This window comes from Dermacentor albipictus, chromosome 3 (assembly GCF_038994185.2).
Source record: "Dermacentor albipictus isolate Rhodes 1998 colony chromosome 3, USDA_Dalb.pri_finalv2, whole genome shotgun sequence".
NCBI lineage: Eukaryota > Metazoa > Arthropoda > Arachnida > Ixodida > Ixodidae > Dermacentor > Dermacentor albipictus.
Window position 1 is genome coordinate 168723086 of NC_091823.1, and position 72089 is coordinate 168795174.

Here is a 72089-nt window from a genome sequence, read left to right on the forward strand (position 1 = left end):
TGCACATTGCCGAACCCTCAGTGCCACAACTTGGTCTCATGGTTGACCTCGAACCCTGTTCCCTGATCACAGAGGACCGATGCACTATACCCACTCGCCCACGGATAACCCAAGGACACGTGTAGTCGGCAAAGCGCTTAGATACACAGATACACAGCTCCCAGAAGGTGCTTGAAGTGCTCTAAAATTATCCTTTACATTTCTCTCCTGCGTCGCAAAAAAGAACCCGCGCCATACGCAAACATGGCGCAGCCCCTGCAAGCGCTTGGGACCTGACACTACACGCTTCAGCGCTGGCAATGCAGCGTGGCTACATTTCACATTTCTTTAATGCTAATCGCTTTAACAACATTCATCGTGAGATGAGTTTTAAAGGATATTTTCGGGAACTAAATAAAATAAGATGCGCGGCAGCGATCCCGTCCATGGGGTGGTTCCCTTTAATGCGTTAGAATTCTGAGGGCACTTCTCCACTTTTCGGGGAGAAAGGGGAGAAGTGCCCTCAGAAGAATGAATTGAATTATGAGAATTAAAGAATGAATTGAATTATGAGCTTTTACGAGTTAAAGCCACGATTTGATTATGCGGCATGCCAAAAGTTATAAACTGCGGATACACTTGACCTAACGAGCGCCCAATGCACGGGAAAGCGACGTTTTTGCATTTCGCCTCCTTCGACATGCGGCTACCGTGGCTGGGATTCGATCCTTCGACCTCGTGCCTAGCAGCTCAACACCAGAACCGCTGAGCCACCGCGGCGGGTAGAAGCGCCTGTCAAGGTGACGCGAAACACACACCGCCGAACTCACGGATCGGTGGATTTCAGCGCTCAGTGCCAAAAGACAATGAAGTGTATGGTGCCTTATGCCTTTTATTGGAGCGTCGCTATTCTAAATGACAAATGAAATTTCAGCGTATTAGAAGTTACAGTTCGAGTGATACTGTGAGCAAACATTAGGAAGAACTCAGAAGCAATATTTTTTGTAACTTCTTTCGGCAGGGACTACCGTATGTAATGCGGTCCTGAGCAAAGGCTTATCGGCCAGAAACCGCATTTTTTTAAAGTTTTGACTCGTCTTGCTCTCGCAACTTGTCCGGATAACGGCGCTGGGTTTTTTTGCTCAAGGTCACCTGAATATCGCCGACAAAAGGAGCTAAAAGCATTTCATGCTTAAAGGAGGGGTGTCGATGGCGATGCAGTGCAAAGCTGAGGCAACGTTTCTGCGACCTTGAACATGCAGCCGACTCAGAGGATGTAGTCAAAGGCGCCTTCGATGAGGGGCTGGAATAGCGATTAGGGTATTGCAACCAATAATTTCGTACTCGGCTGAGGGGTAATATGTTGGGCGTTTGTTTTTTATGGCTCATCACTCGTTCTCTTCTGACGCATTGGGTCGCACTGAAGCACGACGCCAACTACTTCGCTCTGTGTCATCAAAAAGGGTATACAACTACATCTGCGCCCATCTGACTACCTTCACGATAATATTTGCTGTGGAATGCAGCGAACAAACGATGCATGCATATCGCCAGTATTACACTATCGTCGTATACAGTCGTTCTGTTCTTTTCTTTTTTTTTTCGTGTGGGGGGGGGGGGCGTGTGCGGGAGAGAAGTAGAAAGCAAAGGCAGGAAAGATAGTGTTGCGTCTATTTTGCTAACCTATAGTGGGAGAAGGGATACGGTGAGCAACAAAAGCAAAAAGGAAACAGACAGAAAGTTACGTACGTACACACATGATAGCGGTCACAGCGCATTAAAATGCAGTTGGCAAGTATAAGTAATTTTTTTACCGCAGAAGCGGCTGTTTCTCCAGGGATATCGCACGCCTCAATCTCATGGCAACAGAGACATCTCCCGAGGTTGCTCAGCGCAATACAGCACACGTATATCTTAGCGGCGTATACGTAAAGCCGTATGTACTATCTACTATGGGTACAACATATAATTTTTTTCGCTATTTATAGGCGGCAAGTCGAAATTACACTGCCCATCGATGTAAATAACGAAAAGATGCCACGTACACAATGACCTCATATGAAACAACATAGGCTGTTGTAACTTATGTCAAAATTGAATAATTAGACGCCGGAATTTAGTTGCATCAAGAAGCAAACGTACGTTACTGTTTTTAACCCAGCGCACGCACCCAACGCCTCGCAGCCATTTCTGCATTCTCACCACAGCGGCTAACCGTGACAACGAGACGCCAGTATGCAATTAGCTTCGACAGAGTCACGTAGAGAGGCTCTAAATTTATTTGGCACCTTGTTTTAAGCTAGCGACACTGGGTTCAGGAAGCTCGAAAGAAATAGTCTCTGGCGCGCGCAACGTCTCGGTAATACGTGATAGAAGCTTCGGTTAAGTACGATATGCTAGTCCTCATAGAGAAAATTGTCACCCACCCGAATGTAGCATGAAGCTATGAGGGAAGCCTGTGTAGCTTCGTGCTCCATTCGGGTAGGTGACAATCCTTCTCTTGACTCTTTCTTCAACTTGCCAGGTTCCGCAGAACCGATTTCCCATATGCTAGTCCTGTACCGTTTTCAGCCGATCTGGTCGTTTACTGGGCGCCAACTGGCGCCATTTAACTCTGCTGATGTTGTTTGTCGTGTGTCTTGCATCATTGCTTCGTAAAATTGGCTGTATTATCTCTTTTCACCGACGTCTCCATGCCACAATGGCGGAAACTGCGCTCGCGGCCTTCATCGTGTATATGGCGGCCTTAGTTGTGCATAGTTTTCCGGACGTATGTCGCATGCCTGAATAACTTTTTTTCTGGTGAGTGAATTTATTTACACGTGACCTTTCATCCGGTAAACTGAATGTTTTTAGCTGTTTAGCTGTTTCCTACTTAAAACGTTTGCCGTAGCAGTTATTACTGGCATGAATCACGTCTCTCTCTCTCTCTCTCTCTCAGTCGGAACCTTATGCCTTGCAGGTCTTCGTCATCTTTATGCTTTCTACGAGGGTTCTGCTTGTTTATCATAAACGAAACAACCGGACGGAGTAGAGAAAAGGATGCGTTCGCCGAAGTTCCGGACTACACTAAAATCGCCCTATTATGTATCCCTTTATCTCGAGGGGGATACAGCTTTTTCTTTCTCTTTTTGTGTGTGTGTGATTGTGTGTGTGAGTGTGTGCGTGTGTGATTGTGTGTGTGCGTGTGCGTGCGCGTGCATGTGTGTGTGTGTGTGCGCGTGTGTGTGTGCGTGCGTGCGTGCGTGCGTGTGTGTGTGTGCGTGTGTGTGTGTGTTTGTGTGTGGGTGTGTGTGTGTCTGTGTGTGTGTGTGGGTGTGTTTGTGTGGGTGTGTGTGTGATATAGAGATGTACCACATGGCTTCCAGCATTCCTACTTGATAGTGAAACAAAGAATTTAGACAGTAATGCTTCCTTGTGTCATATCATGTAAAATGCAGTTAGTCGTGGACATAAATCCGCGCTCACGCTTTGGTCCAAATGAGCGGGAAAATTTGAAGTAGGTTACTCATCTGTGATTGCAGTCAAGATTCATGGGTGCTTGCCATTTATTTATTTACTAATCAATTAATGTTCCTTTTTACCTGACCTGTAATGAAAAATAACGCTTTCAACTAACTCGATACTCTCGAAACTTTTATTTCCGCCCTTTCTACTGTACATTCTACTGTACATCGACATCCTTCTTGTTTGTTGCTGCTTCCTGGACGACAGGACATCATTATTACTTATTTATTCATTTACTTACAATTTATTTATTTATTTATTTATTTATTTATTTATTTATTTTCATATATTTATTTATTTGTTACCTACATTTCGCCCGAAGTCATCACAGCAGGGTAGCTACCAGAAACAACAATATTCGGTTTGAACCAAGTGAGTTATTGCATAGTGTCCAAGGGGTACAGATCTAAGCACATTCTTCATGAAACACATTACGCCTAGTCCTAATGTTACCGATCACTGTGAAAAAATATGACACAAAAAATACCAAGTATAACAGAAAGACGGGTACAGATCATTTGTTGTATGTATCAAGGCAGGATACACAAAAATGAGTACCCGTAAATCCAAAGAAGTAGTGTGATGTGACAGTAAATGTAAATGCCAGTTCATTGCACCAAAGAATCGGCAACCTGTAGTTTGCCCGACATCGACGGGCAGTCTGTTCCAGTGATTTATCGTGCGTGGAAAAGATGAATTTTGATCAATGGACCTGCAGTAGTCTTTACCTTTAGTGGGTGGTCACGGCATATTGAATAATATGTAGGAGGACAAAGATAATCATCAGTCCGAACCACACTGGGGCGCAAAAAACATGTCCCGAAATCAGGTAATTCGAAGAATAGTGCGTCATGTAGAAAGGTCAGGCAAATTTATCTGCTGTTTTTTTTTAGCCCCACTCCTTGGTAGTCTGTGTTGTTCATTTCTAAATTGAGCGGCACGCCTCTCTACTGTTTTAAGGCTTGTTTCCAGTGATTGCATGTGCAGATCTCTTACTAAGCTTGCTTATTCCAGTGTCGTTCGAATTTTAGTCTTGCAAAGAAGAGCGTTTGCTGCTTCAAAACATTGTTTAAAACATATTTTGACCACATTGGTGCAACGATCGGCTTTTAATGTTAACTCTGGAGAGAACGATTACCCTCAAGATGTTCATTGGTTTAGTTCTGAAGCAGTCTCATTATTTAGATAGTTGGTGGACCTTCTTGATTTACGTCTGCGCCAAAAACAAAAATGTTTACATTTTCACATATTTGGCGATATGAGCCAGTTTTGGCACCAGGAATGCATAAATCTTAATTCTGTCTGCAGCACTGCACTCTCCAATTCGTCCTAATTTTCTCTATTTCGGTCAGGATAATCATCTGCGTAAAACATAATTTTACATGATGTGTTTACACCAATGTCAGTAATGTAAATTATAACTAAAAGTATGCTGGAAGTTAATCCCTGTGGCACGCGTGAAGAAACTAGACCAGGAGCAGATCGACCCCTATTAACCAATACTTTATTAGAACGCCCTGTTAAATAATTATAGAGGCATGAAATATTGTTAGAACAAAAGCCAAGGAACGAAAGCTTCTGCGAAAGAAGAGTATGGGACACTTTATAGAACACCTGAAAATCAAGGAGAATGGCATCGGTGTCAAAGCTCTCATCAAATGAGCAAAGTACGCTGGTGGAGAGCTGTAATGCATAACCCATTAACGTCCTGACTTATAGAAATCTGCGTTGATATTCAATAAAAAATAAACTATTGTGTTCCAGGTGCCGAAATATGCCTAATTACATGTTCAAGTGCTATGTAACCGACACAGGCTAAACGTATGAGCCTGTAGTTAGTCACACTATCCCCAGACCCAATTTTGGTAACTAAAAATGCATTAGCAGTTTTCCAATCTTTATAAGATACCTGAGTATAAGTGACTTTATATAGCGATTATAAGTAACGAGAGATGACGTTGGCGAAAGATAGTGGAGAACAAAATTCGAAATGCCGTAAGGCCCAAGTACGGAGTTAATTTACTTAAAGCAACCTAAATACGTTAATGCACACAAAAAATACATCGGACATGGAATTATAATAGCAGCTCGGAAAGACCGGAATCTCGCCAGTTGTTTAAGAGAGGAATACTCACTCGAAGTACTCAATTAAATATTGAGATCTGTCTGCATCCCTGCTGACAGCTTTGTTGTTAAAATTAGATGCGCGATACCGACATCATCTTTACCATTTGATTTTGTATTGAAGAATTGTTTGCGAATACTTTTAACCATTGATTCCAAGGAGTCGAAAACGCCGGGTTTTGCTGCGCTGACATGAAATTTGATTTCCCTGCTTAAAATCTGAAGAACGATTAGCCGTTGTGGCTTCGGCCACTTATCGCAGCGTTTGAAGGCACGCTTTTTTTTTTAATTGATATGATATAAGGAGATGTTGGCGCACAATTTAAGGCGCCGGCTACTCCTCATCTCTTGAGTGGTTCCGTCACATATCGTACAAGGTTCAAGGTTACATATCAAATAGTCTTTTCACACAAGCACCATGACTTATCACGCAGCGTTTCCACAGGAACACTATGACGTAAGGAACATACAAAATACAATGTATATGTCTCCACACTTATGTAGATGAAAGTCTCAAAAGTACAAAAGATATTTCCGTCTAACAACACATTGTCTAGTCAGCGGGTGGTACATACATTATGTAAATGCATTATCACATACAGTCACAACAGAACAGTCAACATAACATAATTCATAAGCAGATGGATATACACAGTGACAATGAAATGAAGAGAACAAGGAAAGCGCTAATAACTTCCAGCAATGCCGCTGTCTTCAAGAAAACTCTTTAGTGCTTTTAAAGCACTCTTCTGCAAGGCCGTTGTTGGCCAAGGGCCCAAAATTTTCCTTAAACTGAAAGGTCTGCGGTCTAATTTAATTAGCGGTGATTTAAGTCGGCTTCTTGGTGTGTCGTGATGTGGGCAATCTAGAACGAGGTGATATATATCTTCGTCTACAAATCCACAATCACATTCGGGGGTTTCCGCACGGCCAATTCTGTGTAAGAAATGCTTTGTGTAGGCAGTGCCTAGCCTTAATCGATGAATAAGGGTTTCCATAGTTCTATCTAATGACAATGAAAATTTGAATTCAATAAATGGATCAATATGGTATAAGTCCGAGCTCTTAGAATTCTGGTCAAACCAAGTGTTTCTAGACATTTTGAGAGACGTTGTCCTTATAATGCAGCGCAATTCATCCTTTGATATTGGGAGCGGAGATGTATCATCTATGAGGTGTGCTTGTCGTGCTGCTTCATCGGCTGCTGTGTTGCCAGGAATGTCGCAATGCCCTGGTATCCACTGGAATGCTATTGCATGTTTCGCTTCGCTTGCCTTTGTGAGGTTTTTAAGTGTTTCATATATTAAACTGTCACTGAATGTTTTCCCCTTTGTGTTGCAGAGTGATGTTAGAGCCGCCTGTGAATCACTGAAAATTAACCATTTTTGCGCATCTCTTACTGATAATATAAATTTTATCGCACCTAGGATTGCGAACAGTTCAGCCGTTGTAGACGAAGTCGCACGAGTTAACTTAAATGATTCTTGTTTGTTGAGGTGTGGTATAATGAATGATGAAGTTGAAGAGGTTGCTGTACTAGAGCCATCTGTATAGACGTGCGTGTATCCTGAATACCGCATATATATCTGGTACAGCGCTAGTTGTTGAGCAGCTCGAATGAACATGTCTCTTTTGCTGAATATCCCATCTACTGACAATTCGATTTTTGGAACTGTAAGCAGCCATGGAGGATATTCGATGTCTGAGTTCCAAAATTCATTTCTTGGCAATATGTGAAGATTTTCTTGAATTTCTATATGAACATAACTTCTATCTCGTTTCATTATGTCTAGAGCCAATGGGTGGTTTTTATGCTGGGTTTGAAGACGGAAATAATGCCGGCATGTTTCTGTAGTTCGCATAACTGGAAATGGTGATTGGCGAGCCTCAGCTATTACAAGAGAACTAGAAGTCGCTCGTGGAACTCCTAGACATAGGCGTAGTCCTCTAGCTAAAAGTCTTTGAAGTCGCTCTTCTGAAGTGTGGGAAAGTCCGTGTAAGATGGGCGCGGAATACGCAACTTTTTGTCATAATAATGCATTGTAAACAGTCAGCATGGACGATACTGATCCGCCCCATGATGTGCCTGCAAGTCTGCGAAGTACAGCCACTACGGCATTGACCTCGTTTTCGAGTTTCTTTATATGGGGTGCCCAGGATAGCTGCCTATCAAGTATTATGCCTAGAAATCGATGCTGTTTGACAATCATTAGAGGGTGCCCTTCCAGATTAAGAGTGAAATTTTTTAACTGCCTTCGAGTGAAGGTTAATACAGCTGTCTTTGCGTGTGATAGTACCATTCCTCTCTCTCTCAAAAATTTGTTGATTATATTTATGCCGTCTTGCAATGCCATTTGAAGTAGTTGAGCATTAGACCCAGATGTCCAAATACACACATCATCTGCATACAGTGAAAATTTTAATTGTGATGGCAGCCTTCTTGGTAAATCAGCCATGACGCAGTTAAAAAGGAAGGGGCTGAGTACGCTTCCCTGTGGTACTCCCTGTTTGACAACATGTTCAGCACTCTTTCTTTCACCCGTCTGAACAAAGATTTTGCGACCTGATAGAAATTCAGAAATCCATCGCAAGGACCTGCCAGACAGTCCAAGTTCCAACATGCTTAGCAGAACATGAACGTGACTAACAGTGTCAAATGCTCTCTTTATGTCTAGGAATACTGCTATAGTCATGTTCCCACGTGCACGCTCGTGCTCCACACAGGTTACTATATCTAATATTGCATCCATTGTGCATCTATGTTTTCTAAAACCTACTAAGTAGTTGGACAGCACATTCGTTTCATTACACCACCATTGAAGTCGCGCGTCAATCATTTTCTCCATTACTTTGCATAAACAACTTGTCAAACTAACAGGGCGGAAGGATTCAAGGCACAAGGGCGTCTTACCAGGTTTTAAAATTGGTATGATTCGAGCGACTTTCCAAGAGTCAGGTACAGTTTCCTCTATCCATAAGTTATTATAGATGTCTAAGAGAGCATTTGTACCTGTCGGTCCGAGGTTTCTTAGCATATTGTACGTAATGCCGTCCGGCCCAGCAGCGGACTTATGGCGACATGATGCAATTGCACATTGAAGCTCGCTTAATGTGAAAGTATGATCTAATTGAGGATGTTGGGCCCAGTAGCAAGCAGTAATTTTGCGCTTAGCCAACACTACTGAAATATCAAACTCTGCACATTGCGATGACAAAGCAGGTCTGGAAATAAGCTCACAAAATTCATCTGCAACTATTATTTCACACGTGTCCCGTGCTACAGCGAGAGCACGAAATGGGAAGCTCTGTGTTACAGGTCCGCTTAAAGAACGAATTACTAGAAAAATTCGTGGAACAGCCGTGTGAGGAGACAGCGTGCCGCAGAAGTCGCGCCAGCGCCGTTTGCCTAGATTTTCCATTCGTCTGCGCATTACATTGTGTATTTTCTGAGCATTTCTGTATGCTTCTAAGCTTCCGCTCCGTCGGTAAGCTCTTTCGGATCGGCGTCGGATGGCTCTTAGGTGTTCATATTCTCCGTCAACTGCAGCATAATCTTTTGGAATTGGGACCTTCCTTGTGCATATGTTCATATTGTCCTGCAAAAATTCTGTAAATTTTTCCACTGTTGCATGTTGATTAATTTGATCCGTTAGGCGGTACCGAAAAGCTTGCCAGTTGGTTAGTCTGTTGTAACGCCTGATATCACAGTACATGCTAGGGTGGTTAACAAGGATGGGAAAATGATCACTTCCGCGCATTTCCATATCTGTTGTCCATCCCACACCATTCACTAGATCATGTGAACACAGGGTAACATCTATGCAGCTTGAGTAATTATATCCACGAAGGAATGTTGGCGACCCATCCTTTAAAACAGTCAAGTTGCATTTATCTATGGCGCACTCTATAACGTTACCCCGTGCATCACAATGATCACTGCCCCAGATGATGTTGTCTGCATTGAAGTCGCCACATATAAATACATTAGAATGAGCTATCTTGAAGATATCCACTAGCGCTTCTACTGAAATGCGGTTTGAAGGTTGTAGATATAGATTAATCACTGTTATACAGAGCTTGCCAAAGGATACTTTACATGCGATGAATTCCGGGAAGTCTGAATCACTGGACTGAATTTGATAAGATGGTAGGTCCTTTCTGACGCACAGGAGCACTCTGCTCACAGCACCTTGACGAGAAGTCTTGTATATCACATAATTTGAGAGGCGAAAGTCGTCATTGATTCCCGCCTCTTGAATACAAAGTATTGGGAAGTTGTATTGCACAAGTAGTTTACGAAAGTCAGCACACTTCGTTCGAAGACTGTTGGCATTCCACTGAAATATGGAGACATTTTTGTAGTGGTTATTCATGTAGTGCCTGCCGCAGTTTGGGCCCGTATTGTTGACACAATAGTGCTTCTAGAGGTAACAAGGCTTTCACTTCTGGTAGGTTGTTTGCTTCTGGCAGAGCAGATAGGATTGCCTTAAGAGCTACGAAAAGCATTGGCAAAATCAGTTGTGTCACCGATGCTGTGGTATGCTCGCTATTAGCTGGTGTTACTTCTGCAGTAGATGAGTAAGGTCGCTGAGAGGAATGTGTGCGAGTACTGGAGCTTTCTTGTGTATTACTTTCTGCCTGTTGTCGTCTGGGTTTCCGTAGCACTGATGCATAAAACTGGGAACTTGACTGTGATCCTCTTGATTGGTCTCTTGATTGCCCTGTTGGTTGTTCTCTAGAGGAGGAATAGCTAGTTGGTGCTCTTGGCTGTGGTGGTTCCGGTGCCCGCTGAGGTGGGTGATCTGGCACTGGATGAACAATCTCAAGGTTTGGGGCGGGTTCATTGCGTCGCGGTTGTCTTCCATGGATGAGCTCATGTCGACGCATTCGTGCCGCTGCTTTTTTCTGAGGACAGCCTGAGAAGGAGGCGGCATGGTTCCCCGCACAGTTTGCACATTTTGGTTGAAGAACTGACTTGCACTCCTTGTGGTCATGATCCTCTGAGCAGATTTTGCACCGACGTGTGCTACGGCAGGTTTTCGCCATGTGCCCAAATCTCTGGCAATTATAGCAGCGAAGTGCTGGTCCCAGGTATTCCTCGACAGGGTGACTGGTGAAACCCAAGTAAATTCTTCCTGGAATAGGGCGATCGTCTCGGAAAGTCAGAATTACCGTGTGAAGCGGATGTGACTGTACTGCTCCATCTTCTTGGCGGGAATACCTTATCTGTCTGCGTGCCGATATAACTCCTGCGTCTTTCAAGAAGTCTAGGAGTTGTTCATCTGTATACTGCAGAGGCACATGCTTTACTTTGCCAACGTTTCGCGTGTATGACTCTGGGATGAAGGGCTTGACTTCCAGGCCGCCTACACTTGAAAGCATCAAAAGGCGTTTCGCCGACGCTAAGGAAGCAACGCTGACGCTGAAACTTCCATCTCTGTTCGTCCTGAAAGACTGCACTTTTTCTTTGGCAGCGGAAACTATTTCAGCAGACACTCGGTTTGTATTTACTTGCCAAAAGGTAGTACCTTCACTTGGGCGAAAGACAACCGGAATGCCTTCGGCTCGCTTTTTCTTGTACGTGACCAAAGTAAATGGTGCGTCTTCACCCATTTCTTCTTCATCACTTAACTCATAATTCGATGTTGTGTCATCGTACTTGTCTTCTAGGCGAGGCTTCTTGCTCTCGAATTCACCGTCAGCCATTATTCCTGAATTCCCTGAAGTTGATTCCGAGTTGTGGAGAACCAAACGTGCCGGCTTTATGAAGCTTTGTGACGCTTGCAAGGCCCCAGGCTTTTCATTACGGCCCGTAGCATCATTCATATGGCTTGTTACGTTTGGGCGAGCATAAGGCTCGTGACGGTGTTCTCGGCTTCCGACCACCGTAGCGGCAGGGTAATAGCCAGGTTCTCAAAAAATAAATGTCGTACCTGTAAGGCGCCTGGCTCGTTGAACCTTCGCCCGACGTCTTGTTGGTCAATCGTCGTCAATGGTAGCCGTAAATGTCCAAAAACCAGAAAACTCAGAGCACCGCACAAAAACAGCGACCGAACAGATACACTTTTTCCTATTTATGAAACTTTTAATTTACATTGCAAACGATGCCTTGTTCTTGTCTTACGTGAGAGCATCTTGAATGGTATACGCAAATTATTAAGGAATAAAAGTTTATCCTTAATGAGTAGCCACAGCTCACTGACAGAACACGAAGTGTTTGAGTGCAAAAATGTTTGAAGTTATTCGCTCAGTTCCTGTGTAATGTTAGCTTAATCACCCTTTTCAGAAAATAAACATTTCACTGTTTATTTGAGCAATACCGCGGGCGGGAACACGTAATGTAAGTAAGGTGTTCAGATTTACATTGTTTAAGAGAATCTGAATATTGCGTTAAATAAATCAATAAGAGAAAAATATCGCAGCAAAGAAAGAAAGAAAGAAAGAAAGTACAGCATCATGATAACTGATTCCCGGCAACGCAGTGATTGATGGACTGGGCCAAAGGAGAGGAACTATAAAATGGCCAGAGTAGAATATGCGCCGCCGAAACATCACGTGTGGACATCCAAGAAATTAAACTGAACCATGAGTGATAATGAGATCATTAAAAGCAGTGTGAAGGGAAGCACAGGAAGAAAATATGGGCAACTAATCCACCCAGTGAATGTAAGCCATGTTGAAATCCCTTCCTATCAGAAAGTAGCCTGTTGACAGTTGGTGAATTAAATTGGCAATCAAATTAGATCACATACCGCTTTTGTTACTAGGCGAACGATAAAAGCCCGAAGCCATGAGATATAGATCACCTTCCAGCAGAATCCTACATCAAAAAGACTTACAGACTCACAGCACATGGCACCCAATTACACGCCGAAGCTTGGTATGTCTTCCCTGCCGACTACGAATAGTCCCCGGCGATGTGCGTGTCTGTTGGTTCGATACGACATGTATTCGGCAGGAAAGAGGTCTGTGCTTCGCACCAACTCGTGAAGCCATGAATGACAGCCAATAACAATGGGTTTCCTTTGTAGCAATTGCTACGAACAGGTGGATGTCTCATTTTCCCTTTATTCATTACTTCTCCACCTTGCGGGTTTCCGCAGAACTACTACGTCAAACTCTTGCCTTTGCTTCGTGTTGTCGACAAATTCGACTTCGCCCTGCCATCTGCTAGCCGCCTGGTTAGCTGAGATGGTAGAGCGGCTGCCCCGGAAAGGCGGTGGTCCCGGGTTCGAGTCCCGGACCAGGACGAATTTTTCTTCAACTATGAGGCTTTTCTTTCGAGGAACCCGTATGGGTTTCCTTTGTAGCAACTGCTACGGAACAAGTGGATGTCTCATTTTCCCTTTATTCATAACTTCTCTCTACCTTGCGGGTTTCCGCAGAACTACTACGTCAAACTCTTGCCTTTGCTTCGTGTTGTCGACACATTCGACTTCGCCCTGCCATCTGCTAGCCGCCTGGTTAGCTCAGATGGTAGAGCGGCTGCCCCGGAAAGGCGGTGGTCCCGGGTTCGAGTCCCGGACCAGGGGTGCTATGCAGGATGCGTCGAGTTTGGCGAAACTCGGGATCTTCACGAGCTCTGGCGACACCCCAAGATGAAAGCACGAATGGTACCGAGACACAGTTTATCTTTCGACAAGCCTCCAGTTTCATTGGTTTATCTAGATTCACTCTGGCTGGCTATCATTCCTTGGGCGTTGCCTTCTGGGCGGTCGACAAACTGGGGCTCACGTGAACATACCGTCGGTGCATGGTCGTGCCTTCTTTCACTTGTTTGTCGTTCCACCGAGTGCATTACATGCAGAAGCAAGTTGTAAAACAAATGCATTTAGTACAGTATTATTAGTTACTTTAACGTGGTTTAGAAGCATTTTGAAGCTTACGAGATGTGCACTGAATGCGTCTTAGACTAATTTGTAATTTAGTACGCTTCGCATTATACCACGAGGGAACGCTGTAGTAGCGTCATCACATCCATTCAACGGGCAAGCATGGCGGCTAAGCATCAGAGAGGCCCAGTGTAAACAAACCCGTACAACAAGCTTGCAGTGCGCGACGTAGTGATCAGGCTCGACGATGGCCACTATTTCTTGGATAGTTCTGTTCCTCCGTGGGCAATCTTCCCGTGCACCCGGTAAGACTGCCAATAGCTTCGGCGATTTTACAGATCGCAACGCGCACCTATTGTTCACGGCGAAGTGCTGAAGAAACAACTTGTCCGGTGCTGCTTCTGCGAGTGCGCTGAGTTCCTCCACTCTGCGTGACTGCGAGCGTCACGAACATTACATAGTGTGGGCAAAAGGCAGACATCCTATATAGCGACGATGCGACAAGGAGGTGGTACCGACGATGGATCTCGCTACCAACACAGTGAAGGAGACATCGACAAACTGCAGGTAAGTAAATTTCTACTGTTTCATATTTAGCATAATAAGAGTGCACGGATTAAGCCACTTTCGTAGTAACGAACTGAATGTCTAGCTGTTTAAAGAAGGCAGTGAGAACCAATGAGTGTTCGTGCTTTTACATGCAAGTGGGCCCACGAAAATATGGAAAAGATGAAGGTAACCTTCACTAACTTGGTGAGATAACAGAAATTCATGAGTGACATTAAGCCAGCAAAATTTATGGAAGAGTATCTTTATCCAAGTGAAATATCAATAGCAAGTACTGATATAAAGCAGGAAACTTATACAAAAATTTCATGGGTTGAACAGCACATGGAAGGCATTACCGAATCGTGATCGCCACGTGACCGATATCCTTGAAAAAAGTCTAGAATCATTGCATTCCACCGGTTATGCAATATGGGGCATAAACCTGGAGGTTAACAAAGAAACTTGAGATGTCAAGGACTGTGCAGAAAGCGAAGTAACAAAAATTGTTGGAGATAGCAATAACGCAGGAAGACAGTGGCGTAGTAAACCATGGCAACTGATATGCTAGTTGAGATTAAGAAAAAAGAAAGGAATCGGCACGCAGGCCATGCACGTATTCGATCACTTGTTGCCAATTCATATCAGGTGATTACATAAGCATGACAGAATGGATGTCAAGGAGAGAGAACTACAGCCGAGGATGGTAGAAAATTGCGTAATGGGACAAAAATATGATGTTTGTAGGCATAGGATGCAATCAGCTCGTATAAGACGGGATTGTAGGGTGAGGCATTTGTTTTGCAGCGAACAAAAAAAAAATGGCTGTGGCTTAGGTAAGGTTAAGCCCAGGATGCGAAGCATACTAGCCTTTATTTTAGTTGTTGAACCACTGTTTAGCCTGGTGAACTGCTGTTGCTTGGCTATATTTGGTTCGGCTAGACGAAGAAACAACTCATGCATTACTTCTTCGCCTTCAAGAGTGGAACGCGACAGCGTTCCCGTCGACCCGCCAAGGGGTGTAAGACAATGGGCTACAGGGCAGCGACTACGCGCCCCGCATTGGACGCGGTGAGCGTCGAGCAAAGCAGCGTTCGGCGCGGCAACGAAATGTGCGCCTGAGCAAGAGACGCACGCCTTAGAAACAGCGCGTTTCTAAGGCAACACCGCATTCACTAGAGGCGCTTTTGTACCGCTTTGAAGCGTTGTACTCGTGGCTCAGTGGTAGCGTCTCCGTCCCACACTCCGGAGACCCTGGTTCGATTCCCACCCCTTGCAAGAGTTGAGCCAAAGCCACTTCTCCTCTGTCGTGACGTCACGGTGTCACGTGATTTCATGGTCACCGCCGCGCCTGAGGAGCTGGGTTGAGCCCTCGTTCTCCTCTGTCGTGACGTCACGGTGTCACGTGATTTCATGGTCACCGCCGCGCCTGAGGAGCTGGGTTGAGCCCTCGTAATATGCTTCGCATAAAATAGGTTTGTGGTGCTGACAGTAGAGACTTGTGAAGGTGCGGTGCTACCTCAGCTGCTGGCACACTAATCAACATGACAATTGGCTCTGAAAAAGAAAACCCCAGTTATGAAAAAGAAAGCAACGTTGCCCCAACGCATTGTTTTATTATGCATACTACACTAGAGGCTTCCACAGTTAAGGGCACTTAGTACTAATAGTGCAACGAGCATTTTTCTTTGTAAATAATGGTTTGTATGCGGCTGATTCATTCCAATACACTTTTTTGCAGCAAAACATTCTGCTGCTGGAGGCACTCAACTGCCTGGTGGCAGTAGGCGAGCGCCAGGCACGTGCTCTTGAGAGTGTGGCAGAGGTCCAGAGGGCTGCTCTGCAACAGTAGTATCGGTGCCCTCACTGCTCTCCTGTTGAGCCCACAGAAGGCACCTTATAAAGGAGCTTTCAGTTTATTATTTTGTTTATTATTCAAGAACATGAATAAAATTATTGCAGTAAACATTCTGCTGTGCATATTAGGAGACTTGTAACATGCACTTGGTGTCCCTTTAAAATAGGCAGAAACGTAAGACAACCTGTGCCACTCTTGGACCATGTAAATAAAAAATACACCAATGCAGCATGCACTTCATCGTGCTGTTTGTTCTTTCTATGTGCAAGAATACAGTGCGTGTTGATTAGCCACAAGATGAACGGTGTGTGTAATTCACAATGAAGACAGGAAACAGCAGGAGCTTAATAATGCTGCCACCTATAGACTGTGCATATGACTGCAACACTCCCCGATTCAAATGTGCCATTACATGCATGTTCGATACCACATATTCTTTAACATTGTCTTATAATTGCATGTACCATATTTCACACATCTTAAGCCCTTGCATAGCACACTTCTGATGTATCCATTTAATAGGCCAAGTAATTGTACACTTTGTCCTTTTGTGTTGTATGAAAAGCAGCAGCCTTTACAGTCGTATAAAACTTCAGAAGACAGGTGAGGCCCCACCCAGATGACCAAAGCGCAGCAGCCGATTGCTTACACGTCTAAAGAAATAGTCCCTCTCCAACGAGCAGGTATTAGTCTGTCCGGCGGCACGATGTCAGTCTAGAGTGCGTGCCCATTGGTGCAGGCTTATGTTCACCTGCCTTAAAGTGCAGATTCCGCAGTCTCCTAAAGTTGTATCCGACTATAGAAACACGTAATGCCTTGCACCAGTTGCATAGACTTCTGCAACTTGATAGCACACAATGATCAGGAGCAGAAATCTATAAAGGCATCCAAGCAAAGCTGGCTGGCCACACTTCCATTATGAGGGGCTGGAAAAGGTCTCGCCAAATATTCCCATGACATCCTTGAAAAAGAGGTGGTGTTTGGCACTTCTTTAGAATCAAAAACAGATTACACTGAATGTTGTGTAGCACGTCAAAACAAACCGAGCTTGGTTATTTGCATAGCATGTAATGGGAGGTTGTGCTTCACATAGGAAACAAACTGCTCTGTCGAGTACAATTTTAAGGCCGGTATGGCACCTATTATGTCAACAGTGCCTATATACGAATTACACTTTTCACAGGCCATTGATTTCACCACTATTTTTGTATGATGGTTCTTTCAATCAGTGCTTGTATTACATGAGCAGGTGGATTTGAAAGCAAAGCTTTGTTGGCAAACCTTCCGACTTCCATAATTGTGTAGCAAGGCACTGGCATGTTGTCGCATAGCTCACACTTCCTCGGTCCTGCACCAAAGAAGCCCAATGCTCTAATTGAAGTTGGATCGCACAACAATTCTTCGGCACACAAAGAAGTGTAACACACACAGCAAAGCATTCTGCTGCGTGTATTTCTCTTTGTGTCCCGTCAAATTGTTGTGCAATTAAACTTCAAGCTTCTATACCAATACACCGTCTTCAACCTCACCAGTGCTCTCGTTATTAGGCCACAATGGTGCACATCTTTGAAATTTCGCAACACAAATTAGCTCTCCAAAAAATCACAAATGTTAAATTTTGCAGCACAGCTGTATGTATGCACGTGCCGTATTCTTTACCACTAAACTCACAGGAATCAAAGAGGCAAGCATTAACCAGCCTTGCTGCTGCCGTTACCATTATCATCATGACACCAATGGAAAGACAGTGCCACGTTTCAGTAAAGGGAGTGCTGGAGGGAAAGGTGTGACAGCGAGGGCTTACAATAAAAATAACGGTTACGAGACATGTTCAATGCCAATATATGCTGCATGCCGCTCAGCCTACTTTGGCATTGCGGCAAGCGTTTACTCGTTTGGGCATAGACACGTTTTGTGTAATCATTGCTCTAAAGCTGTACAAATGGTCTATTTGCTCTGCAATTTTTATTTTTATCATGGTGGGTTAAAGACCCACTTTTCATTGGCATCTGCACCACATTTCTCCCGATATGTAATTTTGCCTTGGTGGTTCATGACATCTTCACGTGGAGAGAGTTCTGCAGAGTATCAGATGTGCATTGTTCTACTGCTTAAGAATTAGAGCCCCATTATGAGACGAAAATATACAATTTATCCATCCAGAATAACGCCGCCCACCCCGAAAAAAAAGAAGATGCACTGAACCTCTGGCACATGCATCGACAGTGAACAGAGCAAACAATCTGAAGTATTTGCTTCATGCAAGCCAACACACTAAGATCCTCAATGCATTTTCATTTCACCACAAATGCATAGGCACAACCGGCTTGGCGCAACATCCACATCTCGCGCTGCAACAAATTGTGCAATGCCTCGCTGTTTCATAGTGCGGCCGATAGATTACGCATGACCAAAATTCAGCATTGTGCATACTTAATAACTTCAGCAATGAAGAACCCCAAGTTCTTTATGAGATTAGGATTCATAGGTTACTTCACACAAATTGTGATATCCATTTATCTATTTATACTTAAATAACCTCTTTCCCAAGAAAGTGAGCCATTTGGAAGGCACCCTGACAGACAATTAGAACAATCGGCAAAAAGTGATCAACCAGCGAAAAAGTCTGTTAATCACAGTAACGCTGATATTGAAGGCGCCTTAATTCCTACGTACGTTCCGTCGACACACCCAACTACGTTTGTAATGTTCCCACGAAGTCCCTTATGAAAATGACTGTTGAAATGTTGTTGGCATATTGTTGACGAATTGTTGACTCAATAGCCTTTCAACAATACCTCAACAAATATTGAAACCACAGAGCAATAATTCAACAGTAAAGTTGTTGGGCAGTTCACAACAAAAAAGTCGTTGACTAAATTCTGTTGGTATATTGTTGAATAGTGTTGAGTATTATTGAGCCATTGTTGAGTAATTTTCAACAATAAAGTCGTTGACTAAATTCTTTTGATATATCATTGAATAGTATTGAGTATTATTGAGCCATTGTTGGGTAATTTCCAACAATAAAGTCGTTGACTAAATTCTGTTGATATATTGTTGAATAGTATTGACTATTATTGAGCCAATGTTGAGTAATTTTCAACAATAAAGTCGTTGACTAAATTCTCTTGACATATTGTTGAATAGTATTGAGTATTGAACCATTGTTGAGTAGTTTTCAACAATAAAGCCGTTTACTAAATGTTGTTAACTTATTGTTGAATAAGATTGAGTCACGAGCAATATTGAGTTTCGAAGTATATGTGAAAAACACACGAACATACGTATGTGTGCGTTTTTTGCATATATATGTTGCTTTACTGATCACTTGTCACCATTGCATATATACAGGGTGTTGTTTCACGTTACTTGAACCATAGATGTATATACACGTGTTTCAGCTAACTTTACTCAGAGTTTAAAAATATGCCGATGCACCATAAGACGATGTGACCAAATGCATGTTGCTCACTCTTGTATGTGTTACGCTATTCTTGTATTTTTCCTAAGTAGTTAATTAGTCAAGAAAATTAGCCATTCTGAAGGAACAAAGTTAGGCGAAAAATTCCAATTAGAAAGTTCTAGAGCACTTTGTAAAACGTCCGATTAGGCCATTTCTAACTTTCTATCTATTAAGTGTTATTGTTTTTCAGCTTACTGCGGATGCCCGCGAAATACAAAAAATATCACCTGACATACCCGCTTGCGCGCCGTGCTTGCATGCAGCGCTCTCAAACGAGCATACCATCGAGCAGGGTGTGCTGCCGCTTAAAAGGCGACAGGGCAGTGACGAAGGCGTTGGCTGAGGTATTATAATTGACGCCAGCGACGTGCTTCCCTCGCTGCGGTTCATGATGGCGATAAGCAGACGAGTGTTCACACCGGTTAAATGGTATGTTTTCGTTTGTGCGCGGAAGGCTTAGGAGCAGTGCAATCACGACTCGCAGGCGGGCATGTCATGTGGTGCTTTTTGTATTTCGCGAGCATACGCAGTAAGCTGAAAAACACTAATGCTTAACACATAGAAAGACAGAAACGGTTTATTCGTACGTGTTGCCAACTGCTCTGCAACTTGCTAATTGGAATTTTTTTCCTAACTTCCTTGCTTCAGAAGTTGGTTAATTATCCTTGACTAATTAGCTAATTAAGCAAAACACAGAAATAGCGCGACACGCTACATACCAAAGGGAGCAACATGCATTTAGTCGCGTCGTCATAGAATGCATAGAGTTTACACTCGGCCTAAAGTTAGCAGTAAGAAACACCCTGCACATATATATATATATATATATATATATATATATATATATATATATATATATATATATATATATATATATATATATATATATATATATGCAGTTTGAGAAGACAAACGTCTCTACTAGCAGTGACAAACAACCGATGATTGGACGCATCCTGCATTTCCATCGGCGTCCATTATAAGGGGGCAGTGCCCTGGCTGAGGAAACGGCATTGCATGCCTCCATGTTAAATATGGTCAAGGTGGCGGAGAACGTTAACAAAATTCAAGTCTGGGGTTTGACGTGCCAGATCCACGCTTTGATTATGAGCCGCACCGTAGTAAGGAACTCCATATTTATTTTCACCATCTGGGGTCCTTTAACCTGCACCGAACGCACAGTACACGGACGTTCTTGCATTTCAGCTCCATCGAAATGCAGCCGCCCCGACCGGCATTAGATCCCAAGCACTCGGGTTATTAGCGCAACACCTCAGGCCACTATGCCACCACGGCGGGTGCGGCGGATAAAGGAGTGAACATCGTTTTTACAGAGTGCGTATCGCTTAGATGTTACCCGTTAGCACGCACAGAACTAAACGAAAAGCTTGGCTGATATGTATGTCATCGTGCTCATATTTCACATGGAGGCCACATTCTTTTCTGTGACGTAGACGGGGTGCTGGCGAATGTGTTGGGAATCTGCTCGGCCACCAAGCAGAATCTGCGCTGCTATACGTTCTCGGTGACAAATCGCACAGCGCAGAAGCACACACACAAATGTTTAAAAGAATGGGACGACAGACCGCCTGCAGTTTGCTGTGACGTCGAAATAAGAAGCACAAACAGCGACGTTTCTGTACTTTTCTGGTCAATAGTTCAGTTCGCATGGTTGCGGCACGCATTACTTTTTTTTTAAAATCCAAACGACGAAAACTGTGCGCGCACAAATTAGCACGGCGTTTGCGACGTTTGAATTTGGCGCCTTTTCCCGCGCAGTCCATTAGCTCCGGCCGGTGCACCGCGTTACTGCGTCAAAGAAAGTAGTTCATCAAAGAAGTGAAGCAAAAAACTTTCATACACATGCAATGCGCAACAATTGTTCTGTAATAACATGACATCACAGAATTTGTTATCAAATAGTACAATTTATGATAATATAAGCGTGTATTTGTATGAGTGTACATGTATGATTGCGCGTTTGCGGTGTTGATGCTTGGAGCATTCCGGCGAGTTCGTGTACGCTGTTCGCTTGAAAGCTTCCTGCTTTTCTGCGTTCTTTGTGTGCTTCGCTGTGACATCTTTGGAATATTCCTGCGTGTTGCTCGCTTTTTATGGGCTTGTTGCCTCGAAGATCGCCATGATCGCCTCCGACTCAGCGTCATCAAAGGTGAGTTGATGTTTCGAATTCCCCTTGTTCGTCCATTGCGAAGCGGTGTACGGGAGCCCGGAAATGAGTTCAGCGCCTGTGCGTGTTTTCCGCGGGCCTCTTTTCTAGTTTTCATTCCTAGCACTATCCTTCCGTTGCGAGAATTGGTTGTACAGCACTAGATTTGTGATATATAACGTGGAGCTTTGTTCTGGTTTAACTTTACTCTCCGCTTGTGGTGACGTAAGGCAGCTATGTGGTGCCAGCTAAAACAGGGCTGTTGTACGCCATGATTTCTGATACGGTGTTCGAGCACCGATTGAGTTAGCCTTATTAATGAGCGCATAACAATGCGACCTGAAACCATCCGATCTGTACTGTAATCGAAGATATTTCGTTTGCGCCACGCTAGTACAAGGCGTGTGAGTGAGCTGTAGCAACAAAAGGGGGGGGGGGTGGCGGTGGGATCAGCGAAAATGTATTCTGTTGCGCTGTTCCCTTCAGGATCGAGTGACACCGCGGTGCTTCAACGCCACTATATGCCACGCCGTGCGGCCGACGTTCGCGCGACCGGAAAACACAGAGGAGGCTGTCTCGCAATAATAAAAAATTTCAAGTGTGTACACGCGATTCTATGCCATACGTGACATACAATAGGGGTGATGCCACAGAGTGCTGCGAAATCACCGAGTTATACGCCTTGCCAACCGCGTGTGTTTTGTTTTCCACCTGTTAGCGCGCATTCAACTTTCTTTTTTTATCTTCTCCGTTCGGTGCCATCGAGTGCTTCGCCCAAACGGCTTCGCGTAGGTGCTCTGCATTCACGGAAAGGCAGATTTCATGGCACTCCAGGTCCTACTTTACTGCGATAGAACATTAAAGAAATGTAACAGCGTGAAATTTCAGCTTTTCGCACTTTAGTAACTGATTGATGTAACAAAGTTTTAAAATCAGTAAAGGAACGAGATAAATGCCTGGCATATATGCCTTGTCGTCCCACTGTGTTTCGAGGCGGCATGTATATGTTATCGGCAACATAAACATCAGTAATTAGCATTGTTTCTTGTGACCATAGAAGTAGCTAGTTATGTCGAAAAGCCATTTTTGCTTTGAATCCGAGCACTACTAGTGAGCAGATTGAAAGGGGAGCGCATCGTTGTGAACTAAATGACGACGCTTTGCCACAAACTTGGAATAATGTTTTTTGTCGAAAGAGCAGGTCTGTGAAATTCTTTCTTTGAGTGTAAGCAAAACTTCAGTAGCATCAGGTAGACGGGGAGTAAAAGAATGTAACACTGGGGCCTTATATGAAGGAGCTGCCTTTAATATGTGGCCATAACAGTTAAGTAGATGCGTGGAAATAATTTTTAATATAAGTAGAGGAATGTGAAATAAATTATTTGACAAGCTCACACTGCCATTGGCAAGAGCAGCCACACTTTCGTGTATTCGATGACTAGTCATTTGTATCCGTCCATTTATGTCAGCCTAATGGTCCATGTAGCTCTTTTGATTGTCGCTTTTGCTGCATCGTGGCTTCACGTTTTAATACTGACATCTTTTTTCAGATTCAAAGTGAGCTGGGAGACGCCCCAGCTGGCACGCTAAAGGTGAATTCTTTGGTCATCCATTCTGTAGCGTCACCATGATCAAATACAGTGATGCCGTGAAAATGTATTGCAGGAAGCAGGAAAAAAAACATTGCTGATGCAACTGCAAGGCATTTGCTCCAGTGATCAATTGGTGCAGAGTGCCTTCTTTAGGAGACATGGTGCCTTTAAGCACTCAGCTGAAAGACTTAACAACTGCACCGGGACTGGGGGTGAATTCAGTGTCACTTGTGAACATATTAAACGCAGAATGTGTCTTTTTCAGTGTATATGCCTGATATGAAACTTAGTGTGGACATTAGTGGTCTACATGAGTGAACATCTTTATAGTTTTACCAGAACGAAGGTATAATGGCCTATGTCATACAGCAGTGCACTGCTAGATGTATCAAACCAGAACAGCAGCACCCTTCGAGAAAGTTGGCTGAAGAACGAGCAATGATCGGGGCTTTCTGCATTTCAAGGGCCAAATTCCAAAAAGATTGATGCCGAGCTGGATGGTGCGAAGTGCCGGTCACCACATGCTCTATCTTGGCATTATGTCTTGTTAAGATACAGAAATTGCATCACTGCTCATAAATTGGAAATTGGAAGGTTGAGGGGAAGTGGAAGGGCTCCCCTCTGGAGCAGCCAGTGCATGCCCTTTGCTATACTGATAATCCTACCTTAATGAGAACCAGTGATGCATGTTAACCTATTACGCAGCCAAGTGCATTCCTTGTTTTGTATTAAGGGGACACTAATGACACCCTACATGAATTTTAAATAAAGCATCGTCTTAAATAACTACTTCTGTAAATTTCTTGGTAGTTGCTTGATTATTAGAGAAAATAAAGCTCAAAGTTTAATTTTCTGAGTATCGCCCCAAAATCTTCGTGCTGACACCTCATTGTCACATCATGGATTCCAAGTATTTTTTCATACTTTGGTTGTATTGGTTCTGTAAATGTTCCTGACGCTTTTTATTTGGGTTTTTGGAATATGATGAAGAACATCTTTATTTGTAAAAAAAATTGCTACACCTGAACAGACGTCATCTAAATCCATGACGTCACAGCAAGCGGGTGTGGTAACTTCAAGGCAGCTCTGCCACCAATCTTTCCTCTTGCTGCTTTTACAGTTTACTCGGCCTCTTGTCACGGTATGAGTGAATCTCTTGAATTGTAGGAAGGTCATGTACAGATACATCTAAAATAATTTTTCTCTATAGTGCTTTCATGCCGTAGTTGCTTAGGGGTGTTGGCACAGCTCCGCTAAGCACGAGGTCACAGGATCAAACAACCGCATTTTGATGGACGGTAAATACAAAACTGCCCAGGTACCTTGCAGCCTAATTTAGTAAAAATTAGTCCAGAGTTCCCCACTATGGCGTGCCTAAACATCAGATTGTCATTTTGGCACTTAAAATGCCAGAATTTAATTAATTTATATTTCTTTAGTGCTCCTTTAAGCTGTAGAATTCATGATCTCTGCAAAAACTCATGCTCAAAGTATTCTCCATAAAGATTAAATAAACAGTAGATATAAGTGTCTATTTATATATTGAATTGTGGTGATACGTGATGACTATTAGAACGGTGGTACAACAAGACAGACAGAATTGTAATACAATGTGTGACGGCACGATGATGCACATCGAGGAAATGACCGAGTCTCCCTAGAAGTCCCTGACATGGGCATCAACTGACTGTCCACAAACTTCTGAGTTCACTCCGTGATCTTGTGCAGCCTGTGCTTTGCGAGTCGATTAATTTAATTGAGGTGGTGGTTGGCACATACTGTCCTTGCAACTTATGTACATTTCATACAGTGGAGTGGAATCCTCACACATTACATCTGGAGCACAGCAAGTGAACATGATGTGTAGTAATCTTAGTAATGATCGACAATCATGTCCCTCTTCGAGCTCCTAATGCTGCTTGCCAACACAAGCAGCAGCAGTTGCCCAAGATAGCGGGAAAGAGATTCATTGAAAAGTGGCATATGCCCAGGGTCGCATACCCAGTCACCCAAGCTGTTCTGACGGTTGATTTTGAACTCTTCCCTCAACATAGCAGCCCAATCTCCCCATTAGACCATGGGCTACCTATTGACACAAATGGATGGGAAAATAGAGACCTGAAAATATGAAGTATCCTAAGAATGGTAATCACAATAAATAGTACTAGATGTGCATTGCTCAAGCTCTTGGGCCAGTTGGTGCATGATGAACTTGAAAAAGGGGGGTACCAGCAAAACAAAGGACGCGCACACACGGAAGAGGCGTTAGACAGGGAGTCCGTGTCTAATGCCGTTTCCTTGTATGCGTGTCATTTGTGTTTCGCTGGTACTCCCCTTTTTCAAGTACTAGATGTTTGGATACTTTGGTTTATTATTCTTGTTTGTGCTGGATTGTTCTTCTGAAACGTGGCATCCGGACAGCATAAGAAGCTTGTAAGAAGTCCAGTTTAGCATTCTAGATTTGCAACAGGTACTTTTTTAATTTATTTGCAGTAGGGCTGTTGTGTGAATGTGCTTGAAAGGCTTAAAACTGTTTTGCTAACATTTACTTAAACGTGCAGGTTCACATAGGTTGAAGGAGTGCACATTGAGAAGGTTATCCTGGCACAGCTTACCATGGCCTGCCATGGTGGACCAGGAAAGTTTGCAAGGGCCTTGCTTCACCATGTGTTCACAGAGGAGGAGCTCATGGGCCATTTGGCCTTTGGAAATAACACCAAGGGGCGAAAAGGGCTCTTGACCCCACCAGGGACAGTGCTGTTATAGGCAAGTACCATATATCCTTTCTGGTTGCATTTTTACATTCACATTTTTTTCTAAAATTATGAACTTGCCATTGGCATAACAAACGACTTTCAAGTAGCCCGTGTCTGCAGTTGTGTGCTACGATAGCCTACTATTTGGAATGACTGTTCATATGATCATAAGTGCGTAATGCCGCCATACACAAATGCTTCTAAAATTTGAAAGCTGCCTTCACTGCTGAAAGTTTTTAGTGGCTCCACCACATAACATGAGCTGCATTGGCGCATTAGCAGTGCTACATGGCTGTCATTGCAAGGAATAGTTGTCTGTGAAGCACGCTCCAAATCTGTTGGCATGGACGACATGTTTAATTAGCCTGAAAGTGTTATTCTAATACACGAATTGCGGAGAAGCTATGCTCAAGTGTGGTTACTGCTCAGCTCGAGCAGGAGCACGTTCACCAAATTGCAGAAATCAAAACAGCTCTCCAGGTTCTGAGATGTGAAACAGTAGATTCACCAATTTTAACAGACCACATCGAATTAAGGTTGCTCCTATATTGAAGGAGGTCCATGTGATGCCAGACAGCAGCCTTTTAGCAGAGGGAACCTGAGTGGTGTGGCAATTTTCTTTTGGTAGTTTCAATCAAAGAAACAACATGGACAGAGTTGCAAGCATTGCTGTCAACAGTACTACGTTTAGTGGGCGCTTACTCATTCTAAGCACTTAACCTATGACTCGTATTTATTAACGCACACTTTATCACTTTGTATTCTAAGATATGAAAAAAAATATTTATGTGGCTTTTCCCCATATACTTCAATAAATTGAAAATAGGCTCTTGGGGCCTAATGTATAAAGCTTCTTACAGTCCATCAGACATGTCCACTACTCCCATTCTGAAATTGTTAGAATTGATTCCTGCTTCCTTACTTCACCTACCTGTTAACAGGGTTATTATGAACCATTGCCAAGTAGATTATGGGCTTAAAATAATCAAAAAGATGAATGGGCTTTTCTGTCGCTCTTGTTTAGCCCGTTGAGGGTCACATTTTGGGGAGAAATATGCCTCTCTAATTTAGGAGTTAATATTTTTTGTGGTTTGCAAATGCTCAAAACTTTCGAATTGAATAGTGTCCTATTCAATTTAGTCTTTGAATGGTCACTATTTGTAAATGTGAGTATTCTAATATTTCGAAACACCAATAAAACATGAAATTTGAGCCAAAGTACGGTAAATTTTCACGTCCAATAACATAGTATAGACAGAAAACGTAAGAACTTGTAAGAATAGCAGACCAGGCTACATTACTTAAGTAGCTGTACTTTAGAGGCTGTACAGCAATCATTTATTTTTACTGAAGAGTCCTGTGCATGTGAAGAAACCTTTTGCTGCTCCATTTGTGCTTTTAATAAACAGCTCTTCATAACATAACAATGACAGAAACTTGCAAACATTAATAATACTAGGTTGTGAGCCTCATCTTACATTAATTGTGATATCAGCTGTTCATTATTCAGAAGCTATCCATTATTTGATTTGCTTCTAGCATTATTCGGTTCAGCCTCAAAAATCACTTTTCGTGCACTCTTAATATTTTTATTGCAGATTTAAGTTCTTCAGAGTGACGTTCCGAGAAAATGAAGTGGTAAATAATATTTTTAAATAACGATGAAGTGGCAATACCATTTCAGTATTTGCAGTTTTAGATGTTTTATTTTTTTATGCAGGATAAAGCAGCATAATTTTTTTGTGTAATGAAACTTACAAAAACTTGTGGCAACACTCCCAAATTACTGCAATGACAGACACCAAGGAGCTAAGTGAAAATCAGTTTTGGAGAAACCCATGGAGCGACAGCACTTTAAGAATATTTTCTAGAAGCCTCAGAAGGTTGCAGCACCTCCAGTGGGATGCTAGGCAACACTTTGTTCTGAAACGGCAAATTTTTTCAGAACGTTCCGTCACAGCCACAGATGTACGGCAGTAAACCCTAAAAGGGTTAAAGAAGTCAGTCCTATGGCATATGGCTCTTAAAAGACAGCATTTCTTCGTATCTGTCACATTCTGCATGTTTCATGCTAAGCAGCTTGGTGCACAACTACATGGAATCCTCATTATAACAGTAATTCAATCGTTGAGGCAGAAAACATACTTTGCTGTAAGCAGTGTCTTCTTTAATGTAGAAAGTCCTAAGTCATTGTAAGGCGAGAAGTACATTCCGATTGCATGTGAACTCAGGAAACCTAACTTCAAATGAAGCTACACTCAATTGTAGTGACATGACAGTATTGTATTTGGAGCATGGAAAAGCACAGTTAAATGCTGCACATTTTAATTATGAAAGTTACAAGAAATAATTTAATTGTCAGTTCAGGTTTATTTATGAACAACATGAATTTTTTTCACCATTTTGTTTCTCAGCAAGCAAAGTTCACATCTTCGACATTGAGGATATTCGTAAAGATATTTTGCTACAGTGTTTTGTTCCTCTTTGCCCTTTCCTGCATTTGACACTTAGTGGAGTCCCGTGCCACACAGAATCAATTTAAATGGTCATGCTGCAAAGCTGTACCCGTGGAAAGTTGGAATTAAGCTACACAAATACATAAATCAATTTCATTATAACAAGGGCATATTGCATGCCATTCTTTTGCATGTAGAAGTTGCTTTTTAAAACTTGTTCTGGCTTCTTGTTGTTGCAGGCTTCACGTGTCACAAGTTTCCTGGTACCAACATGCCCTATGTAAAGAACTCTGGCCTCGCTTCTCGCATGGGACCAATAGCCTCTCAAGAGCCCAAGTTGGACAGCTCAAACCAAAACACAAGTGTTGTGCTTTTGTAACTCTCGACATTTTTATGTTTTATGTTAGTCTCCTGAAGGGCTCAATTTGGATTTCTCAAATGAGCATACAAATGTTGTGCCTTTCTATGCCTTGACATTTTTATGTTAATTTTATTTATGCTAATTATGCAAGTCTCCTGAGAAGCCCACATTGGATTGCTTAATCCAGAATACAAGTGCTGTGCTTTGTTATAGTTCACTACATCTTTATGTTAGTTTTTGATATGGTTCCAGTAAGGATAGTGTTTCCTTATTAATATATTTTTTAAGTATCTTAAGTCATTTCATGCCAAACCACCCAATTTTGTCAAGAACTGTTCCACTATGGCAAAGCATTTCAAGTTTGCTTGATTTTGAGTAGGTACAATAAGAAAATTTTTGAGAAAATTTGCTTTCATACATACACTTGAGTCATTCCAGGGCAACCAACCAGCGTTTTTTTGACCATCACAGATATAGTTGAAACTCCGAACTCTTGCTCCCCATTTATTTTCCTTCGCAAAAATTTTTTTGAATTTTGGCAAAAATTTATTGTTCTTGCCCAGCTAAGCTAGAAGGCACTGATACACGTTTCTTTTGAAAGGGAAATTGTATGATCCAGATATTCAGATGATGTTCATGTCAAGAGACAAGTGGTGTGACTGCCAAAATTTGCAAAGTTTGAATTTTCTTCTAATGTAGGGAAATACAGAAGGCACAAAATAAATATAAAATCAGACTGGTTGACTTGGGATAGCTGCAAAATATTTCAAGCCTTGTAGGTTCAGTTGATCAGCTAAAAAAACTGAAAGTTCCAATTTTTTGCAAGAAGCTTCGTGTTGAAGGTAAAAAATCAGCTTTGGAGGTTGGCACAAAAGTATGTCGCCCATCGTTACACAGCCCTACACGTCTGCTATGCATGTGACAAGTAACAAAAAGGTATTCTTTAAGTGCAATAAATTATTTTCTCTAATGTTCATTTGTGGATCACACATACAGCATAAATATAGCATAAATATATGAAGCCATGTCAGCTAGCAAGGAAAGATTGTTAATATAATTAGCCACAAAAACTACTCAACAAACTGACTGCCTTTTTTATCATTGCGAAGGCAGGTGACGTCAAGCGCTGCAGCTGCAGTCTCAACTTGTATTTTTTTAACATGAATGCAAAAAGTGGTCGCCAGTGGTGTCTGACCACATCAGACTGAACAAGGCAAATATGACTTTTATAGGTGAACACGTTCTGGCTCTGAAACAGTGGTAGCAAACAACACCACAAGAATTTGTTCACACTTATGTAGGTTTTCAGTCTTAATTATGAAGGTGTTTTCTACTTGCATCATCATTGGGCTCCAGGGAGCAGGGCACGAAGTGTCCTGCTCCCTCTGTGTTGCATTGCAGTGCGACATGCCCTTTAAAATGCTTTGTATGAACAATATCAGCGCTCTTCCTGGATTTACTGTCTACATAATAGCCGATATTTCTTTTTGTAAACTGCATGAAAGATATCTTTTAACACTGCAGGATTCCCTCACATATTAATACGTACGAGGTCTGTTAGAAAAGTATTTGACTTTTTTTTGCAGACACCTGATGAATATGAAACAAGCGCGTTTTCATCAGCCACCCTTGAACCTTTTCGCGCATGCACGAATTTTTTCCCGCCTGCCAATAGCGTGAATTGCTGGGACGCAGCATTTGAATGAGGTAGTACACAGTGCTCTCGTCGTTTTTTTATTGCAAGGAAAATGGCGGAGCGACTGGAGCAGTGCTACTGCGTCAAATTTTGCCAGAAACTGGGCGACAGCCACGTGGAAACCATTCGGAAGATTCAGACTGCTTTCGGTGACTGCGCTATGAGCAGCACACCGATTAAGGAGTGGTACAACCAGTTTAAAGACGACCACGCATCGGTGGAGTGCGAGCCACGCTCTAGTCGGCCATCAATATGCCGAAATGACCAGGTCATTGCCTAAGTGAACCCTGTGGTGATGCGGGACCGTCGTGTGACTATCCAAGAAATTGTGGAAGAGGTGGGCATCAGCACATTTTATCCACATTCCATTATCACCGAAGATTTGGCCATGAAGAGATTTGCCCCGAAATTCGTTCCCAAGCTGCTCATGGTGGAGCAAAAGCAACTTCGTGTTGAAGTCTCACAGACATGCTGGATTCCACAAACAGTGACCTCAACTTCACGAACACCATAATCACTGGTGACAAGTCTTGGATGTATGTTTATGACCGGGAAACCAAATCCCAGTCATTACAGTGGAAGCATTCCACGTCACCAACCAAAGACCGCTAAGTGCGCATCAACGTTAAAGTGTTGCTGACTGCTTTCTTTGACTCCCGCAGTGTGGTACACCACGGGTACGCACCACAGGGTCAAACAATCACTAAAGACTACTACAGGGATGTCCTCCATGGCCTATGTGATGCTGTGTGGCGCAAGATACCAAAGTTGTCAACAGGAAATTGGCGCATCCATCACGACAATGCTTTTCTCGCACTTGATTCAGACTCTTTTGGCGAAAAACCAGACTCCTGTAGTTCGACAGGCTCCTTACTCTCCTTATATGGCCGCCTGCGGCTTCTGGCTATTTCCCAAAATCAAGAGGCCATTGAAAGAAGCACACTTGCAGACAAGAGAAGACATTATGCCTGCAACGACAGCTGAGCTAAACTCCATTTGGAAAGAGGCCTTCTCGGAATGCTTCTAACAATGGCAGCACCGCTGGGAGAAGTGGCTGGAGTCCCAAGGAGACTACTTTGAGAGTGATTAGGTTTCCAACGCTCCAGTTATCCCAGTTTTTTTTTTCTTCAGCCAAAGGTCGGATACTTTTCTAACAGACCTCGTATTGATATTTTATGTGTAATGGCTGTATGGTTTACCTGGCCCACACCAAACACAAGCCTCGTTGCGTTAGAGCATGTGTCCCTTGGCAATAAAATGCAGACACTAACACCGCTTCTCTGTCATCTGTGTGGAGACGAAGCCAGCTTTGTGGTCTGCATTCCCAGCCGGCAAGCAGTGCGCACATCCGAGAAAAGTCGGTGCTGACAAAATTTCAAAAAATAATTTCTCGCATTTAAAAATAATGCCTTTTTTAACTTCACACATGCATAGCAGACATGTAGAGCTATCCAATAATGTATCACATACTTTTTGGCCAACCATGAAAGCTGTTTTTTCCTTCAACATGAAGCTTCTTGCAAAAGATTAAAATTTGTCTTTTTTTTACAGGCGATTAGCTGAACCTTCAAAGCTTCACATTTTTTTGCTATACTATGTCACCTGGGCTACCACTCTGTATTTAATTTCTGTCCTGTGAATTTTCGTTACGAAAAAAAAAGTTGCAATTTGACTCATTTTTGCCGGTGCCGAAAGCAATTGAAGTATTCAAATATTTAAAAAATTGGCTATTTTGGCAGTTGCATCACTTCACCGTATTTCCACGCACACCATTTGAAGGCCTCGATCAATACAATGTGCATTTGAAGAAGAATGTTGATTGATGTCCTCTAGCTCAGCTGAGCAGGAAAACTAAACTGTCACCAAAGTGCTACAAAATATCTGGCAAAAATAAATAAAAGTGGGTAACGAGTTTTGAACTCTAGTAAACATATAGTAATGTTTCAGCTATATGTGTGCTGTCAAAAAAACGCTGGTCGATTCGGCATGGAATCGCACACCTGCAAGTGCATCTGTGACATTGTCAGAGTTCAATAAAAACTGCATTTGACATAACTTTGTAAAAATAACTTATTGCTTTCTAAAATACATGAGTAAAATTAATAGGTATAAGTCGGCTTAAATTTAAAATGCAACGAAAGATCTCTGGTAATGGCATGATGTGCCTTTCAAGTTTGCATGAAACCATATCTTTTTCTGAATTCTTTCGTTATTTTTTTGTGGCAGTGAATAAAATTGTAATGGAACTCTCACAAGGAGTAACTTTGATTCCAGCACATCACTAATAGCTGTTTTTTTTTCCATATAAAAATCTGAAGTAGTTAATATGAATAAGTCGCTTGATATGGAATGACCTGCGCAGGAACGTTATCATGGCGGAAAACACAACTGGATCATGCAACAGCAATGCAGCATAATAAATTGCTCCCATCAGCATCACTTATTGTGATTGCCATGTTTCAGAAGTATGTAACGTTTACCGAAATTGGCACATACCATTCAAGCAACAAATAAGGATTGTACAGTGATCCTTTTTCAGTTTTACAGATCTTTAAGTTGTCTGTGCCAGGTAGCATAATTTTTTTTCTTGAGCTGGATTATTCAGAGGTGGACATTACTAGCACAAGAAATGGAAACATTAAACTGATTCTCATAAATTTATTAATTCACTTATCACATCACGGCACATATTTCAGTTTGCAAATTGTAGCCAGTGATTTTGAAAGACATATTCACTTGAAATTAATTTCCAGGATGACACCAGTTGCGAAATTTTTCCATAAATGTGAGAAATACATGGGCATTCCGGTTACTTTTGTGCTTCAATGCATAACAGTGCGTTCTGTTAAAAAAAAGTAAGTGCTACAGCAGTGCATTTCTACAGCCAATTTGATGGCATGTGTCTCATTACTGGTGTCATTCTGGAAGTTCGTTCTAAGTGCATACACCTTGTAAAATTACCGTCTACAATTTGAAAAGCTTTATTAGGAACTGAGTTTTTCTTAATCAGCTGACTATGGTGTCTTGATTTCTCATGCAAATAATGTTTGGCACTCTGTATCTAGAATTATGTTAGCTGCAACAGTCCGTGTTTAATAAATTCCATGAAACTTAAAGATAACCACCCTGCATATCAGGTCTCAGTTGAGTGCTGTGGGCTCAAGCAAATCGTGCCATGGTAATAGTACCACTGGCTCCCAAATAGAGAAAGCAAGTGCCTTTTTTTAGTGCTCTTATTAACAGTCATGTCAGTCTGCTTCTACATTTAATTTAGGTATTTATTTTTAAAAATTTATTTCTTTTGAGAAATGTGTTTTACTTGAGGGCCACACAGACTACATCTTCAGTATTCTGTTTTGTTATGGTGTCAAGCTGCAGGAAGTTTGTACTGTGCAATAGTTTTTAAGAAGTTTCTGATGTGCTCAAACTACAAATGGTTGTACATTTACACAGATGTTTGTTTACAAATAAACAGTTCACCTAGAAAAATGGTTTTTGTCTGCATCAGTTCAGCACTCTTAATATTGTGGAGGTCCATCCACTCTGACAATTGAAAAAAGTGGCATAACAGTACTGCTAGCAGTTTTACAATATGGTTTATTACAGGCGATCTGGGAGCATGCTTTTGAGCCCAGGGTGGCAGAGGCCTGCGATACAAAACCCCTGTATTTAAATTTTATCCCTGCCCTCTCACAGCAAACATACCAACGTGACATCAAAGGTAATTATATGCAACGTAGCTCAGCAGTATTTTAAGGAAAGTGCAGGTTTAAACTGCTAAATACCCAGTGGGGCATAAAGGGCTTTCAACATAATTTGTGTTGATGTTCAACAGATCTGCAACAATTCTTCCATGGGCTTTCAATATTAATGAACAACACATTTCAACAACACATCAATGGGCTTTCAATTTTGAGACAACACATCTTCAACAATTCTTCAATGGGCTTTCAACATTGACAAACAACACATTTCAACAATACGTCAATGGGCTTTCAAGTTTGAGCTTCAACAATGCTTCAATGGGCTTTCAACATCGACAAACGACACATTTCAACAATACGTCAATTAGCTTTCAATATCGACAGGCAACACATCTTCAACAATGCTTCAATGGGCTTTCAACATTGAAATACACCATAGTTTCAACGATATGCCTACGATCTTTCAAATTGAGAGGCCACAATGATGTTTCGACAGAATGTCGCGGGCCAATTATCAACACTTGTCAACAATTTCCTCAATGCTGTTTCAACAATTCCCCAATGATCTTTCAAGGTCATTTGTTGACGTTGAACAATGATATCTCAATAACCTTTCAAAAATTTTTTTTGTAAGGGGTAGGAAGCATTCTTTTATATATGCCCGCTCCGCCGCAGTATTCTGGAAAGCTAGCCACAGCTTACGCACTGCCGCATCGATAAACGCGTCAGACACATCTCTGACACAGTTGCTAGCAGTAGTTTGATGGCGTCCAATGTAACGCTCGTCGCCGACGCTTCCCTGAAAACTCCCAGTCCCGTAGAAACGGAGGGCACAGATGACTTGCTCTACGACGGTGAGCGAATGAAGCCCGCCACGTTGTCTCCGCAGACGAGAGTCTTCGCCTAGCTCGTCACACAGCCAGCACACTGATGTCTTCGACAGGCGAAAATGACGCTGAAACTCCCCGTCGGTCATGCAGGTGAACGGGTCCGGACGGTCATACTGACGCTTGCTGCCGCTGGATGCAATGAAACAGGCTGCTGCTGCCGCCGCCATGTTCCCGAGTTGAACTCGGAGGGGGTATCGCGATGTACGAGTTTAGCACGAGTTCGCCTGTCAATCAAAACCAGAGGTCACTCCCCGCGCGAGGCATGTAACTATTGCGCGCGCACCCACTACAGTTGGGCCACGCCCAACTTATATTCCGGCAACAGCGACGCGGTGTCGAGCTGAGAGGCATCAACAATCTTGACCGCCGACACAAAACACGCACAACGCACTGTCATCGGTGATGTACTGAGCACCACTATCAAAAACAAAGCGTTGACTGTCGCTGGCTTATGCATACATCTTCTCGGGCTGAGATGGCCGCACAACACGGTTTCATTGCCTGCATTGTGGCGCGTAGCGCACAGTAAATAATTATCGGCACGTCACTGTAGCTGCTTGCAAGGCGTCGATGCGTCGAGGGGGACGACGATGCCGATTAGTGCGTATTGCAGCAGTCGTTTGAAATGGCTGCTCTGTCATCGGTGATGAAACGGAGCCACAGCGTCGTAAACACGATCAGCGTCCGAGAATCGCTCGCTCTTCTAGACCCAATGCCATGGCATTTCTTCATCACAAGCACTGCGCACTCAACAGTTCCAACACCTCTCTCCGTTCGAAATCTGATTCCATAACTGCACACAAGAGCCCTCACCTGCCAAAATGCGAGTGCTGCGGTGTCGTTACGATATCCATCTGCGATCGCTGCTGGCTCCAGCAGAGGTAATCCGCAAGCACCTTCGACTGCACAACACACTCATATACTGCGCACATGCGCTCAGAGGCGCCTTCACTGGGCAAGCGATGACAAGCGATGAATTGTGTCGCTGGGGCAGCACGCACTTTTCACAATGTATCGCAGAGGCTTGGCGCACAAAGATAAACAGGTACATTTTCACTGAACTGCGTCACTACGCACTCTAAAATAACATACCCCCATTTGGCAGCGACAGCTGTTGTGTCGTTTTTAGTCGGCAAAGCGGGGGCCTTAATTGCCTAGTGAAGCGCCTGCGATGAACAGCCGTACCGCGGCGCTGCGTTTCTATTCCCCTAATAGAGAAAGAGTGGCCATGACCCTTCATGGATGGAGACCGACTTTATTGCGAATAGCACTGCAGCGCCCCTAGGCGACTTATCACCGTATGAACGCCCTCGTGCGTGCGACCCGCTTCAATGTACCGCTTCTAAGCTTTCGCCTCCCTGTCGCCACTCGCGGCAAGAAGTGCAAAATTTAATAATTTGCTCGATCCCCGTTTGTCATCACAAATTTCTAGCGTTGAAACGAAAAACAGATACCTAAAGAAATAAAAATGTTTGTTATTTTATTTGTTGTATTTTAACGTATTCGCTTGAGTGAAAGTGTAGGTGCAAGAATGCGCCGCATGTACCCTGTCCGCATTCGATGCAGAATAGAAAGACAGTGCGCGAAAGATGAGGCACGCCCTTGACGCGCCCCGGAAAGGCGTGGCAAGCGGCTCACGGCAAGGGTGCAGACAGACAGCGGGACAGTCACGGTATCGCTAAGTTGCGATAATCCGTTGATAACAATACGCGGCGCTGGCGCGTTTCGTTTTGCAGCCTTCTGCGCTTGAAACGTGGAAGCAGCGTGCCGCGCAGGGTGCGCTCATGTTGTCATACGCGGCTTTTTGTCTACATAATTTTTTGCCTGCACCTTCGGCGCGTTCCGCGCTATCGCCGTTCACTGACTGCCGTCGAGCAAACTCGGGTAAAACTCGGGTGAACGAGAAACTCGGCGCATCCTGCATAGCACCCCAGGACGAATTTTTCTTCAATTATGAGGCTTTTCTTTCGAGGAATCCGATTGGGTTTCCTTTGTAGCAATTGCTACGAACAGGTGGATATCTCATTTTCCCTTTAGCCAATAACAACATAAAGACATAAAGATAGTAACAAGGCTTCATGTTCATCCGTTTTATTTCTGATATTCCAACAGTTAATCTTCAGTACACTGACAGCCGTATTGAATGACACGACCTCATCATTATTATCAACGGGGCCTTTCTTGTCTAAATGCATATATAAGACCGCACGAGGGCCAAAGAGGATATTTCTCTCTGGTACTCGCACTGTTGTGTATATGCGCTGAGACCAGGGATCCCTTTGTTGAAACATTCTTTATCTGGCACCTGGGCATCACACTTTACAAAATATAGAACTGTGAAATAAGTCGAGCAAAATGACTCTTAACATCGATAAAATTAGCTGGTGATAGTGGCTGCGAATATGCCATGATCAACCAGACGTACGCGACGCGTTGAAAGATTATGCGACTCTTAGGACTCAAACGGTGCCTGTGCGTGCAAGGTCACCTCACCTACTAGATAGATAGATAGATACATAGATAGACAGACAGACAGACAGATAGATAGATAGATAGATAGATAGATAGATAGATAGATAGATAGATAGATAGATAGATAGATAGATAGATAGATTTTATTGAAAGAATAATCAGAAAAACCGCTAATGGTCGGGGCCCTTAGTACAGGGCTCCGCTGGCTCTTGCCGTCTTCTAAGCTCTCTTTATCAGCTTGAGCTGGTCGTCGAGGGCCGAGCTAGACAGCAGTGCCTCCCATTGCTCCCTCATGGTCTTCGTGCCTGGGTGTTCTATGTTGTGTAGTGTGCACTCCCATGTAATGTGGTATAGGGTTGGTGTGGCCCCACACCATGGGCATTCGTCCCTGTAGGCTGTGGGGTGTATCTTATGTAATATGTGTAAGTTCGTGTAAGTGCCTGTCTGAAGCCTACGCCAGGCAGCGGCATCTTCTCTCTTTAGATTTCGATGGGGTGGTGGATATCGCAAGCGACGCCCTCTGTGTTAGTTCACGATGGCTGAATACTCGAGGTCGATAGGGTCCAGGTCTTCTACAGCCGGCGTGATGAGTGCTCCGTTATTTACGAATCCTCGAGCTGCTCTGTCGGCCTGAAGGTTGCCCGTGATGCCAGTATGGCCCGTACCAAGATGATGGTTTGGGTGGTGAAGTCCTCAGGGTCCTCCTTGGGTATTCCGGCTATGACTGACTTGTGCAGCAGCTCTTCCAATGCTTCCCTGTAGGAAGTTGCGGCAGGCCTGCTGGGAATCTGTGAGGATCGTCAGTGGTTGGTTTGCGTGTAGGCCCTCGCGGATGGCTAACGCGATGGCCGGCTTCCGTAACCGTGCAGGGGCGGGTCGATGCAGCGGAGGTAACGTGGCCACGGCGGTCGCATGCCACTGCAACTGCGCCCATGTTGTTCGTCCCATACATGGCGGCGACCGTAAAACGGGCCGTGGTATTGAACCTGAACGCTTTCTCCATGTACTGGGCCCTTGCTCTCCTCCTGCCGGAGTGTAGGTTAGGGTCCATGTAGCGTGGTATCGGGGCAACGTGAAACCTGTCCTGGACGTGACGAGGTATCAAGCAGGTTTCTTGGGTTCGTGTTGCTATTGCTGGGAACCCCAAGGCTAGTAGGACCTGCCGGTCCGTGCGAGTCCGCGCAAGTCTCTGTTGTTGCGAGACGTAATGGGCTTCTGTCAGTTCGCTGAGGGTGTTGTGCAACCCTAGCGCCAAAAATTTTTCAGTTGATGTACTCATCGGCAGGCGGAGAGTGCTCTTCAAAGCCATCCTTAAAAGTGTGTCGGCCTGTTTCGTCTCGGACTGTGTGAGGTGGTAGTAAGGCAGTCGGAAGGTGTCGCTTTCCTTCATGCCTCTGTTCTTGGTTGTTACGCGGGAGATCATGCGTGATATCGCCTTGAAACTGGTTTGGAGGAGTGTAAAGGTGCGTGTGGCCCGCTGGTTGGACTGCAGCCATATACCCAGCACCCTCAGGAATGTCTTCTCTGGTATGAGGCCCCCGTTGAGGCGTACCTCGAGTCTTCTTGTTGGGTCTGTGGGGACTGTGTGGTTACCCCGGCCTCACCAGACTCGTAGGAGCTCAGATTTCTCGGGGGAGCATTGTAGTCCCCGTTGGCTGAAATATTCCTGGATGATATTTGCTGCAGTTTGCAGCCGTTCTTCTTTTTCAACGAGGGACCCTGTTGTGGTCCAGAGTGTTATATCACTCTGGACCACAACCCGGCACTCAATCTGCGTAGATTGCGTGCCGAAGACCTGCTAGGTCCTGAAGTTTGCTTGCGAGACCGATCATGGCGACGTTGAACAGCGTGGGAGAGATGACAGCACCTTGTGGTGTGCCCTTGTTGGGAGGGTCGTACACTGGAGTCTGGATCTCTCCCATCTTCAGCTCCGCCGTGCGGTGGCTCAAGAAGCTCTGAATATACTTGTACGTTCGCTCGCCGCAGTCGTTGTTGGCCAGCCCTTCTAGGATTCCTTGGTGGCTGACGCTGTCGAAAGCCCCTTTTATGTCGATTGCTAGAAGGACGTGTTCGTCGCTGCGGGAAACGTTACTGAGGACTTCTTCCTTGATTTGGAGTAGCACATCTTGTGTGGACAGGCGTGCGCGGAAACCGAACATGGTGTCCGGCCGGTGTTTGTTATCTTCCAAGTGTCTCTGTTGTCTCGTGTTTATAATTTTTTTGTACACCTTGCCAAAGCAGGACGTAAGCGATATGGGCCTCAGGTTTGGGCCGATATGGTCAGATATAGGCCTGAGGTGCGGCTGCCGCGGCCGCATTTAGATAGGAGCGAAATGCGAAAACACCCATGCACTTAGATTTAGGTGCGCGTTTAAGGACCTCAGTGGGTCAAATTTCAGGGGTCCGCCACTACGGCGTGCCTCATAATCAGAAAGTAGTTTTGGCACATAAAAACCCCATAATTTAATTTAATTTGATTTAAAGGGGCCCTGAACCACCCCTCGGGCTTTGCGAAAAAACACAATCAGCGGATGGTACATGCTGCTGTTAACATCTCGGCCAAATGTTTCACTCGCGCGCGACGCGTGGGGCACACAAACAGAGCGCCAAGTCACATTTTTCTCATACGCTCTCGTTTCAAAAGAAGCCACTTTCTCATTCTCTTCTGTGTGCTTAATTTCGTCATAAAGCACATTCCCTTAGACGGCTGCTATTGGCTTACTGCTGACATCAATCAAGAAGGGTGCTTGGATCAGTGCACTTCTTCCTACTGTTACCATGAATATTATTTGACACAGTTAACTAAACGGGCTGAAGTATAGCTGAAGTAAGCGAAAACTTCCCTTTAATTTTTCATATGGATGACGCACTTCCGGGCACCCTCAGCGGCGCCCAGAGCCAGCGCGCCCGCATGCGTTCGAACTATTTTTGACCGCACTGCCTGTTCGGCATCGCCTTCGAGTATATATTCGGGCAATGAGGACAGAGCGGGGTGCCGAGGAAAGGTGAGGGGGGGGGGGAAATTGCACGTGCCGAGAAACAGTGAGCATTGCGCTTCTCAAGGTCATTGTTGCGATCACAACCACGTAGCTGCACCCAGCGGACAGTGGTACCCACACGTGAAGATTTGGAAAGTACACAAATTTACTGACAAATAGGTAGAGAGAGAGTAATATAGGAAGGGAGGGATATTAACCAGTTAATAGTCGGGTTGGCTACCCTGTGCTGGGGGAAGGGAGAACGGGAAGCGAGAGAAGGGAGAGAGAAGGTGTAGATACGTGTCCGGACAGCACTTGAGTTAAAGGTGCTCGCGCGAACCAGTAGTTCTGAGAAAGCACAAAAGTGCCTTCACTGCCTTCTGAGCTCATGATCGGTCGGGACAGTGCTCTAGCAACGTCTGTTCACTCAGAGGACGATCATATAATTTTTTCAATGTGTTGGACAAAGATTGTCTTTGTGCTTGAAATTGAAGACAATGGCACAATAAGTGTTCAATGTTCTCCTCGCTTCCGCAAACATTACATGCAGGACTATCAGCTATTCCAATTAGTGCTTCGTGCTTCCAATTAGGCATTCGTGAAGGCAACTCCAAGCCATAACCGACACAGAAGAGACGCTTCACGTCGGTGTAGACCGGCTGGAAGTCTGAGTTGAACTGACGGGTTTAGTCTGTGCAGTCTTGTGCGCCTTGTATGTGTGGTATTACACTCTGCTAAGGAGATCCTGCGTGCTAGAATACCAAGTTGTCTCGTGGCGTCGGTCCTTGAGAGAGGAATGGGGACGCAGTGGTATTCTTGGTTTGATGTCTGAGCTGCCTTATCGGCGTCATCATTTAGCGTTCCTAACATTGTATGAAGATAACATCCAGAGCCCGAACTGTCAAGCTCGCGCGTGTGCAGAGGATGTCCTTGATTCACTTTGAACGTGCTCTCGGAGAAACACAGTCCACGAAAGTGCATGAGCGACTATGACAGTGGCTCATGGACAACCATCATCTCCTAAGTCATTGTTCCCGCATGTGCACGAAATGGGTCGCCATGCTAATGTGTAATTTCATTCTGGCATTATGCCACCTGGCATACCAGATGAATAAGGTATATTCGTTTAATCTGACATTTGAGAGTGAGTGCAGGGAAACGCAAATGGAAGGACAAAGAAAACCCCATAAAGGTCCTTCCTCCAGGCTTCGTACGGCAGCTGCGTGTCTTGATTTTGCATAGTTACTCCTACCTGGCGTACCGCCATTAAATAAACACTTTAGTCCGGCTAACTACCCAGATTTCATTCTGCTGTCACCGAATGTTAGGCGAGAATTGTGCATGTACGTAAGAGTGTTGCATCCTTTCATCGCTAAAATGAACGAAAAAGTGTTTATCTAATTGTTTTTTCCTATTGATGTTGTGGCGTGCCAGTCGACAAAAATATCAGTTAAGCTCTTTTGTTGATTGGCTGAATTCAAAATATCAAAGCCGTTTTAATTCTATGCACAACTTTGTCTCGATGACAAATTTATTGAAGTGAACTAGGGTGGTTGCTTGGGCTAGTTGGTAATTCATGATCAAAAATAATGTACAGCGCAAAGGACAAGGACAGTGATAGACGACATACACAGCGCTGTTTTTTTTTTCCTTTTTTTTTACTTCCAACAATATTTTATTGCGTCGCCACATCGTGTGTATATATACAAGAACAGGCATGCGCAGAGAATATACGACAGTCACAGGGGGTGTCCTAACAGCAAGTCATTGAACAAGAACATGGTCACCAAAAAAATTAAGCAATACGATTACTATCTGTTTAGAAACGCGATTTCACCAGGGGTCAGCGCAATTGAGGGCGCACTAACGCACATACTGCCAAGTTTTCTGATGAAATCAGCTTCCACAATTTCCCTGGTGAGCTGTGAGCAGTGTCTCGCTAAAACTTGCGTATCTTCAAAGAATGGCACGCAGCCGCAGTCCCGGCAATGAATGCCCAAGTGGCCTTGTACAGTGTTGCGGACGTTGTTACAATGCTCTCTTAGTCGGTCGTTTAAGCACCTGCCCGTCTGTCCTACATATTTACTGCCGCAAGACAGGGGAATTTGGTAGACTACATTAGTTGTGCAGTGTATGTCGTCTATCACTGTCCTTGTCCTTTGCGCTGTACATTATTTTTGATCATGAATTACCAACTAGCCCAAGCAACCACCCTAGTTCACTTCATTTCTAGTACAATGGGCCCTTTCCCTTCGTCTTTCCCCGGTTCCGCAGCAAGTCCTTGTATTTTGGTCAGTTTGATTGCTCTTGCCGTGTGCCGAGCTCGTTCATTCGCTTACTGCATCCGAGTCAAGATCCTGCCTCCCGAAGTGGCAGCCCTGTGTGGTGGGTTCAGACCTTCTTGTGGGCATAGCGTGAGGATCTGCAAGATTCTGCGCTCGGAATGGCAACGCCAGGCCCGCTTCTACCGTGACGTCCTGTTTCTTCAACTTCACAGTTCTGACAGACCATCTACGGCAAAGAAAAAGTGGCGTGAGTTGTCTGCTATCGTCGACAGAACTGCTGAATATCTCTGGCAACATGCGCTTCTACAACTACGTGCCATTACTCCTAAGAAGAAACCCCTGCCGAGGAACAATGTGCACCGGATTGGAGATGTGACGCTTCCAGAAAAGGTGCAGCATGTGTTAGCCCTTGGGCCGAAGTTTGCCGTGGAACCTCGAAAATCGCCACATGAACTTCTCACCCTTGTTAGGCAAGTTGCTGGACGTGCCCCGGACACCGAATCTGAAAGGTGTGTTGCGGAAGGTGTTGATGTTTTAACGCGCTGCAATCCTTCCACAAAGGTTCTCCCGATCGGATATGTTACATCGTTTCTGAAAGCGAACTCGTTATCACTTTTACCCTCTGACAAAGAAGGTGGTTTTGCTGTCCTGCCGTTGGGTGACTTCAATGCGAAGGCTACCGTTGCCATTGATTCAGTTTTTAAACGTGATGACAGTGTTTCCCTTGCTAACGTGAAATTGAAAGCAAAAAAACTATGCAAATCCCTTAGCCTTGACAAGCTAGCAAAAGTGATAGAAAAAACTAAAAAGCCAAGCCTAGACATTTTCTTCTCAGCTAAGACGCATAAGAATGACTGCCCTCTGCGGGTTATCGTAACTGAAGCAGCGACTTGGCAGAAATCTGTTGGCTTGTTTTTGCAAGATAAACTAAACCTTCTAACCATTGACGATCCTTTTCTCATTAGACATTCTGGTGAAGTTATTAGTTTTTTAAAAGAGAATGAAAAGGGACTCAAGATGTTCTCGATCGACATTAAAGATCTTTACTATTCACTTCCGCATGACAAGTTGCTTCTGGTTGTTGAAGAATGCATTGATGACTTTGAAGCGGTTGGCTTTCAGAATGCCACAGGTGTTTCTGTTAGCGGCTTTCTTGAATTGCTCGCCTTCTACTTGACATCAACTTACATCTCATGGAATGAACAAAATTACATACAAAAGAAAGGTGTTTGTATAGGATCATGTCTTGCGCCCGTACTAAGTGATATTTACCTAGCTCATCATGATCGCAATATTCATGGTCACCTAGCCGCGTCCTCTGTTGTCAAGGTGTGCAGGTTTGTGGACGACTACCTGATATTTATTGATTGCACTAATCCCGCTTTTGAGCCTGCTGTTTCTGAAGTCTTGGATATCTTTAAGAAAGAGCTGGAGCCTCTAGAACTTACGCATGAGGTCCCCATCGATGATACCTTGCGCTTTCTAGATCTGAGCATGAGCCTTGCTAACAAACATGTGTACTGGTGCTTCGAACCGAGAAGTAAGAAGCCACTCTTGCCCTTTAATTCCGCACACTCAAAACTCGTTAAACGAGGTATTATAAAGCTATGTCTCATATAAAGTACGAGTTAAAATACACTCATTTATTTACAGGTGTCCATCTTGATCACTTCTTTCTCTTCCCCCTCCTGTTCTTGTCTCTTCTGTCTTCTTCTTCTTCGCCGGAACATCACATCCTCCCGGACTTCGGTTTTCATCCCTCCTGGGATGATAGGGTATGATATTTCCCACTGTTGCTATTTCAGTTTTTCCTTCCGGTCCCAAATAGTGTAGTGATTTCAAGATTCCTTGTTGCTTGACGGTCTTTATCACTGTGTAGGGCCCAGAAAATTTGGACTTCGGTCCATCTAAACTCCTCCGGACTAAAACTGTATCTCCAGGCTCTATTACAGGCATCTTTGGGCTATGTCGCAGATCGAAGTGCCTCTTCATTGTTGATCTGTAGCGTGCAAGCTCCTCTTCCGTCTTGCGCCTTTCCTGCAGATCTACTTTCCCAACGATTCCAAGGTCGTAGTCTGCCGGTAGCCAAGTTGCTTCGCCTGATGCAGCAAAGTTAGGCGTGCATCCTAATCCCATGGTATGAGAATAATTGTGGTGCCTGACTGCTGCTTCTAAGGCACACTTCCATCCTCCATGGAAATCATGGTAAATTGCGATGAACGTTTTCAAATCCCGAATGAGCCTCTCAGCTAGGCCGTTTCCTTCTGGATGGTAGGGTGTGGCAAATCTCAGGGCAATTCCTCTATCACGGGCCCATTCTTGAAGCTTCTTACTGCGGAAAGCTGGCCCATTGTCAGAGACCACTACCTTGGTGTTCTTGAACATATTCCGCTCCAGTAACGTCAAAACAGAATTGGCGTCTTCCTTTCCTGGCTTTGCAGCTGCCATGCGTGTGCATTCATCTATTGCGACAAGGAATGCCTGAGTCTTACTGACTCCCTCTCCTCGCTTTTTTAGTTCGGCAAAATCTAGATGAATTACTTCAAATGGGACTTGGGAATGATTAGCGATGACCATTTGATTCCCTCTTGGACGATACTTGGCCTTGTTAATTTGGCACTGGTGACATGTTTGCACGTAGTTCTTGATATCTTCCTTCATATTCTTCCAGATGAATCGACTTTTTATCTTCCAATAAGTTTTCCAGAATCCATCATGCCCTCCTGACTCTGGGCTGTCATGGTACAGCTTCAAAACCTTTTTCACCAAAGTTCCTGGCACACAAAATTTTCCATTATTGCAAGTCAGGTCTTCGGTGCCTTCCCACAAGCTGCAAACATGTTCATGATCAGATGTTCTCACTTCTGTGATGTGAAGCCTGGAAAGAGCATCTGCGTCAGGAAGCTTATCCCCAGGTCGATGGCTTACATCGAAAGTGAACTGTTGTATTTCACTGATCCAACGCGCCACTCTGCCCTTGGGCTGGGTTAATCCCAAGAGGTAGGTTAACGCTCGGTTGTCAGTGAAAAGCCGGAAATGACGACCCTCTATGTAGCTTCTGAAATACCGGAGTGCCATCACAACAGCCAGAGCCTCTTTTTCTGTGGTCGTATAATGTTATTGAGCTTTTGAGAACGTAGAAGAATAATAGCCAATCACCTTGAGCTGGCGTCCTTGCTGTTCCTTTGTGTCTCGTTGATATAGAACGGCCCCTGTACCATATTGTGAAGCGTCCGTACACAGCTCAAAAGGCTTGTTGAAGTCAGGTAGCACAAGCACAGGATCCGACGATATTGCTTCAACAAGGTACTCGTACGCTTTCTCGCACTCTTCACTCCAGATAAATGGCACATCCTTTTGCGTCAGCTTGGTGAGGCATCTTGTCTTTGCAGCGTAATCCTTAATGAACGCACGAAAATGACCGGCGAGTCCGAGGAAAACACGGAGTGAGTGTAGGTCATATGGCTTGACGAGCTTCTTCATCCTTTGTATAGACTCCTCTTTGGTTGTTTTAGTCTTACCGTCAAAAACTCTTCCTAGAAAGACAACATTTGTCTGAAAAAATTCACTCTTGTTCTTGTTAATCTTTAACTTTGACTTGCTGAGGGCTTCTAACACGCACGAGAGGTGTTCTTCATGTTCTTCTCTTGTACGTGAGTATATGATGATGTCGTCAATGTATACGTTACAAAACTTTCCCAGGAACTCATCAAGAATGCCATTCATCATTTTTTGAAACCAAGCTCCAGAATTCTTCCAACCGAATGGTAAGCGGTTGTACTCGTACACATCGAAAGGTGTTACAAAAGCAGTGTACTGCTTGTAATCTTCTTGTAGTGGCACCTGCCAGTATCCTTTACAGAGGTCGATCCGAGAAAAAACATTTGATCCACCAGTTTCATTGATGATCTCGTCTATTCGGGGCATGGGAAAAGGAAACAAATCAGTCTGGCCGTTGATCTGCCGGTAATCTGTGCAAAGGCGAAAGGAGCCATCGTCTTTCGGTACTATGGTGACTGGTGACGCGAAAGTGGATGTTGATGGCCTTATAATACCGGCATTTAGCATTTGCTGCAGTTCGGCCTTTAGCCAGGTCTTTTTCTCGAGGGAAAGACTGTACGGCCTTTTACGCACTACTGTGACATCACGAAGCTTAAACGGTACCTCGAAGACATCTGCTGCTGGCGGGTACGTCTCAACACAAATAAGTTCGGGAAAATTTGTCAGTATCTCATCAGCATTTCTAACTCTTCGATGTGAATTTTCAATTCCACGCAAGTTAGGCTTAAATGATCCGTCAATAGTCACTTCGTCTCTCCAAGAAATATTCATCTTCAATCGCTTCATATCAGGCCGAGATAAAAGAAACAGGAAATCAACACCCTGCATGACAAGGGCATCTACTTTTAGGTGATGTCCACCAAATTCAACCTCTACTTCTGCCCAGTGTTGCAACCTTCTAGTTTTTCCATCATAGCTTTGAACACTAACTATTCTTCCTTCATACACCTTGCTCGGTTGGATGATTTCCTGATTTACCAGGCTTACAGATGCTCCAGTATCAACCAGGGAGTCAAGACTTTTTCCATTTACCATCATTTTAACAAATAGGAGATTTGACTTCAGAAGGTATACATTTTCCATCGTGTCACATTGGTCGGACTCGGTATTAAAATATTCTACCGTTTCGCCATGTGCGTCAATGCTCGGTGGTAGAGTACTATGCCTTTTGATGGGACTGTGAATCAGAAAATCACTGCACACATACTTGAGGCAAGCAAGTAAGTCATCCGTGGAGGTTGGACGGTGTACACAAACCTCTCTTTGCGATTCGTTAGTCATGCCTTGAATTATCAGGGGAAGGATTGCAGAGTCCGGTAGATTAGGGTCGGCAATGTAGAGTAAACGTCTCTTCTCGAAAAAATAATCCATGACTGTCCCTTCTCTGTGTCTGAAAGCTAATGCGTCGTCCCATCTGTCAACCGGATTTCGCTCAAAAGCAGAAAGAAAACTATCTTTCCACTTCTGCCATGAATCACGGCATTGACTTGCGATTCGCATGTCCCACCATTTTCTGGCATTGCCAAATAAAAAACGACGCATGTTACACACTTTGTCGTCCAATGACGTCCAGTGGTTTTGCTCACATGCATATTCATAAAATCTGAGCCACAAGTTGGCGGCATTAGACACCCCATCGAAACTATCGGGCTTGAACTCTTCTTGATGTGGTTTCTGTGCTCTTAGTGAGTCGCTAACTGCTTCGAAAATCAGTCGCTGTTGCTCATACTGCGTGGTCTGCTGCTGAAACAGCGCTTGCAACAAGGCGTTATGCGTGTGCTCAGTCTCGTTCTTGGAATCTATCCTTGAATGTCCCGGAAACATAACCTCAAATTCAGACATAGAAGCATCGATCCTTACCACACCTTTCTCAACGAGGGCCGCTTCGTTCAGTTGACTCTTCTCGGCGATGATGTGAAGCAGTTCCGATGAAGTCGCTGATTCCTGAAGAAGCACTGGATCTTCGCCGTCAAGCTGGTAGGTCTTCACGGTCGTCTGCCCATCTGTTCTTCTTCCCAACGTCACTTCAAGCCACATGGTCGGCTGCGCCAAATATAAAGTACGAGTTAAAATACACTCATTTATTTACAGGTGTCCATCTTGATCACTTCTTTCTCTTCCCCCTCCTGTTCTTGTCTCTTCTGTCTTCTTCTTCTTCGCCGGAACATCACATCTCATTAACAGCCTCAATAAATCGTGGCCGCACCAGATGCAACATAGTCTTGCTGCTCAGGTTGATCGTCTTTCTTGGGCTGGTTACCCAATGGCCTTAGTTTCAGCCATAGCGGAAGAGCTTCTGAGGCGCACAAAACGTGATGATTCCGCTCAATCAGGGATCCAGCGGGCTGAAAGACGCAAGTTTGCAGTGCTGCCATATGTGCATGATGTATCCCATAGGCTGAAGAAAATAGGGCAGCGTGCAGGGATCACAGTCGTTTTCTCAGCCCCGGAAAAATTGGCAAAGCTCTGTAAGCGTGTAAACGCGCCAAAATCGCATCAGAGTTGTTGTTCTGTCGGGCACAGAAAACGGTTTGTGACGTGCACAACTAATGTAGTCTACCAAATTCCCCTGTCTTGCGGCAGTAAATATGTAGGACAGACGGGCAGGTGCTTAAACGACCGACTAAGAGAGCATTGTAACAACGTCCGCAACACTGTACAAGGCCACTTGGGCATTCATTGCCGGGACTGCGGCTGCGTGCCATTCTTTGAAGATACGCAAGTTTTAGCGAGACACTGCTCACAGCTCACCAGGGAAATTGTGGAAGCTGATTTCATCAGAAAACTTGGCAGTATGTGCGTTAGTGCGCCCTCAATTGCGCTGACCCCTGGTGAAATCGCGTTTCTAAACAGATAGTAATCGTATTGCTTAATTTTTTTTGTGACCATGTTCTTGTTCAATGACTTGCTGTTAGGACACCCCCTGTGACTGTCGTATATTCTCTGCGCATGCCTCTTCTTGTATATATACACACGATGTGGCGACGCAATAAAATATTGTTGGAAGTAAAAAAAAAACAGCGCTGTGTATGTCGTCTATCACTCTCCTTGTCCTTTGCGCTGTACATTATTTTTGACAAATTTATGTGTGCTTTTAGGCAAGACCATTATGTTATCTAGATTAGCGAAGCAATTATTGAGTGGACTGTTTTTTGGTTTCTCACTTTCGCTAGGGTATGGCATGCGTTCTTCGCCTTACATTTTCCACGAAGCATTGCTAACAACTTGAAGAGTAAGAAAAGAAAACATAAGGGACGTTGTATGGCAAGACCTGAAAACAAACGTAATGTGGCTCATTGTCAGCTTCTTGAAATGGCAAAGGAGACAGCTTATCTAGGCAGAGTAGTCGCAGGAAAGCTTATTGACAATATGAAAATCCCATACTATAAATAAACTGAATTACACTGGATATGGCTCGCTCTTTCATTTCATGGGCTACACTTTAAAAATAATTGCTCGGGTTTTACGCGCCAAAACGGCAATATAATTAAGAAGTATGCCGTAGTGGGGGACTCCAGGATAATTTTGACCACCTGGGGCTCTATAGCATGCGCCATTTCAATGCAAGGCACACGAGCACTGTTGTATTCTGCAACCACAGGAATGTGGTTGGTGGTCGCGACAGCGAACTCGAGACCACGACGGGACCCCGGTATTCGCGAATAAACAAATTATATAATCAGTGCATACTGGCTCTACTAACCTCTTAGGAGAATGAACGATTTTTACAACAAGCTAAAAAACCACTCAACGAGTAATGGGGCAATAGATGATAGGGGCCTACAAGGTTGAACGCCAGGAAGATGTCAGTATGCATCGCAGAGAAAACGGCAGCAGCTGATTTTCTTGTCGAGACATAGGAAGAAGTTTAATTGGGCACACCATGTATTTTTTTTCTCTCTTGTATGTATTTGTATGTATTTTGCATGTATTTTTTTCTCTCTTTCTTTTTCTCTTTCGTTCCCTCTATTTTCCGTTCCCTTTCATTACGCCTTCCACCTTCCTTTTTGCTCTTCCTGAACTGCGCTACAAGCCTAAAAAGTCATGACATACCAACTCGCCCAAACTGCCACGCTTTTGGCACACCATGTAGTTCATAGAAGAGATATCTTCTGGTATATTAAAACAATAGGATTTGTGCCAAAGAAATAGAAATGGAGTCTAGAGTGGTAGCGTGTCAGCCACTATGAAGTCATTAGAAAATTTGTAGGTGTGCCCCAAAGACGGCTGCCAGTAGACAGAAACATTTGAGATTGCGAAAAAGCCTTCTTCCTGCATGGTCAATCCGTAGGGTAATGTTGGTAATTACAATCTATTTTCATGTAATTATTTAAGTTCTGTAAGCACATTTAGATTTCCGTTGCATTGGGCGTGCTAAATCAAGTTGTTCTTTGCGTCAACGTAATATACGTATACCTGGGACAAGATTCAAGCTAATGGCGGAAGGCAGCAATCATGTCCGCTCAATTTCCAACGCCATGAAAATATAGATTTGTTAACTTTTGCAGAATCGCGAAAGTATGCGCAATGTTGCGTAATGCTCGGGCCTCGTAGTGGTGTTCAGTCAGCAGAGCCCAGAGGAAAATGATGGTGCAGGGTAGCTGAATGGGGGAAGCTGCTCATCTTGCTTCCTTATTGCCGGTCTGTGGCGCTGCCCGTCACGCGGATCGTACACTTGCTATGCAAACGTGCAACTGCGCGGTGAGGTAGAATCTTTTGTTTTATAGTAAAAGATAACAAGCCCGTCAGGAGGTCGGGATCGTTTGCGTTTGGCGATGCAGCATCTACGTAACCTACCTTAGCAGAATGCGTTGTTGGGCAAGTTGGTTCATCGTATTTTCGTATGGCATGCATCGTATGCATCATTTCATCGTATGGTTCAGCGCAGATGGATTGCGTCTGTCCCGTCTTCTTCCTTGTGATCGTCTACAAAGCGCATCCAATCTTTCCAAATCTGCGTAACCGTGTAGTGAAGTATACGGAGGATTGGGATTTCGTTGAGTCTGCACCAAAAGCTTAAAACGTTTTCCTGCAGTAATCGAATCATAATCTTTTTTACTACCAGAAAGTCGTTGCATTGAATAAGACTTCTTTTACTTTCTTTCTTTGTTCTAGATTGAATGCTGTTCCAGCCGACTATTTGTTTGTTTTTGCCACTGGGGAACATTTGTTTGCCAGTGGCAGCATGAACATTTATGGAGACAAAATTAACTTCCGTACACTATCACACACATACCTACCCACGTTGCTTGGTATACTGGTAGGCTCAGTCGATCTTTCGCATAGTTTAAGTCCAAGCATTAAATGTAAGTAGACGTTTACTATACAGTTCGGTATGGAGTCAAATAAATCTATAGTTAGTGTCCAAGTTCTGCACGCTGCAAAAATTGTTCTTTCTTCAATTTCTTAGACGACGGTAACAGCGTGCAGCTCTTACTTAAGCTTCAGGGACAAGTATCAGAAAATTCACCGTATACACGCGGTTATTAGAATGGGATCAGCAGCAGTCTTAGCAGCGCAGTGCAGTGCTTTTCTCATTTTATTTTCGAACAATGTTATCACAACTGACGTTAGGCACATAACGACAATGTGTGAGTCAGCGAGCGCAAGGCCGGGAGCCGCTCGGACCAATGGCAGGAGCAGCTCTTTCTAACGCGATAGCGTCGAGGAGCTTGTGTCGCAGAAAAGCCGTGGCGTGGGCCGTGAGCGAAAAATGGCAGAAGGCAATACATAAATAAAAACAACTTGCAAGATGGGCAGGGTGGGAATCGAACCAGGGTCTCCGGAATGTGAGACGGAGACGCTACCACTCAGACATGAGTTTGACGCTTCAAAGCGGGACAAAACCGCCTCTAGTGAATGTGGTGTTGCCTTAGAAACGAGCCGTAAAAAGTTATACTGCGGTGTATATCGGCAATTATGAGCATGCAAATTACAGAAGTCGCAGTTAAAGGCGTAGTGAAGTACGCTTCCGCTACATTTCTTGTGCGCTTGGCGCACACGCAGAGCCATCTTGCGGCAAACACAGAAGACCCCCCTCCTTGCAAAGTACGGCACTGCCCCGACAGGTGGCGCGCCACTCGCCAGCGCGACATGGCTCACAATCGCTCACAACGCGATTCCTAGGTGCAGCGTCCGATGCGGGACACCTCTAACGTGATCGCTGCGCCATAGCGCGTCTCGTGGGAAAGCGTCCCCTGCGATGTGTGTCGTGCTGCTGGCGAGTAGTCATGCGTCTGCGTGGTGCTCCCAAGCGAGATAGAGGACGATCCCATCGAGGCGTCAGCCCCATGATCAAGTCCGCCTTCATGGAGCGTTGCGGTCCGGCTGTCCATGCCGACTACGACGTTTGGCTCGAGTAGATCGTTTCTCCCTTCGAGACACCGAATTCTTTGGTTCGTTCCGCTTGCTCAGGTGCACGTTTCGTCTTTGTGTGACTCAAGAGCATGCCGAGTGAATGAGTGGGCGGTGCGAACGGAGTACGATAACGCTATCGCGTTCCATTCTTGAAGGCAAAGCTTAAGCGTCCTCTAATTTTTAGAGCGCAGCTCCTAGGCGCCGCTCCTGTGGCGAGCGTTTCCGCCGGCGTAACCTAATGAACGAGCACAAGAAAAGATGAAAGAGCGAGCGCGGAGCGGGATATTAAAGGGGGCGGGGGGGCCCGAGCCACGAACGGCGGAGATCGATGAAAGCCGCCCCTTCAATGACGTGCGCGCAGAAAACTAGTGTCATGCGGACGCGCCCAACCATTCGATGCGCACTCGTAACTGGTCTCAGCCGGACCGCTCGTTTCGTAGGATTGTCTGCTCGCGTCAGCTCTCGCTCGCGCTTGTTTGGTTTGGGTGATTTATGCCATCTTCGACTGGTCGTTTCTGAGTGCTCTGGAGCGCTCTCGCGAGCGGCGTTGTCTTCGGCTGGTTGAAAGAGGGTGCCCGCCCTGCGTTCGGCTGGTTCTTCTCGATTGCTCTCCTCCACCTTCGAGCGCTCTGAGGCGCTCCGAGCCCTGTCGTCGGAGCAGTCGTCGAAATTGAAACGTCATCGCAGAGCCGCGTCGCTGCTGTTGGCGACGGCCCACCGTAACCTAGGCAACCTAGGCCACTGCGACGAACGCTCGTCCCGCCGGCGCGTCCGCCGGTTTTCCCGGCAGCGCCGGGAGCTTTCGATAAGCGAAACATCGGATGTTGGTAGTAGTCACGTGGTTTAGCATCTGCCATTGCCTCCTCCGAGAGCGAGTCGCACGTTTGGCTTGCGCGCTCGTCCTCTACCTCTGAGCTCGGGGAACGCCGGATCTGCCCGACTCGGCTTCGGGGGATGGAAGCGACCAGCCGAAGATAGCATTAGTCTCGTTTGCGCTTGTTTCGTTTGAGTGATCTGGTCTCGTTCGCACTTGTTTCGATTGTCATGGTTTGCGATTGTTTGGTAATTTGATCGTATGCGCGACGCGAATTCGGTAGTACTTTCTGGAAACCACGCGGCACCATTGATTACACTGGAACCTTCGACGAGTCATATATAAATTCGACGCGCTTGACCCGCAGATCACATCTCCGATGACCCCCGAGTCTGCTACATGTCTCTCAAATTCTTTGCCTCGATAGATCGCGAAATTAAAACACGTATACAGCTACGCTCAAATGTCGCATTATTCAACATCAGAATCGTTGGTGAATTTTTAGAGCGAAGCTGTCAATGGCTAACATCTGGAAAAAATGTGTCCCCCTGAGATCTTGACAAAAACAAATCGTCATGTGGGCCAATCCTGGTGATAACGCCGAAAGGGTGCAAGCTATATGGCACCTTGTGGGCTCGTACCCTGGCACGTACCCTTGGTACGTGCCATTGGTACGTACCAATGGCACCTACCCCTTTACCTATCCTTGTTGTAAGTGGGACCAAAAGAGAACACAGGGAGAAGGGTAAAAACAGATGTTTTTGAAAAAAAAATTTATACAACTGTTAGAAGATTTTCGGCGCCGACCGAGCAAACACGCTAGACCCAGTGCTCGCGCGTTCGTCGTTGTTCTCTTCCCCAACTCGCTCCATTGCCGCTCATCATTCCACAGTAGAATTTCCCTTCTCTTACAACGACAAAAGGTGTCTGAAAGACAGTCGGGGTTATGAGCCATTCCTTAAGGGGGGTGTGAGCCATTCATTGTCTGACGCGAGGGACGCATTTATTAAGAGAGTTGATTCGCCAATGTGTGTCCGTACCTATATCGCCACGATGACCACGGATTAGGACAATAAATATGTTCGCGCCTTTGTTAAAATTCTTGGTCAACACTGGGTCATGCGCTAAACAGTTTCGCTTGTCATTCACCTTCACAGATTGGAATGACACTTGATTTTTTTTATTCTTCTCCCCGATTTTATAACCTCGCAGCTCGTGGCACGAGGCACGACACACACGCGCCGGAGCACGCCCTAAGAGAAAGATGACCGAAGAAGATGGCGATGATGCTGGCGCCCTCCCCCTTGTATGAAAAGAGCAGTGGTGCAGCGACGCCCAAGAAACAGCCTTTGATGCCAGGTGATCGGACAGATCCGTCGTTTCAGCAGCTGTAAGATCGTTGAGAGCGGATAATGATGGCGAGGTGGCTAGGGTAGGCTAGCGGTACCCTGTCTATCGCCACGACTTCTTTACGTCCGTTGAGGTTCATTTCGACAAGTTGAAGTTCATTTTGGTGCGACGCTGCATTGAGGTAGCACTGAAAAACCACCCATCTATATTTCAAGCTCTTTTTGAAATAGCTATATAAGGCATGAGTTGAGGCACTACGTACGCTATTGCATTTCATGGCATATAAGGTTAGCCGTATTTTCCCGACTTCCTTTCCTTTTATTTTTGTTTTATTTTTTGGACCGGGATATCAACTAGAAGGGAGCACCCGCGCAGACCATTACAATATTGCGCAACGGAGATCCAGGAACCGCGTAACGATGGAAATATGGGAATGTCAAGTATGTCCAAGTATGTAAAAACATACGAATAAGAGCAAATATAAGGAATATCGTTAATGTAGCACTTCGACAGTGCATATGACGAGGCCACGGGTGCTTATGCCGATATGTCATTACCTTCCGTGCTTTCTTTTATTGCGCAATACATCTGGATAAGTCGTAGGCTGCAGCTCCAAAATGTGGGCTCAGCTTTTCAATAATGACTGTTCGCTAAGATTGGGCGATCGCCATTGGGAAAGGCGTTCTACGCGGAAGATTGGGCACCTCAGCAACCGCTGATTTCCATGGTCACTGGATCATGGTACTGCGTTGAGTTTGCTGTGGCAAATGGCTCCAAGGGCATTTGAAGTTATTATTTTATTTCCCCTTGTTTGAATAAATTAAGGGCGATTATTTATATTATGGCACCATGGAGCCTTTTTGCGGAGAATTTGCTCTAGAGGAAGCAGATGGTGCTTTCTCGTTTATACGATTTCTTACCTTCATTGCACGAATACGAAACCATTACCGTTTCTGCCCCACTTTACTATGTGCTTAGCCGTCGGAAAGCGAACTGCGTGGCCACCAACGCAGTTCCCACCATTCATGCTGCAAAATGTGGAACGAAGGAAGGAAGACGTATGCAGTAACTGCCTGCAGAATATAGCGACTAGCATAATAATCAATGTAATAGGTCTGTGGGATCAAATTCGTGAACCGGTGGTAGGTAAGGACCGCCACCTGTCATACGCCCACTCTATCGCAAACGTATCAAAAAAGGCGAATAGGCGCACACTTGAATCAATGCGCGGAAGCATATGTGACGGCGACTACACTGAATGCACACAAGTGATTCAAGCTGAACGCTTCGTGATGGTCCACAGAGTAAGCGAATCACTAGCGATAATACATCTTTGCTACAAACTGTTACAAAATACGGGGCATCTACGCTCCAAGCTTTTCTGCACAGGAAGAACAAATCTATCACAACCAAGCCCACCCATGAGTGGTTAAGCAGAAAATAAACAATCAGATACCTACGGCAGCGAGGAACTTTTCAGAGCCATAAACATTACAAGCCGCTGCTTCAAAGTGTTTGCCAAAAAAAACAATGAAGATAAAAACACGCTGACCTTGATTTTATTCATAAGCGGAAAATTTGGGCAGCTTAAAATATGTTTATAGCGACGCCTTTAGTACAAGCACTACGTACGCTGCTCGCGCCATTTAGACAAGGCATAATGAGTTCCGCAAACGCTTACACGTACTGACGTCATGCGAATACATCTAAACTAGGGGGAAACAGAGGCATCTAAGGCAAGCAATGGACGCGCAATCATGTGATCAAACATGGCGGCGCCCAAGCGATCACCGAGAGATGGGTCCATATAAGGTGCGCCAGGTAGCACGAACTGAACCCTTCGCTCCAGCTCCGATCTCTACGTGGGCTTCACGGACGTGAGGCCTCGCTTCTGTGCCTTCTGTGTTTGGAAGTGGCCTTCACGGAGTCATAAGCGGCAGCCACATGCAGGCGACATTCAAGCGACAAGCCACGCGACAGGCAGACCCTCTCGCGTTTTTGTGTCGCGGCGTGGAGCAAGCACATGGATGCGACATCGCCAAGTAGGAAAAGATTTATATTTTTTTCCGAATAAATGCAGCAGTACGGACGTAAAGAAACCGTAAACGTACCACAACGCCAACGTTTTAACCAAGACGCATTAGATCTTCTAGTATATGCTGCAATCGCCAGTATAAATCCGTTCTACGCTGCCAGCGTGAAACAGTGGGGCGCCAAATTGTGAGGTAATCTCAACAGATTTTCGCGGTTCTTAGTGACGTCTCAGGCCTAACAGCGTTAAAACAAACAAGCGATCTCAATATTAACAAGACAGCGCCCATACTTTGGCCTTACCTTGAGATGGAACGAAGTCATGGCTGATTTTACTATTTATTTTTTGCTGCCACTGCAGTGTGCAAGTTGCAATAGCGAATTAAGGTCAACGCGAGCGCACCAGGGCGGACTGGTTGCTGTCATGTTGTTGCGCAATCACGCTGTCCTCGGCGCAAGTCACCGCGTAGACTTCCTGGCGACAAGATAAATTTTCTGACTGACCGAAAACTAGTGACGCCACAAGCGCCAGCGATGGATCACCCTCCACGACGGCAAAACCTGTCGGTCATCACCGTCGCTTGTTGCCGTCACTCGAAGATCGCGTGCATATGGTTAGGCATTTACACTAGATTGACTGGAATGACCAACAGTGCTGCGTGCGATAATCAGCACCAGCGAAGAGATTATCGAGCATTTATTGTGCCACTGTCGTCGATTTTAGGCAGAAAGACAAACACTGTCTCTCATGGAACGATGACAGCGCAGTCGGTCGTTGCGCGTACAGGCGCTAATCGAGCACCTTCTTCATTGCTCGTCGGTCCACGAGAATTTCAATGCACTTTTGTGCTTCTTGAAGGTGTGTGGCCTATGCTAATGCATTTGACTTAGTTGCGCCATCTGCGCGCGAATGCACTGCGTTTTTTCTTCTCTCTCTAATCTTACTAGTCTTTTTCCTGTGTCAACCAGAAGCTTTCATGGTTGATGTCTCTCACTTATTCTTTTCTTTTTTGCTCCTCCGCCACAACATGAGCCACCGGCGAGCTTTTCATATGGCGTTACTATTGTTTAGTGCTTCTCCCTGAGATGCTAAAGGTATACTAATCTAGTCGGTTTGAGCTTCATGAGGTGGGAGGCAATTACAAATGCCATGTGGTCGTAGAAGTTAGCAGCTAGCCGTTCTTAGGTGACACAAGTCATGGTGGAGAAGGCACGACTTGTGACGGCATAACTTTAGCGCAATTCGAAAAGACGTGCCTGACTTGATGAATTGCGCTGAAGGCTTTGCCATAATGAGTAAAGACATTACGCACTTTTGCGCTCAATTGATGCTCTCATGGACAGAAAGCTCGACTATTATTTTAGAGCCCGATAATGCTGCTTGGCGCTCAAGATCCTTAGACATTTCAGTGCGCGCTCAAGACATCCTGCACACGCTTCTATAGACCTGCTCAGCCGACCGAACTATGTTTGCAAGACGTCAGTGCGTTTTTTTTTTCTTTTTGCTGAAAGATAAGTTTGCCTCTCACAGGACACGCACAAATAGGATGACATACTCACAGCGTAGTGGTTGCTTCCTTTGGACGTATTCCTCTTTGTACGCTTATTTTTGCATGTATTTCAGCAAAGAACAAATAGGCCAAGACGACCTCCTTTCCTTCTGCTGCCTCGGTGACAGAAGCGATGCGCTTTTCCTTCAATTTAAAAAGAACAGACATCGCCTTCTTCATTAACCTGATGATGTTCGAGTCACGTGCCAGCGGCTGCGGCTGCCAAATTGGAGCGCACTTTATCTTGGCTCAACTTTAAGCCTAAAATCATCAAGGCATATGCATACACAACATACAGGAAGTGAACTAGGCTACTGTCGTGCGTTTGTTATTTTCTTTTGCTTATGTCAAAAGTTTCCCTGCATCTTCCCTGCACGAGAATGGGAACAGAGGGGCTAGCTCGACATTTTGTTTCACAAAGGCATATGAGTTCAACTGTCAAATAGTTAAAGCAAACGACAGGAAAATTTACCTGTGGTACTAATTGAAATTTATACATGATTAGATAGTGAGGAATGAATGTTGATAAGAAAAACAACACCGGCGCCGGTGGGCATATTACGCACTACGCCTTCAGTACTCTACCAAATGAGTTACGGAGAAAACTATTTTCACATCCACTTCTTTTTCTTCTTGACAGCAAACAAACACTTGCCAAAGTTTGAAAAAAAAAACTGAGGTTGTGACGTTTCGAGTCGCCTACGGGTCTCTTGTTCGCATAAAAGCGAGGCAAGTTGGGCCGTGACTTACATAAGTGGTAGGTGGCGCAGCGATCGGGTTTATTTATTTATTTATTTATTTATTTATTTATTTATTTATATTCGATACCCTCAATCGCCGAGGCATTGCAGAGGGGAGTGGGTGACAACGTATAAACAAAGAAAAGAACAGAAATAAACATAGCATGGTATACAATACTAGTGGCAAACATGAACGTAAGAAATATTTGGCAAAGGGAGAAAGAACACAGGAGAAAGAAAAAAAACGTGAAAGAGCAAAAGAAATTGCAGGCATGGCGACACATGTAAAAAAAAAGAAAGAAAGAAAGAAAGAAAGAAAGGAATGGGGGGGGGGGGGGGTAGAGGTACACGAGATGATTAGGCAGGGATATCACAATGCAGGTGCGCTGATAAAGAATGGGAAAAAAAATATAATAATCAGAAATGGAAACAATAACATCAGGTAGGTGGTTCCAATCGTTTGATGTGTGCGGTATGAAGGAAAAATAAAATGTGTTTGTGTTAAAAAAAATGTTTTTGTGTTTGTGGTCGATCCGTGATGAGCGATAAGTGGGTGGCGTGATAAGCTCGGTACGTAGTGATGACTGATGGAAGACCTTATGAAAGAGGCAAAGGCGGAAATACTTACGACACCGTGCCCAAAATGGCAGTGATAGAGCTTGTTTCATTGAAGTTATCCATGTTCTACGATGGTGCTTAGAAAGAATGAAACGGGCGGCGTTATTTTAAATTAATTCTAGAGACCTAACTAAATTTACGTGGTAAGGGTTCCAGATAGTAGCGGCATATTCTAACTTCGAGCGCATAAGGGATTTGTATAGAAGAATTTTGAGGGGAGGTGGGACTTTACTGATGTTACGTCACAAGTATCCTAATGTGTGGTTAGCACTGTTACTCATTCTATTACTATGACTATTCCATGTTGTATTCTAGGTATAAGTAACCCTCAAGTGCCGGTATGATGATACACGGTCGAGTTCAATGTCACCTAGGTTGTTCGTTGAAGAGCTATCGTACTTCCGAGGAACAGTCATTAGCTTGCATTTGTTAGGATTTAAATTCATTAGCCAGTTATCGCACCAACTTGCAATGTTATTTAAATCTGTCTGCAAGAACTTTAAATCTCAATCTCAATCTCAATCGTTATTTAAATCTGTCTGCAAGCGGATTTCCCTGTAAAGTACACCGTCGTCTGCCTACAAATGCACAGAAGAAGAAACGCAGTTAGGCGAATCGTTAATAAATATTAAAACCAAAAGTTGGCCTAGAACTCAACCCTGTGGTACTCCTGAAGTTACATTTATTTCAGGGGACTTATGACCATTAATTCTGACGTACTGGAGGCGGTTTGTTAGAAAGCATTCGAGCCAAGACGGCATGTTAGAGTCGAGATTGAGCGAGGAAAGTTTACACTAGTTAGGCGTGAGTAACCTTTTCAAAGGCCTTCGCAATGTCCAAAGAATGCAGTCAACCTTGGAGTGTTTGTCAAGTAAAGTATGCAAATAATGAGTGAACAGAAGTAACTGGATTTCACAGGAAACTGTATGCTTGAATATATCTATATTAAGTGTACATTTCTGGTAAATTTCCACGTGTCTGATTTAATGTGAGAGGCATCGACTGGATTAATAATGATTCCAAAAGAAGGCGGGATGAAAATTGTACACCCTTCGCCACACGGTGTTCCGTCGAACCCTGGACTACATTTTTTTGTGTGTGCTTGTATAGGTATACAAGAAGCCACCTCGGAAGTCATGCGTTAGCGTTGGTTTTCATGTCTGTTAATCATGTCCCAGCCCGTCCAGCATTTAGACTTGTCGCATTTCATTTCTCACAATAAAAGCTGCTACTTCGGAACAAATATGGTAAATATATATAAAATGAATGTTGAAGATGTTAACACATATGGCAGTGTTAACTTGTACGGCGATACAAGGCTGGGTTCTAAAATACCTCGCACACTCTGTAAAAGTGACCAACAGTGTTATGTATAGCGGAAAGTAACTCTCTGATTACTAGAAAGTTTGTAATCGCCAATTTACTTGAAAGAAATTATTTGCTCTAAACGCGCCTACTCTAAAGTCACACTTTCAAAACACCCTCTGAGTCTCTTTACCTGGGGCATCCAACATTGGCTTTGATAGTTGAATTCGGTGGTCCCGTTATAACAAAGCAGGCACCAACATAAGCTTCTCTGGAATCTCCGATGTGCAAAACTTGGCAGCACAGAGTTTACCGCAATTATAGCGGATTGTAGGCTTTTTTATGATAAAATGCATATAATTACGGTGGCATCAAGATGGTGGACACGATGGCGTACTCTTCGCACACTAGAGTGATTATTGCGTAAGGGTAGCACGCTATGTCGCGGTCGCCAAACAAAGCAGGATTCAGCAAATGATTTCCCTGATAACAAAATTGTGCCAGTAGCGCTCTGAAAGAATGATCCGCCTGCTTCCTCAGATCTGCATAGAAAGTAAAACTGCATGTTGTTCTCCTTTTTTAGTTTTCTTCCACGTGCGAGCAATTACGAGCAAACATTGCAGCGTAGGAGAGCTCTATCGCTGTACGCTCTCAACCTTGTCAAGAACGCAGGGATGCATGTTAGAGTACACAGCCGTGCTTCAGACGTGTAAGAACTACATCCTTTGGTTTTTTTTCCTCCTTCATGCATGGCCTTTTCAGGCTCGAAACAAGGTTCAAAAGAAACTATAAAAAGATGCGTTCAAGCGTCAACGCACCAAGAACGCGGAAGCCGCACACTGGTCTACGCTGCGGAGTGACACCGTAATAGCGTCGTTCTCCTCGACACTGCTCACTGGCCTTGGTCGCACAAACGATCCTGCTGACGCCGATCTCGTCTCGAACCAGGCAAACCCCCGTGGCCGTAGCCGGATTATATGGCAGGCCACCTTGCCGAGAATCCTTCGGACACGTGCCGCTGGTGACGTAAGCGGCGAGGCGACATCGGTTCCCACCAGTTCTGCGTGCGTCAAAGGTGGAGGTGCGGTTTCTGCTCACGGCTGTCAAGGGGCCGCATGCTTTCGCTTCCCGATGTCAGAGAACGCCGCCGTGTTGTGGATACGGTGGTGCAGAATTAAGGCTTCTTTGCCTTGGGCTAGCAGGGAAGTTTATTGTCGTCGTTGAATACAAATTAGTGGCGCATTTCTAAACATTTACGGCGAAGCTGTTCGACTTGAGTGAAACTATTTTTCACGTTCACACAGCGTGCGTGAAGTAAGCGTTCGGAAGATTGTGAAAGAACTAAAACACAAAGCCAGTATGAAACTTGCCATAAGTACAACGGAGAATGCGTATCGCCTTTAGAGATGTGCGTACATTGCGACATTTATAAAAAAAAGAAATTATGAAAGCCTTACTAACTGCAAAAAAGCGGCCTGCAGAGTTCGTTCAGTGTCATTTCAATTGAATTGTGCGTTATTTATTTATTTGATTGAATCATATTGAATTTCCGGTTTAACGTCCTGAAGCCGCACAGCAGACTTCAGGGATGCCTGAGCGGAGAGCTCAACATTAATTTTCAGCACATGTGGTTCTTTACCGCGCTCCCAAAGCATGGTTCACTAGCCTTTTTTTGCCCTCTGCCCCATCGTAACGCCATGACCGGCGCTTACTGTGCTTTGAGCTCGACGTTTCGTCCATTGCTCTGCAAGTCGCGAATGTTTGAAAAGTGCCCGAAGGCGAAGTGTGCGTAAGTTCCTTAGAGCTGGCGCTAACACATTCGCGTCCACACATTGCGCGAGAAGGAGACGAGCACGGAAAAGAGATCATGGAATGGTATGGGACAGTACTGGCTTTTGCGAGAAGCAACCTTACAACTGAGGCTCTAATATAAAAGGTACTGTAATGCCACTGACAACGCTACTACATTAGTGGTCATGCCATGGTTTTATTTATTATTCGCGAACCTAACGGTGCTTTATAAATAAACATGCTATGCATGACAGTGGTTCCGAAGTATAAGACTGCAACGGAAACTTCGGTTAATGATACAAATAACAAAATAATAAAACCTGTGAGAACAGCAGCAAGCTAGGAAAAACATTTTACGTAAAAAGAAGAACAAGCACAACGGCGTGAAATACATCGTAAGAACAAATGAACAAATGAAATACAATATCCATATACAATGCTATAGTTGCAGTATTAAACAGCTGTACCAAATACTAACAATACATACACATTGCACAATGTTGTACAATGAGATGTGTAAGTTTAGTTATACAAGAAAAAATGTTGAGGACTGGTTTTAATAGAAGCAATGATGATGAAGATTTCATGGCGCTTGGGAGACCATTCCACGCATTTTCAGGTGTCAATTACGATGAACTTTAGTTATATGCAAACCTAGCATAATTTCAATAATAAGATACCTCTAATGAATCAATTCATATATGAAAATATGTAAGTTATGGAACAAAATTAGGAAATGATAGATAAACAAGCTATCATTTGAACATGAACAAGCCATCACGGACAAGCTATCATAATAAGGTTGCTGTTTTCACGAAGTAACAACGTATAATTCGCAAAAAAAAAGAATGCTGTTAGTAATAATGCGTATTGCTTGGTCATGTCAGTGTTGCATAGACTACATATGACAGTATAATATGCATTTTCGCAGGTAATAATGTCGTAATTGATGTGGCTTTGCATGAAAGCAACATATAATGCTAATAACACATCTTCGTAAAAGTAAGCGAGAGATTTGATTAATGCTCTCATACTGAATACACAATTTTTCTTACTGATAGTTGATAAAACTTTAGGTTAAAATCTAACCTGATGGCCAAAAATTATTGGTCCGTCATTACCGTTGAGGGCTCAGGGCCCTGGCATCAGAGCTAGTGGCCAGCTTGGGCTCTCAGAGACGACACAGGGTGCAGAGACGACATAAACACGGAATAGGAAAGAACCTAAAAAATTAATTAAAATTAAATAATGGGGTCGTACATGCCAAAGCCACTTTCTGATTGTGACGCACGCTGTGGTGGGGCACTCCGGGAATGTTCGCCACCTGGAGTTCTTTAACGTGCACATAAATCTAAGTACACGGGTGTTTTTGCATTTTGCCCCCATCGAAATGGGGCCGCCATCACCGGGATTCAATCCCGCTACCTCGTGCTTAGCAGCCCAGCAACATTGCCACTAAGCAACCATGGCGTTGGTCAAGCACCTAGTATGGAGCCTTGTGGCACACCTTGATTATTCATTTCATGTACAAGAGCAAGCACCTCCTTAAAAAACTGTTTGCTCTTTATTACGTAGGTAACTTTTTAGGAGTTTTATAGCGCTGGGTCGCTAATTACTACGATGTTTTGCTCGGTGAAAAGGATGTAAAGAATAATGATATCAAATCTGCTAATAAAGTCCAAAAACAATAAAACAACGAAGTTATCAGTATCACTAGAGTGTCGAATGTAATACGTTAGTGGTATTAAAGCAAAGTTAGTCCAACTGCAACGCACAGTTATCTTTGAAAAGGTAAGTTAAGGTAAGCTCAGAGCCAGTAAATTGCTGTATCTATGGCTTGAGTCTACAAGTGCCTGTGATCGTTTATGGGCTTGCTGCTCCCCTTCAAGTGTGCGGGCAACTAGTGCTTTTTTTCTGTCTTCCATTCTATCTCTATTTTCGTATCAACATGGCCTCTCCCAGAATGCATGGTGGCACAGAGGGCTCGTGTCCAGTTAACCTCCTTACCATTCCTTGTTTCTCGCTCTCTCCATATGAATGATGTTGCTAATTTAGTTCTAGAATTCTTTTAAGATAAGACATGTTGTAGGATATTTTTGGCATACCTAAGTCATTTACTGCGTGAAAAAGCTGACAGCCTCACAGTGGCAATACTATGACAACGACAATAACACCGAGAATAACTGCTGCACTGAAATCCGCACTGAGAACGACCGCGCTTCACTTGCCTAAAGGGTGTCTACGTTTGTGTCTACGTTTAACGCTTTTGACAGAGCTAGAAACCTTGCAGTCATTTAACATTGCAAATTGTATCTTCAGCCTTTGAACTGTGACAATACGAACTATTGACTTCAATTCTTGAATAGCCAGCTGGTCAGAACGATTTACAGTGTGCATTGAGCCAGACGCTGCAAGCCCTAAGCGGGGTTTCTTGGGAAATTCATTTTCGGCAGTAACAGGAAAAGGAGGTAATGAAAAGCAAAGCAGGGAAGAAAAATAAGCATTGCTTCTTGCATTGGGGCAGGGAGAGCAAGAGTGCATGTAAAAAATTAATCTTTCTCGCAATGAAATGCGACGCACATCCGGCTAACGTGTCACTCGAAGGAGCGCAATAACATAAACTGTCGTACATGTATGCGGAGACGTGACGGCACAGTCGGCAAAATAGGCATCCCTTCACGCATGTAATTACGCTGAAAGTAGCCAGCCATCCGATTAGGCTACGCACCGTTGCCCGTGTTTCCCATAGTTTTTTTTTTTTTCAGCTATACACGGCGCGTTAAGATGGCCGGCTCACGGTTTCGCTGAGGCAAGGCGGAATGCGTCTCAGCCCTTGTGTGTGCAACCCACCCTAACACTATCACTGTCCGGCACGTGGCGCTGGAAATGTCGTGTCGCTTCAACGATCACTAAAGAGCACACAACACTTAAAGAACGGCCGGGCATCTTGGTCTTTGCAGAAAATAGGGAATGGGAACTCCACCTCGCACTGTTCCGTCTGCTGTCTACGGCTGCTTGCAAGATGTCTTTCCTTGCCCAATACAACACGCACGGCTGCTTAAGCCAGGCACACATGCACCCGAAATTTACAGGGGCAGTGTTGAAAGACCGGATGGCGGAATTATTTACAAGAATGCAAACGTCGGTTCCTTATATTTTATTTGAAATGGGGAAAAATGATATACTGAGGCGTGCTTTACTTCTGCTTCAGTGTCTGTATTTTCCTATTCGTGTATGTTTGCATTCCTTGCTTCAGTATTACAGCGAAGTGGTTAGCCTCCCGGTGGTCGGCATTTTTCGTGTCCGTCCATAAACAAATGTTATTGTCATCAGCAATGGCTGATAACCCCCTAAGCAAACAAATTCAATGCCTAGTGCCCTTCGTAATGCAGATGCTGCAAATACTCCACAAAGTGAAGTGAACAGTGCATACATTCACTAGAATCCCGCATACAACGTACAGAACAGTGTACGTTTCAATAAAGAGCATGCTCAAAACAAGCACTTATCATCATCAGCAAGGAACGGATGGACGGAAAAAACTTTAATGGAAAAAGGACCTGCGAGGTTGCCAGCCCGGGCTCAGGCCACCCGGGCATTGTGTGCGGTGAGGCATAGCCTTTCCACCGCTGCCCGGGTCCGCTGGATAGCCCATAATTGGTCGTGTAGTTCTGAGCTAGTCAGAGCGCTCAGCCATCGCTCCTCGAAAAGGTCCGGTTCTATCTTGTCCTCTACGTATACTGAACCGATCTGTGTGCACTTCCACAAGATGTGTGCCATGTCTGCGTGTTCGTGTTTGCAGAGCTTGCAGCTTGCGTCTGGATATTGTGTTGAATTTATTCTGTTTAAGTGTACTGGGTTTCGGAACCTTCTGGTTTGCAATCTTCTCCAATCTGTTTCTTGAGACCTGTCGAGTTGTTTGTGGGGTTGTGGGTATGCTTCTCTTTGTTTCGTGTAGTGTGTCAGTATGTCGTGGTACGTGACCAGTCTGTCCCTGTCGTCTTTTATCGCTTCTTCGTCGTCCTCGCCTCCTCCGTCTTCTCCATCGCCTCCGCCGCAGTCCTTTCCTCTTCCCCAAGGGTTGCGGGGTGTTGGGCCGTCACTGTCCGTGCCGCGGTGGGTTAGTGTTCGCGCGACTCGGTGGGCCTTCTCGTTGAGGTTGGGAGGGGCATTCATGGTAACTTCTCCCATATGTGCCGGGATCCATTTGAGGTATTTGGGTGTAATTGTGCCGTTCTTAAAGTCTTCTGCTCTGTTGTTCAGGATTTTGGCCGCCTCGGTGGAGACCCAGCCCTTTGTGAAATTCCTAATAGCCGTCTTCGAGTCGCTGATTATTGTTCTGTATTGTTGCCGACCGCTGATTATAGCCAATGCGATTGCCGTTTCTTCCGCTGCCTCCGACGGTCTAGTCCTTACGGAGCCCGCAGTCACGGTCTTTCCTTTCGTGCATACGACCGCCATTGCGAAGAGGGAGTTACCTTTGTCAGCGCCGACACCACCATTGTCGTCCCTGTTTCGGGGGTACCGCGCGGCGTCTACGAAGAGCACCCCCTCCCGCGCGCCGTGATTTTTGAGAATCGTTTTCGTGCGGCATTTTCTTCTCTCGACATTGTGCACGGGGTGCATGTTCTTCGGGATATTTTCCGTGTTAATTGCGGCTCGGACGTCTGGGTGAATCTGCGTCTTGGGGCCGTTCATTCCGTGGTAGTTTATGCCGATCTTTCCCATGATTTCTCTGCCCGCCTTGGTTCCGGAGAGTCTTTCAAGTTGCGCTATTCTCTGTGCTTCTGCGATCTCCTCCAGCGTGTTATGCACCCCGAGTTGTAGTAACCTTTCGTTTCTTGTGTATTGGGGGAGACCCAGTGCTGTTCTGTACGCTTTTCTAATGAGCGCGTCGATCCTGTCTTTCTCGGCCTTGTTCCAGTGGACGAATGCCGCCACGTACGCGACGTGGCTGATCGCGAAGGCCTGAACGAGCCGTATGACGTTTCTTTCCTTAATGCCCCTCCTGTTGTTGGAGACTCTCTGTATTAGCCGAATGGCCGCCATGACTTTCTTTTCCAGGCGTGTTATAGTTTCCGTGTTTGTTCCCCTGGCTTCGATCCAGAGACCCAGGACTCTAATCTTTTGGACCATGGGTATCTCCGTGCCTTTCCTCGTGGTTAATCTGATTCCCCTTTTGTGTAGTTCCGCTACGTCTCTGGACGGTGTGCCGGACCTCCTGGGGCGGTAGAGCAGCAGTTCCGATTTTTCCGGTGAGCATTCAAGTCCGGTGCCCTCTAGATGATTTTCGATTGCCTCCACCGCCCCTTGAAGTCTGTTCTCCATATCACCCTCGCTTGCGTCTTTCGTGGTCCAAATCGTAATGTCGTCTGCATAAACGGTGTGATTAATGCCTTCTATTCGGTCCAGTTTTTCCGATAGTCCGATCATGACGAGGTTGAAGAGCATCGGTGACACGACGGACCCTTGCGGCGTGCCAGCGCTGCCCATGTCCACCTGGATACTCTCCTCCTCGTCCAGTCTGATTCTGGCTGTTCTTCCCGTAAGGAAATTTCGGATAAAATTATACGTTCGTTCGCCCAGGCCGAGTTGCACGATTCTGTCGAGTACGGCCGTGTGCTTGACCCTGTCCAAGGCCTTCTTTAGATCAAGTCCAAGTATTGCTCTCAAGCCCCGCCCCGTGGTATCTATGACTTGCTCCTTTAGTTGTATCATTGCGTCTTGTGTAGAGAGCCCTCTTCTGAAGCCAATCGTGTTGCTGTGGTACAGGTCGTTTGACTCCAGGTAGCCGTTAACTCTACTCAGGCAAGCGTGCTCCATCACTTTACCAACGCAGGAAGTGAGAGAGATCGGCCGCATGTTCTGTATTTTTTACCCGGCTTCGGGATGAGGATCACGTCGGACCTCTTCCATTCGTCGGGTATCCCGCCGTTCCGCCAGCACTCGTTGATGTAGTCTGTCAAGCGGCTCGTTGCCAGGTCGTCCAGGTTCCGGAGCATCTTGTTGGTCACTTTGTCGGGGCCTGGAGCCGACTTGGTCTTGATGGTCTGCAGGACCGCCTTGATTTCTTGCTGGGAGAAATCTCTGTCGAGGCCTTCGTTGGGAGAGCCCGAGTAGTTCCGGTGTTCAACGGCTGGAGGTCTCTCAAGGTAGAGCTTGACGATTTCATCACCCATTTCACGGATGTTTCCTTTGTACTTGTGTCTGAGCTTGGTCATTTCCGCTTTCGCCGCTGTCTTCGTTCCCGACGGGTCGAGCAGGTGCTTGAGGATCTTCCACGTCTTGCCCGTGTTGATGTTGCCGTCCATGGCGTCGCATACCTCGTCCCAATCAGCAAGGAATAATACACCTGTAAGCAAGCAAAGATCATGAATAGCTGCTTGCCATTAACCCTCAAGAGAAAAGTGTAAAACAGCTGTAACTTACCAGCACTAACGTACGGGGCAGAAACCTGGAGGCTTACGAAAACGGTTCAACTTAAATTGAGGACGACACAATGACCTATGGAAAGAAGAATGATGGGTGTAACGTTAAGCGATAAGAAAAAAGCAGATTGGGTGAGGGAACAAATGTGAGTTAATGGCATCTTAGTTGAGATCATTAAAAAGAAATGGGCATGGACAGGACATGTAATGAAGAGGGAAGATAACCGATGGTCATTAAGGGTTACAGACTCGGTTCCAAGAGAAGGAAGCGTAGCAGAGTGTGGCAGAAAGTTAGATGCGCGGATCAGATGAAGAAGTTTGCAGGGACGACTTGGCCACAATTAGTACATGACCGGGGTTATTGGAGAAGTATGGGAGAGGCCTTTGTCCTGCAGTGGGCGTAACCAGGCTGATGATGATGGTGATGAAGCAAGCAAAAATTGAAAGGCTCATACTCCCACAAGCAAAAAAAATGCAATGATTCATACCCCCGTAAGGCTGAGGCTACAAGCGCCCAGTAAAGTGAAGCGAACAGTGCATACCTTCAAAGAAATCACCCGTAGACTCCACAGAAGACCGTATGTTGCAATAAAGAACAAGCTCAAAACGAGCAGCTGAACCACCAATAAAGGATTGAATAGCCCTCTGAACACTTGTGGTGGTAGCTTTGCAACACCTCCACTGGACATTCACTTTTGCAGGGCCGAGAGGGCAAGTCAATTTTTTTTTTACAGCGTAACTTTTTTTATGAAACCTTATATGGCGTTGTCCTTACAGTACCTCGAACAACCACGGCCATGTCGTCTTGTGGAGCTACCACGCCTCACACCGGTGGAGGTAGGGAGGGAGGAGGTAAAGACGCTCCCAGCTCTGGGCACGAGGTACATGGCAGGCCCGTTGGAGGCGAGCTCCCATGGCACTCTCCAGCGTAACAGGAGCACCCAATTTAGGGCGAGTTGGTTACGCATAGCAGATCATGCTAGTTCGTGCACAAGCAATGGCAGAATGAGAAGCAGACAAAACAAGCGTAATAATGACGCAAGTATTGTTTACACGTCACTCTGTGTTTGTTTCAACTCTTGACCGTGACCTCCTAAGCATAACAGGGCTGACGGCACTGCTGGAGGCCACGCGAACTGCATCGTTGTTCGATTCCGGTAGCGGCTCTAAGGTGAGACCACAGCCGCGGCCACGGACCAAGGCGCACCTTCAGCCACCGGAGTTGTTCCCTCATCCCGATGAACCTCGGACGCAACGACCTATGGAAAGAATAATGATGGGTGTAACGTTAAGCGATAAGAAAAAAGCAGATTGGGTGAGGGAACAAATGTGAGTTAATGACATCTTAGTTGATATCATGAAAAAGAAAAGGGCATGGACAGGACATGTAATGAAGAGGGAAGATAACCGATGGTCATTAAGGGTTACAGACTCGGTTCCAAGGGAAGGAAGCGTAGCAGAGTGTGGCAGAAAGTTAGATGCGCGGATCAGATGAAGAAGTTTGCAGGGACGACTTGGCCACAATTAGTACATGACCGGGGTTATTGGAGAAGTATGGGAGAGACCTTTGTCCTGCAGTGGGCGTAACCAGGCTGATGATGATGGTGTTGAAGCAAGCAAAAATTGTAAGGCTCATACTCCCACAAGGAAAAAAAATGCAATGATTCATACCCCCGTAAAGCTGAGGCTACAAGCGCACAGTAAAGTGAAGCGAACAGTGCATACACTGTAAAAAAAATTTGCCTTACTTTACAGAAAATTTGCTGGTAATTTGTGACCGAACACTCTTCCGTAAATTAAGAACGGTCATTTCCGTAGAACGGACAACTGTAAAAAAAGAGACCGTAATACAAGATACGAGTGCTTCTGTATCTAGAAAACGGAAGACTCTGTATTCTGAATCTGTACTATAACCGTTAAAGTACGGTGCTTCTCGTATTCAGAAACGGAAACGGAACACACCGTATGCTGAATCTGTGCTATAACCGTTAAAAAACAGGTGCTTGCCGTATTCAGAAAACGAAAGACTCCGTATACTAAATCTGTACTATATCCGTTAAAGTACAGGTGCTTCCCGTATTTCATCTTGCAGAGCATATCCATTCGAAGAATGTGCCATCGGGCACAAAACTGCCCAGGACGTGCGAGAGTCGACCGAATTTCATTGGTGTGCTATTTGCTGGGATCAGCCGTGCCACCATCTGCGTTCGGAATGTGCATACGTGACCCACTGTTTTCAGCGGTCTTGAGCAGAAATGCAATTTGGTCAACGCTCGCACTTCCAGGGTACTTTTGTCCACGATAGTACATCTCCTTTAATGCAAATGTCATGAAGGCAGCTCATAGTCAAAGCAGCAGGTCACCATTGAGAAAATTGTCTTGCCAACACACTGACATGGCTGCAGAGATAAAACACTTTGCACTTTGTGATATGAATGCACTGCATAGCATATATACAAAAAGGTGCAACATTTCAGTCCTCAAGTTCTTAGATCACAGAAGCAACTTTATTTTCTTCAATCACTCGTCTTGCACTTATTCCTGGTGAAAGTTGTTCTTGACTCCAAACACTTGCAAGGATAAACTTGCTGCTGTTAGGAGAAACAAATAGTATTCGTGAATATCCATCCTAAAGAAAGCGGCAAAAAAGTTTAATCACAGAACACGACAAAGCAGTAACTTCTGTGTTAGAAAAACATGTAAGTAGATCAACATTGTTGGCACAAGGGATGTTGCTGTAGCCAACATTTCGACATAGGTGCTTGTCATTAGGGTAGCAAATGTTTCCCTTGGCTGTGTTGTGGGATTGTGCATATCTCACTGGCCCCTAGCCTCATTGGGGGAGAAGTAACTGGTGCATATAATAGGTCAAGAG

At 44.7% G+C, this 72089-nt stretch overlaps 2 long non-coding RNA genes across 2 annotated transcripts in view; one reads left to right on the plus strand and one right to left on the minus strand.

Moving 5' to 3' along the window:
* The first annotated feature begins 21285 nt into the window (after window positions 1–21285).
* LOC139057656 (uncharacterized) lies at window positions 21286–33829 on the plus strand. The gene is made up of 4 exons (XR_011512966.1): window positions 21286–21482; window positions 23030–23071; window positions 25633–25837; window positions 28523–33829. It is a non-coding gene; the product is annotated as an uncharacterized lncRNA (long non-coding RNA).
* Window positions 33830–71737: 37908 nt separating this feature from the next.
* The window catches only part of LOC139057033 (uncharacterized), a 9975-nt gene continuing 9623 nt past the window's right edge, over window positions 71738–72089 (minus strand). Inside the window, exon 5 of the long non-coding RNA XR_011512533.1 lies at window positions 71738–71805. This is a non-coding gene — a long non-coding RNA (uncharacterized lncRNA). The remainder of the gene's footprint in view (window positions 71806–72089) is intronic.